We start from the raw sequence: 69,068 nt of genomic DNA, 5'->3' as shown, positions 1-69,068 counted from the left end.
GCCCTCCTCAGAGTACGCTGTATACCTTACGTAAGAGGCATTCCCCCTTTGAAATCCTATTTGGAAGACCACCTCCCTTGCTTCCAAAACTGGGAGATGAACAATGGGCGGAAATCTCAAACCAACATCTCCTTAAGTCCTTGCAGGCTCTACAAAGTACATTTCCAGCCATCTGTAACCTAGTAAAAGAAAGCTGGAAGGAACCGCCCTCTGCAGTCGAACCATCAGACCAAGGACTTGGACCTGGAGATTGGATCTGGATGCAACGTCACACCTCCCCAAATTGAGAGGCACGCTGGGTTGGTCCCTATCCGATCATCCTGTCCACCCCATCCGCTGTGAAAGTTGCCGGCTGGAGCCACTGGATCCATCGCTCTCAAATTAAAGCGGCACACCCCGACCACATTCCTCTACAGTGGACTGTCAAATGGACCGAAAATCCTTTGAAGGTCCGGCTGGTAAAAGAATCTGCTGGGTAATTTTGTTCTTAATAATTTCCTTGGTCGGAGAAACATGTTCTGACCACGCCCCTGTCCAGTACCGTTGGATAGTTAGCAAAACCACTACGGGACAGGTTTTAGCAAATTCTACCTCTTACGCTTCCCCTGCCTTGACCTTTAATCTGTGTCTTCTGTTCCCCATTGAGTGGAAACAACAACCATGATATCAAGGTGCTACAGGAGTTTTGCCTTACCAGAGAACCCCAGACTGCCCAAGTTTCAAAGGAGTACAGCTTTATGCTTGTCCCTCTGATGGGCCCCCCGGCTGTCAAGGACGAGGCCAGTTTCACTGTGCCTCATGGGGTTGTGGAACCATAGCTGACTGGGTTACTGAAAAGGATCAGTTTATACGGTCTATAAGAGCAGTGTTTCCGACCGAGAGTCAACACCTAGTCATTATCATCATCAAAAATGGTTTAGATCCCTGATGGAATACAGGGAAAACATGGGGATTGAGATGATACGTTTCTGGTCTTGATCCCGGCACTGAGTTCACCATTCAGAAGTTTAAAGTTAGAATCACCCCTAGAGCGCCCATTGGGCCCAATCCTGTAATTAACCCTCTCCCTGACCCTGAAAAACTGCCCCCCAGGCCTCTAGCCCAGTCATCAGCTAAGTTTACGGCCCATTCGCCCACCACTGCTGCCCTTGTGTTGACTCCTCCCCCCGCTAGGAACAAACCTGAAGAGAGACCGATACCTTTAAAGTCTTGTACTATACCTTTAAGTTTTTAAATGCCACCAACCCTAACATCACTTGGGATTGTTGGCTGTGTTTGGATCCTAGGTCCCCTACTACATAGGAATAGGTGCTCCGGTCCCTTTGGGAACGAGAGAAGACCAAGTCAGGAATTTGAGCCATGGCCAGATAGAGGGTCATTGTACCCAGAGGCAGAACCCAAGTCTCACCTTAGGAGATCTAGAAGGAACGGGGACTTGTTTCTATGCTGGAAATTACCAGATGAAACAGTCCAGGTATTTGACTTAATGTAACAGCACCATCTACTTGCCAAATAATACTCATGTGGGGGGTACCCTTTACTTCCTTGTACCGCCCTCTGGGACTTGCTTCGCTTGCTCCTTGGGTTTAACCCCTTGTTTAAACCTCCACCTTATAATCAAAAGGTCTGATTTCTGCATTCTAGTCCACCTCCTACCCCAGGTCTTCTACTTTTCAGGTGAAGGAGGAAAAGAACACCCAGGTTTCATTCCCCAGTCTCGATTTACGAGGGAACCCATTTCTACTATTCTAGTGCCCCTCTTTGTAGGACTGGGGGTTGCAGGATCCTTTGGCGTAAGTACTGCCGCTTTCATCACAGGGAATCAGAACTTCAAATTACTAAGCAAACACACTGATCAGGATATATCAGAATTAGAAAGGAATATCGGTAAACCATCTGAATCTGTAAACTCTTTAGCTGGGGTGGTACTTCAGAGTCGGAGGGGCTTAGACCTGTTATTTTTACAACAAGGAGGGCTTTTATGGCCCTTGGGGAACAGTGCTGTTTTTATGTCAATAATTCAGGAATCCTCAAGCAGAGCTTGAGTCAGGTCAGACAACGACTAGAGGAAAGAGAAAGACAAAGACAAATTAATCAAAATTGGTTTGAGTCTATATTTTCCTGGTCCCCTTGGCTAACAACTCTCCTAAGTGCCCTTGCGGGACCCCCTATCTTTCTCTTTCTAGCTATAACTATAGGACCCTGTTTGATAAAACTACTACTCCAGTTCATAAATCAAAAAATAGGATCTATAAAGCTTATGGTATTACATAGCCCATATGTCCCACTAGCCCAAATGCCAGAATAAGGTTATTCAAAGGTTTGAATAACTGACGAACAGGAGTGGGGAATGTAATAGGTGGACTTATAAGATATCAGAAAGCTTACTGTATATAAGTTCGGCTTAAACTCACCTTCCATGAATAATTGAGATTAAAGCTTATGCAGTTCCCTATTAGGGTTATCGGAAATTACTAACCACCCTATCTCGCTTCTGTAACTTCGCCTGCTTGCTAAGTAGGTAATTTAGGTTGCAAAACGCTCCCCCCCCCTTCTACCAAGATCTGGCCTAGGCAAGACCAACATGTAAAAAGTCACGAACTGACTGCCCCACGGTATCTTAAGTGTCTATGATTGGTCATTTTAAACCCTCTTAGAACAAAGAACTTTAAATATGATAGGTTCCCGCCAAAACTAACGGTCCGTGTGTCACAATATAATTGGCTACCGTGAAATGCTGTAAATTGTAATTGATTAACTAAATAATGACATACTCTGACTTGCTAAAATCCATGTAAGCTCACTGCTACCTTTGTGCGGGGCCATTCTCTGCACTTTTCTCCTTAAGATCAGGAGATCAGGTTTGGCCCAGCCGTGAATAAAATCTTGCCTCTCTTCTATTCCGCGTCTGGTGTTTCAGTAGCAGGTGTCAGGACTTGGTGTCTTCCCATTGCTGAGTAAGACTCCACGGTATGGATCTACCACATTGTATTTATGCGTACATCAGTTGATAGGCATTTGTTTCCACTCTTTGGCTATTATGGATACTCCTGTGAATACTTAGGTACAAGTGTTTGTGTGGACATATCCTTTTCTTCCTCTTAGGTATTTATCGAGGAATGGAATTGCTAGGTCATATAGTAACTATGGTTAACACTTTGAGAAAATGCTAGACTGTTTTCCACGGTGGCTGCACCTTTTTTTTTTTTAATATCTATTTATTTTTGAGAGAGAGAGAGACAGAGAGAGAGAGATGGAGAGCAAGTGGGGAAGGGGCAGAGAGAGAGGGAGACACAGAAGCTGAAGCAGACTCTAGGCTCCGAGCTGTCAGCACAGAGCCCGACGAGGGGCTTGAACTCATGAACTGTGAGATCATGACCTGAGCGGAATTCAGATGCTTAGCGGACTGAGCCACCCAGGTGCACTGTGGTTGCCCCATTTTATATTCCCACCAGTGGTGTATGGAGTTCCAGTTTCTCCATATCCTCACCAACACTAATGATTGCTCTTTTTTATTATAGCCACTCTAGTGGATACAACATTCTCTTTTTATGGTTTTGATTTGCAATTCCCTAATGGCTGATGATGATTAGCATCTTTTCATGTGCTTCTTGGCCCTTGGTATATCTTCTTTGGAAAAATGTCTTTTCAGATGCTTTGGCCATTTTTAAGGTGGGTTATTTGCTTTTTTATTATTGAGTTGTAAGAGTTCTTTATATTCTGGGGCGCCTGGATGGCTCAGTCGGTTAAGCGGCCAACGTCGGCTCAGGTCATGATCTCGCGGTCCGTGAGTTTGAGCCCCAAATCAGGCTCTGTGCTGACAGCTCAGAGCCTGGAGCCTGCTTCAGATTGTGTGTCTCCCTCTCTCTCTCACCCTCCCCCGTTCATGCTCTGTCTCTGTCTCAAAAAGAAATAAACGTTAAAAAAATAAAAAAAAAAAAAGAGTTCTTTATATTCTAAGTACAAGTCCCTTATGAGAGACATGATTTGCGAGATTTTTCTCCTCCCTGTGGGTTGTCTTTTCACCTTCTTCATGGTGTCCTTTGGAGCATGAAAGGTTTTTTAATATTGAGGAAGTCCAGTCTATCTTTTCCTTTGCCATTTGTGTCTTGCTTCATGTTCAAGAAATCATTGCTTAATCTAGGATCACAAAGATTTATGCCTAGGTTTTCTTCTAAGAGTTTTTATACTTACAGCTCTTACATTTAGATCTAGGGTCCCTTTGGGGTGCCTGGGTGGCTCAGTCGGTTAGGCGTCCGACTTTGGCTCAGGTCATGATCTTGTGGCTGGTGAGTTCGAGCCCCGCGTCAGGCTCTGCGCTGACAGCTCAGAGCCTGGAGCCTGCTTCGGATTCTGTGTCTTTGTCTCCCTCTGCCCCTCCCCTTCTCACACTCTGTCTTTTTCCCAAAAATAAATGAACATGAGATCTTGGGTCCCTTTGCGGGTAATTTCTGTATGTGGTATGAAGTTTCCACTTGCTGTTTTGAGTTGACCAGAGGCTGAATATGTGTCCGACCCCAGTTGTCTGGGATACCTAGAGGTGACCAAAGCGAACTCTCCTACTTTCTCTGAACTTATTTGTCTGTTGTTGGAAAGCAAGACACAAGGTGTCCCTCCTCCCCCTCAGGTGACTCCAGCCTAAATCTAAATCATCAGCCATTGGGCTGATGGGGGAGGGTGCTGTACCCTCTTTGCCTCAGTCACGCTGCCCTATCGAAAGTGCTTACTTTCCGCTTCTTGAAGCCTCATTCATTGTGGACCCAGCCTCCCTCCTCAGGGTTGCAAGAAAAATCAAACCAGGAATGTGTGTCCTCACGGTGTGTGGAAAGAACCAGGCAGCATGGCTTCCAATTCTGTGTGTTGCTAGACCTAGTTCAGATATTTACTTCACTGTCTTAATGTCTCAGTTATCCCATCTGTAAAATGGGACCAATACTCCTTACCCCCTGGGACCGCTGTGAAAATGAAATGAGAGCAAACACGTGGACTACAGGTGGGGGTCATAATTATGTGCCGGACCCAGCTTTGCTGTCATTTGCTGTGTGGCCTTAAGCCAGTCACCCATCCTCTCTGGATCTCCACTTCTAAGTCTGTAAAACGGAGTGGATCCCCCTCGTCCTCCTTGCCACAGAGCAACGATGTGAGCACCAAATGCTGTCATTTAACAAATGTGGAGTTCATGGTCAAGGTGTTCACTAGGGTCGGCTTTGGGCTCCCTGGCCACACCCTCTGTCTTCTCAGTGTTTTTTGTTCTCTCTGGAGGGACACCCTGGGGTGAGTGGTTGAACCACCTGTAGGGGTGTCACGGTTGAAGAGGGCTCTGTTATTCAGAATTTAGACAGGGGCAAATCAGCTTAACACATAACTACTCTTTATCCAGCAAAAGTGCCCAAACAATAAAACAATGGCTAAAGCTCATCAAGCCTTTGCTGTTTGCTAGATAGATCTTCAGTCCTCCTAGCAGGTCTGTGATATAGGTATGACTATTAACCATGTTTTGTAGAAGAGACAGCTGACGCTCAGAGAAATTAAGCCACTTGCCTGAGGTCACACAGCTAATGAGCAGAGCAAGGATTCAACCCCAGATCTGACTCCAGGACCTGTCTCCTAGTCCTCGTAGGAACAGTGTAGCCACTTCCAACCTCCTTCAGCTTAGAGTTCTCCTGGAGCAGTCCTGCCATAGGCAGGACAACCAGCTAGAGCCCAATCCCACAGATGTTTTGGTGAACCTGACTGTCAGCTGCAGGAAAGTGAAACCTCAGGCCTTGAGGAGGGGCTCCCCATCCCTAGAGACTCAGAGAATGGGATCATTTTGTGAGTGTGTGTGTGTGCACGCGCGCGGCAATCCTCGGAGTCAGCCAGCCTCTCGGGGTTGCAGCCGACCACCATCCCATTTCACAGATGGGATAACAGAGTCTCGGAGTTTCAGCAGCACGGCTAGTGAAGCCGGGGTTTGAATGTGCTCTGTGTGGCTCCAGGGGTGAATGTTTGCCCGTGGTCCTGCTTTCCAGGGCTTCACAGATCTTGTCACTTGTAGTTCACCCTCATGATTTTACCTTTCCTCTGTCCTAGGAACTATTGACTTAATGCTTCCTTTTACATCAACCCACTTAAAAAAACTGGCCTGAGTTTAAAGCATAATATCCTCGGAATGTTGGGTTTGATTGTACTTACACATACATCATACATATGTGTCTAATACACACACACACACACACACACATACATGTCTCCAACATACATACATATATATGCGTGTTTTTCCAATACATTCACATATGTATTTATATGTGTATGTGTTTCAGATACACATTGAAATGACTAATAACTGTGAAACATCAAACTCCATTCCCTGCATCTCCTAACTCATCTGGAGTGCCCCAGTTATGCATACCACAATTAGGGAAACATGGTTTTTTTCTAAGGCTTCAGCTCTATCAGTAACTCAGTACATTTTCCCTGTCCCACCCCGTCACGTTACTTGCCTATAAAAGCGGGGCAGTTGGATTTCAAAGACCTCTTCTGTTGTAATTGGCATGGATAGAGTTCTAAGTGCATGTTGGGCTGGCTTTATCCGAGGAGTCCGGCTTTATCCAACCACGCAGAGTGGTGGGGCCTCAGGAGCCAGCTCGTGTTGGTCAAACTCACAAGAGGCTGATGGATAAACCAGACCAACGGATGCATTGACTGACTTTGAGCTGCTAGCAGGACCCTGGGCTGTCCCGCTCCATGAGTGGAGGAACACGTCTCCTCGCCAGCACCAGCACAGGCACGGGAAGCGTCCTGAGCCGCCGTGTTCAGGACAGAGGGGCCTGGGGTGGACGGAATCGGGCTGGCCCTTGGAGACGGTCTTGAGTTTGAGTGTAAGCCCTCCTGTAAGAAACTGTGTGGCTGTGAATTGCTGTGCTTCTCAGAGCCTCGCCATCTACACGATGGGGGTCATTGGACTCACTTGGTAGGGAGGCTGTGAGGATGGAAACAGATACCGTATGAAAAAGCCTGGCACAAAGTAGGTGTTAATTAATCGAGAGCTAGTAGGACTTGTGTGAGGGAAGGTGCCGTTTGATGATGAAAGACTGAGGGGTAGAATCAGTGTCTAATTCAGGGGCTGCAAACTCAGATGCCAACTGGGTCAGGCAGTTCATAATAATCAATTAATAATAATAATAATAAAGTAAGGCAGGTGTAAGGTGGCAAATGTCTGGGGGGTAAAAGAGAGGTGACGACTTGGGTGGCTTAAAGGGGGCAAGACCTGGCAGAAAGGGGTGACCTCCACTCAGCTCCAGCAATGGCCAGATTTTCCGACTTCTTAAAGAGAAGCCAGATTTTTATGGGATAACTCCTTTTTTTAATGTTTATTTCTTTTGAGAGAGAGAGAAAGCATGAGAGCACATGAGTGGGGAGGGGCAGAGAGAGCGGGAGAGAGAATCCCAAGCAGGCTCTGCACTGTCAGCACAGAGCCCAACACGGGGCTTGAACTCACGAACCACGAGATCATGACCTGAGCCGAAATCAAGAGTCTGATTGATCAGTTGGTTAACTGAGCCACCCAGGTGCCGCGTTTATGGGATAACTTCCGATTTTGACCCGCACCCAATTAAAATTTGCACGCCAAGCAAAACACAGGTGCGGGCCACTGCCAGCTGCCTGTTTGCAGCCTGTGGCCTAAATGATCTTTGCATTCCTTCCCGCTTTGCCCACTGTCCCAACACAGTGCCTGGCACACAGCAGATATCCGGTGCAGGCAGACCTGGTGGAGAACTGAACCGTGCTGGTGCCAATCACTGAATGATGGGGCTAGCCTCAACCCTGCAGGCTTCTTCCACGGGCCTGGCCACCCTCCCCAGCTTCCCTGGCAGCTCCCCATTGCCCAAGGTGTTTCCTGCCCTGGTTGGCCAGCACTCAGGATCTGAGACTTCTTCCTCGTGTTCTTCCTTATGTTAACACACAGGTCACGTCACCCCTCTGCTGCCTGCGTGTGCTCCTGATACCTGAAGTCAGGAGTCATTGTCACCATGGAGGGTGGGTGCTTCCTCTCCTAGCACTCAGGCACCGTCACATCCTCCTGTTTTGTTCTCTTCATTGCACCTGTCACTTTTCACTTTTTTTTTTAACGGAAGCACTGCCCAATGTGGGGTTTGAACTCATGAGCCTGAGATCAAGAGTCTTGACTCTTTTTTTTTTTAACATTTATTTATTTTTGAGAGAGAATGAGAGTGCAGGGGAGTTGCAGAAAGAGAGAGAGAGAGAGAGGCAGACACAGACTCTGCATGGACATCAGAGAGCCCGATGTGGGGCTTGAACTCGTGAACCATGAGATCATGACCTGAGCTGAAGTTGGAAGCTTAACCGGCTGAGCCATCTCGGCGCCTTCCCCCCCCCCCCTCCCCCGGCGGAATCTTCTAAGGAACTTATGGCTTAGGCATCTTCTGCTCCCTTTTACAGGCTAAGGGCCTGTGGCTCAGAGAGGGAGTTACTTGTCCAAGGTTGCCCAGTTGGTACGGGTGGTGGCAATTTCGACCCTGGTCTGTCTGCCTCTGGTGCGCCCTGAGTGTGCCCTTGGCAGTGATGCTTAGGTAACAGAGAGGGGGCAGGGGAGCAACCACCTCGTGATTCAGTGAGCACTGAGTGAAGTGAATCACCCTCCTTCCCTCACCGTTAACCATTTTTATTAACTTGTCACGACTCCAAGTGGGAAGTTTACCTTGAGGACGAGTCCTCACCGGAGTAGATGTGACTCTAGGCCACCCTCAAAGTCGCCTGGTTGGCAGTGAGCCCTAAGCGTGGGACTTGAGCTCAGGTCCCCGGACCCCGGGCCTTTGTCTCCTGTGCCCGGCTGCTCCCGGCTGTCACGTGATGAGCCCTCCCTTGCCTCCCCAGCTGAGAACGCCACCAACACCACCCAGGATGAGCAGCGGGAGTGGCTGAGCTGTGACCGCCAGGAAGAGATGCTCAACCTGGGTTTCACCATTGGCTCCTTCGTGCTCAGCGCCACGACCCTGCCGCTGGGGATCCTCATGGACCGCTTTGGGCCCCGGCCCACGCGGCTGGTTGGCAGGTGAGGGGGGGGCAGGAAGGCAAGGCTGGTGCTGCAGGGGTGAGGGGAGGCTCAGGGTGTTCGCGGGCAACCCCTTCTCCTTCCCTGGGTCTCCACAGTGCCAGCTTCGCCGCGTCCTGCGCCCTCATGGCCCTGGCCTCTCGGGACACCAGAGGTGAGTCGTTTGACCTCTCGCCGCCCACAGGAAAAGAATGAGTGGGATGAAGGCAGATCGTCTGCCATCCCGGCTCCTGCCCTTGGCCTCCCACAGCCCCCCAAATGCCCTGACCCATCGCTCTCCCCTTCCCAGTTCTGTCTCCGTTGATATTCCTGGCGCTGTCCCTGAATGGCTTTGGTGGCATCTGCTTAACGTTCTCTTCACTCACGGTGAGTGTGACAGGCCCCGTTTGGCAGGAGGGTACCCTGGCGTGGGGGTGGGAGTAGAGGAGAGTGAGGGGGACAACGGGTGACGGAGGAGCCAGTGGACCCAGAGCAGAGGCGTGTGCAGGCTGCCGCTGAGGGTGGACGTGAGGCTGTGTCCGTGGGGATGTGACGCCGTGTGGGAGTGTGGGTGTTGGGGGGTGCGTGTGTCCCCAGCACACAATGTCTGCTGGCCTTGGTTCTAGGTGCTGCGGGGACAGCACAAACAGAACTGCCGACTTCCTCACCTTTCTGGAACTTCCGTTCCGGGGTTGGGCGAAGAGGCAGCCTTCTCCAAACAAGTAAACTAATAAATTCTGTCAGTAGTCGGAAGTGCTGGAAAGAAAAGAAAGCTGGGCAGTGTGGCAGATAGTGACACGGTAGGAGCAGCGTGTGTGTGTGTGTGTGTGTGTGTGTGTGTGTGTGTGTGTGTGTGATGCTCTAGATGGGCAAGGGCGTGCACAGGTGAATGTGTTCCTGAGGGTATTAGGTTAAGCCACGTCAAATTGCCGACACTTGACCGTGCTGGACCTACAGAAACAGCTTTTTCCACATGACTCAGCCTCCTGCAAATGTGTGTGACTTTGTGTGTGTGTTGCTCTAAGTGTGTGTGTTTCTGTATGTGAGTGTAAGGGTTAAAGGCTGATGAGTGTGTGGTGGGGGAGGGGTTCCTGGCTGGGCCAGCCTCGGGGCTGTTTATCTCGGATGAGGGCCGCCCTGACCCGTCCTGACAGCCAAACTGGGTGTTTTTGGCTGAATTTCACCTTACCCAGCAGCCGCCTTTAATTCCAGCCCGGGACGTTTCACAACTCTCCAAGGAAGCGGATCCCTTCCTCCCCGCCCCCTCCCCCCCGCGAAGCCCCTTCTCCACGCTGTGCAGCTTGGCTGGGGCCCTAGATCCCTTCTCTCCTCTGTGCCCTGTCCCACGCAACCTCGGACCCTGCCCCTGCCGGCCTAGGCTCTGCGCCCGCCGCCAGCCCGCCGCTCCTCCCCCTGCCCCGCAGCCAATAATCTCCAGCCAATGGCAGGGCCCGGCGCCTGCCCCGCCCCCGCCCCGGGCCTCTGCCCTCGCCCGCCAAAGACAGACCCGAGCCAGGACCTCCAGTGCTGCCCAGCCCCTCGCCCCCGTTAGCCCGGCCGGCCTCGCGCCCTCCCCCCCACCCCGGCGCCGCCCTGCTGGGCCGAGACAAGCGCCCCGAGACCCTGGGGCGGGGGTGCCAGGGGTCCGGGCAGCTCTCCCTGGCACTTCCCTGGTGTCCTTGGCAGCGTGCCTTGCAGATACCAGGTGCCTGGGAAACCTCTACCCCAGCGGGGGTCAGCCTGGTCCCACCCCCTTTTCACAACCGCTTGGAAGTTGGTGGAGGACTCAGCTCTCTGCGGGTTTTCTCCTCTGTGGAGAGGGTTGAAATGTTGCGTGGCATCTAAGGCCTTTCCCAGCTATGGGCTCTGTTGACCTGGGTGGGGGGGGATGGTGGGGCCAGAGGGGGATGTACACAAAGGGCAGCATGACTTTGCTTTCTCCTCCCCGGAGGGCCTGGCTCAGGCCAGAGAGCAGAACATATGATCAGTTCTCTACTGGTGGCGATTCTTGGCCTGCTGTGCGCGTCAGAGCCACTTCTCCTGGTCACCTGGCCTGTCCCTGCCCCCTCCTTTACATCCATCCTTCCCTCCCTGGCACCTCCCGTGACTTGTGCCTTTGGGGCCTTTGGGGCCACCCAGGAGGGCTCATTACAGAGCCAGCCATGGTCACAGCCTTGGGGTCCGGGATAGAGCTGGGGTTGCCAGAACAGGGGAGAAAGTCATTAAGGAGCTCTGTGAACTTGAGTACATTTCTTTCCCTCACTGGGCCTCAGTTTTCTTATCTGTCAAATGAGTTGCACTAGATCAGTTTTTCTTAAACACCCATTCTGTGGGTTATTAACAGGCGTCACAAAATAGAAGGGCTCCACGAACAACTAACTTGGGAAACCCTGGGCTCGAGCGGAATTGACAAAAGTGTTCTTTGAGGGCACTTTTGGGAACCGTTGAGATGCTCAAGTGCATTGGGAGTCTGTGGGAGGGAGGGTGTTAGCCAGTTTCCCGTGATTTTGCCTTTGAGCTTTTCTGTTGCCTCTCCTGAGGCTGGTGTTCCTGGAGCTCACTTTGAGGGCTGCGGGGTGGGGTGCATCGAGACTTAGTCCCATTGACTGGGCCAGGGGTACCCTGGGCAGTGTCAGGGTCCTTCAGCTTACTGGTACTGCTTCCCGCCCTCAGCTGCCCAACATGTTTGGGAACCTGCGATCTACGTTCATGGCCCTCATGATCGGCTCCTACGCCTCTTCTGCCATCACGTTCCCAGGAATCAAGGTATTGGACCTGTTTGGGGCGGGGGACCAGTGAGGTCACCTGGGTTTTCTTTTTGCCTAGAGAAACTAGGTGGCGTTGGGTGAGTGGCTGGCATGCCTGGGAACCGTCGTTCCTGCCAGGCAGAGGTCAGTCCCCACCACTGTGGGGCAAGCACTGAAGTGTCATGGGAGGGGCCCAGGCATTGCTGCTGGCCGATGGGTCTCCCTGCTTGCCTTCTTTCCTTTCCTGCCATCCTAGGCCAGGCCTTCGTCCTCTCTTCTGGGCTAGCTCAAGCCTTCCCAGCTGGTCTCCCTGCCTTGGACCTTTCCCCTCTCTGGTCTGTCCTTCACGTGACTTCCAGAATGATTTTAGTTGGAGGCCTGGCTCACACACCTGCCCTGCTTCACTGACAGAATCAAGTCCCTCCATCCTCTTTACAGACATTCAGTGCCCTTGATCTCTCTGGCCTCAACCACTTTTCCAGCCACATTTCTTTCCTTCACCTGCCCTGGAGAGGCTTGTTGCCTTGGTCCAAGGTCATGAAGTTAGTCCATATCAGGCTACAGCCTGAACAAATCAGCCTGGCAGAATTAGAACCGGAAGGCCTGAGTTCTAGCTTGGGGGCAAGCTTGGGGCCTCACGCCTTCCTCTGATATCAAATGATAACAAAGCGTGCTTTCAACTGGGCCATAGGATGCCCTTCAGATTCCACCATGGGCAGTGAAGTTTGTTTAGGAGGCACTTGCTGGGTGCCCCCAAAGGAGTTTGAGAGTGCATGGGTGGGAGTGGCCATCAGTTGTTCAGGTAGCAGCAGGCATGGAGGGTGGGAGGGGTTTGAGGAGGCAGATCTTAGCACCCACTCACTTGGAGATGTGGCTCTTTGAAGCTCTGTCCTGTCCCCCAGAGAAGAAGAGAGCCTCAAGGCCCAAGGCTGAGGAGGAGCAGAAATTTTCCCAGGCAGCACTAGAGCTCTAGGCAGGAGCCTGAGGAGGGGGCAGATGTCAGTCGTCCCAGGCAGGGAGGACAAGAGCAGGGACACCATCTCTAGGTACCTGGCTTCCCCAGTAGAGGGCTGACGCATTGGCACAGAATCCCAATCAGTTCCCAGCCTACTTGGGTTGGAAGGCCTTGGGCAGCGCTCTTTGCACACATGCGCACACGCCCACGCTCCCAGTTGTCCTCCCTGGGAACACCTGTGAAAGGTGAGATAAGGCTTCTGGGTCGGGTTTGTCTTTCCCTCAGGGAACGTGCCAGGAAGGGGCAAGATACACACAGGCCTGGTAAACCTAGAGCGTTACTTTTTCTCTTTTGTACATAAAATGCAATGGCATTTTTGTGTGGAAGCCAACATGTGCGTGGAGTCACAGGCAGGCTTGTGTGTCCTTTTCCGATAACAATTGACATTCCAAAGACCTTCAGCACCCGGGGGTGGGTGGGTGGGATTACTTCACGTCTCGTTAGGGGGCTGGGGTGAAAAGGGGAGAGGATGGTGGTCTCCTGGGTCTCTTAACTTCCAGCCTCCACTTCCCATCTGCAAATCAGGTGCGAGGAATGGGGTAGAAGAGACCTTGTCTAGTGTCTCTGAGGCCTGGGCTCTGCCTTGGGCTGGGAGAGGTGAGGCCAGGTGGCCCATGGGCCTGCCCCTCCTTCCACAGCTGATCTATGATGCTGGCGTGTCCTTCGTGGTCATCATGTTCACGTGGTCGGGCCTGGCCTGCCTCATCTTTCTGAACTGTGCCCTCAACTGGCCCAGCGAAGCCTTTCCTGCTCCCGAGGAAGTCAACTATACGTGAGTGGCTGTGGAGGGCTATGTGACGAGGGGGACTCCCCTCCCTGTGGAGGGAGGGGTGGGTGGGGAGTGGGGGGCGGTAATACAATGGACAGAATCAGCTTTGGCCTCTGCTTTCTCATCTGTACAATGGGCGTGATCCTCCCCACCGACAAGCGTTTGAGTAGAAGTGGCACATAACGGGCGGTCAAAACACCGCCACTGTTATTCTTTCTGAGTTTGGAGGATGAGAACAGAGTAGGAGGGACCCCAGCAGCAGTGCCATGTGTCATATGGTCCCAGGAGGGGGATACAAAGACTCAAATACCCCACCCTTTGTAGGACAGCCTGAATGCTGACTTTTCTCCACCCCCTATCAGTTCAGTGGGGTCAGGGGAGATGTTCCACAAGGAAGCCTGTCAAAAAGCTGATATCTGAGTGTCTGCTGCGGGCCAGGCCCTGTGCTTAGCAGTCCTGCCACCCTCCACAGTCCTGTTAGTGGGTTCTTTTATTAACTCCATTCATAACAAAAGTTCAGGGAACAAAGTGACTTTCCTAAAGTTCAACCACTGAGGGGGGCAAATTAAAGACTGGAACCAGGCTCTCTGACTCCAGAGTCTGAATTCTTTGTTTTTTTGTTTGTTTGTTTTTATTAAAAAAGTTTTTTGGGGGCGCCTGGGTGGCTCAGTCAGTTGAGCGTCTGACTTCAGCTCAGGTCATGATCTCACGGCTTGAGTTCGAGCCCCGCGTTGGTCTCTGTGCTGACGGCTCAGAGCCTGGAGCCCCTTCAGATTCTGTGTCTTTCTCTCTCTCTCTGCCCCTCCCCCGCTCACACTCTGTCTCTCTCTGTCTCTCAAAAATAAATAAACATTAATAAAAAAAAGTTTTTTTAATGCTTATTTATTTTGAGAGAGAGAGGGAGGGATGGAGTGGGGGAGGGGCAGGGAGAGAGGGAGACACAGAATCTGAGCTGTCAGCACACAGCTCAACGTGGGGCTCAAACTCAAAAACCGTGAGATCATGACCTGAGCCGAAGTTGAACGCTTAACCAACAGAGCCATCCAGGCGCCCCTCCAGAGTCTGAATTCTTTTTTTTTTTTTTTAATTTTTTAACATTTATTCAATTTTGAGAGACCCAGACAGAGTGCAAGCAGGGGTGGGGCAGAGAGAGGGAGACAGAGAATCCAAAGCAGGCTCCAGGCTCCGAGCTGTCAGCACAAAGCCCGACATGGGGCTCGAACTCACCAACGGTGAGATCGTGACCTCAGCCAAAGTGGAATGCTTAACCAACTGAGCCACCCAGGCTCCCCTCCAGAGTCTGAATTCTTAATGCTGCCTCCATGGCAACAGCCCAAGTGAAAAAGGACTCGCCCACCCTTCACTTACTGGGTGCTAAAGCTGGCCCCTGGCCCAGGCTCCGAGTGACAGATGCGAGCCTGCACTAGGCAGCATGTCAGTGGGCATGTCAGCCAGCGCCAGGTAAAGGGTTGCGCAGCACCCCTAGGGCAGACTGGGATGGACCCCTTGGGCAGGCTGTCGAGGGTGGGCTCTGCGTGGCTGGTTCCCACATTCCCTGGCCCGGCTGCTGGCAGGAAGAAGATCAAGCTCAGCGGACTGGCCCTTGATCACAAGGTGACAGGTGACCGCTTCTACACCCATGTGACCATTGTGGGCCAGCGGCTGAGCCAGAAGGCCCCCAGCCTGGAGGACGGGGCTGAAGTCTTCATCTCATCCCAGGATGTTCGTGGCATCTCAGAAAGCCCTCCTGAGAGTGAGTGTCTGGTCAAGGGGCCAGCCTTGGGTGACAGGTGGGGTGGGTCCTCATGCTTATTAGTGAGCACTCGTTCTCTCCCCTTGTGCTCTATACCCAACACCCCATGATGTAAATAGGTGAGGTTCGATCCCCATTTACAGAATGAGGGGAAATCAGAGCTCAGAGAACTCTACAAGTTCAGACTCGGGGGTACTCTGTTGGATTCCTGCGTGAAGGAGGGGGGGAGGAGCTTCCAGAATGGGGCAGGATCTCCAGGCCTGTGGGACGGTTGGTTTCATCAGGGCTCCCTACAGCCTCTGAGCCCCTTGCATCAGGTGCCGCCAGGTTGAGCCAGCTGCGAGGCCCTCCAGCGCCCGGCTGGCTGGCTCCCCCTGCTGGCTGGAAGAGGATCTGCAGCCACCTGCCTGAGCCGCTTCCCAAGGTGTCAGCTCCCAGATGATCGGCAGGTGCACCTGCCCTGGAGTCAGGAGATGGGGAGTCCGGCTCCCCAGTTGCAGGCCGTGTGACTTGGGCAGATCACTTAAGCCTGTTCTGGCTTTCCTTATCTCTGAAACTAGCAGTCATCATGCGCACTGGAGGGGGAAGTTAGCTGTGAGGCTTAAACGGAGCCGTGGATATGGCAGCTCTGTAAATGGCACAAGGCTGTGCAGTCGTGAGGGTATGACCCCCCCCACCCCCATCCCCGCGGAGCCTCCCGTGGCAGAGTGGTGGCAGCCATGAGCTGAGTCCAGCCGACCTGCAGCTTCCAGCCCTGTGAGCTTGAGCAAGTCACTGGGTCAATTTCCTCATCTGCAGAACATGCTGAGGACAGGGTTGTTGTTCACTTTTGGTAAATGGGAAGGTGCTTAATAAATAGTAGCTAGAGTTATTACCACACCAAGGTATACACCCAGCGGGCAGCTGAAAACGTTCTGTTGAGATCAGTATTAAACTGGGCAAGAACTTGGAGGCCAGTGAATCTGAGCCCTCGTTTCTGAAGGAACCAATCCCCTGAGAGTCACACAGTGAGTGGCTGAGCCCCTCTAGAACTGCATCAGCTGGGACAGTTGGAGGGAAATGGAAGATCTGGGGCTCAGGGGCGCCCTCTGCTGTCTCTCCAGAGTCTGTCCCCTTCCGCCAGAGCCTCTGTTCCCCCATTTTCCTGTGGAGCCTTCTCACCATGGGCATGACCCAGCTGAGGGTCATCTTCTACATGGCCGCCATGAACAAGATGCTGGAGTACCTCGTGACTGGTGGTCAGGAGCATGGTGAGGTGCTGCTGAGCCCACTGGGGGCTGGGGGCACAGGAGGGTCACCCTGGCGGGCTCCTCTCACTCTGGCTTCTCTCCCCACCCCCCAACAGAGACGGACATCCTGAGAAAACGGGCTGCAGAGACAGGTAGGGGGATAGAAGTTGGGGGCCTGGCCCACACCCGCCCCACTGGTGCCCACTCCACAGGGAGCCTGGGCGCCCAGCCTTGTAACTCTGGGCATTTGGGGCATCTGAGAATCTGGGGGTCAGAGGGGGGCTATTCTGGCACTGCTTCTCCTACACCGGAAGTGGGTGACAGTGCCCACCGGGCTGCTGGCATTGCTCGTGCCAGCTCCTGACTCCACTTCTCCTCCCGTCCTGCCCAGTTGGGTTCTACTCCTCCATCTTTGGGGCCATGCAGCTGTTGTGCCTTCTCACCTGCCCCCTCATTGGCTACATCATGGACTGGCGGATCAAGGACTGCGTGGACGCCCCCACTGAGGGCAGTGCCCTCGGAAACGCCAGGTGACCTGTATAGGGATGGTGACAGCTTTTTGTTTTTCATGTGCTTTCACACCCGGCTTCTCATTTCCTTCTCCTGAGAGCCCTGGGAGAGCAGGAATATCTCCCCATTTTACAGATGAGGAAACTAAGGCTAAGGTGGGCATAGCTCACTTGATCATAAGGATAGCTGAGGTCAAGTGCTGACCGTGCACTAGGCACCTTGCATTGTCTTACGGAGTCCTCCAACAGCTCTCTGAGGGAGGTATGTTATCCTCACTTCACAAAGCTGACACGCAGAAAGGTTAAGCAACTTACCCAAGATCGCACAGCTCGTAGTAGCATGTTCCGGAACCTATGTTGTAAAGGGTATACTCAAAAGCCTTCTTATGGCTAGAAAGAGAGAGAGTTGGAATATCAGACATCTATTGCTGTATCACAGATTAGCCCCAAAGCTGGGCATCTTTAAACAGCTAACGTTTCTTGTCTCGTATAGTTTCTGAGTCAGGAATCTGGGAATGACTTAGCTGGGCGTTCTGGCTCAGGGTCTGTCTGTCTGAGTCTGTTTGGGCTCGTGTAACAAAATACCACACACCGGGTGGCTTAAAAACAATAGACACTTATTACCGTTCTGGAGCCTGGAAGCCTCAGATCAGGGAGCCAGTGGTTGACTGAGGACCTTCTTCTGGGCGGCTATCTTCTTGCTGTGTCCTCACATGGCCTAAGGAATAGGGAGCTCCGTGGGGCCTCCTTTATAAAGGCACGAATCCCAGGATGAGGGCTTTCCCCTCGTGATTTAATCACCCGCCAAGACCCCCACCTCCTAATACTGCCATGTTGGGCATGAGGATTTTAGCATGTGAATTTCGGGGGGACAGAGTCATTCAGACCACCGCAGGCTCTCTAGCTGTCGGCCAGGCCTACAGATATCTGAGATATTGACCGAGGTCAGAGAATCTGTTCCTGAGCTCACTCAGGTGGCTCTTGGCAGGAGGTTTGGCCCCTCTCCACCTGGGTCTGTCCCGAGGGCTGCTCACCACAGAACAGCTTCCCCCAGCAAGGGGTCTAAGGGAGGGAGACAAAGACAGAAGCTTCTGTGTCCTTCACAGCGAAATCTCACCAGTGACATTCCATTGTTTCTGTCGTATTCTGTGGGTCGTCCAGAGTAACCGGTACAGTGTAGGACGGGACTACACAGGACATGGGTAGCAGGAGGTGGGGCCAATGAGGCCCATCTTGTTGGCTGGAGACCACAATTGGGTCTTGAACCCGGATCTTCTGGGTTCTTTCTGTGTTAATCCAAATAGTTCCTGTTTGTCCTGAGAGGACAGGAGAGAAGGCAGCTAAGGAACAATCTCGTGGCTTCCCTCCCCAGCATCGGTACTCCAGCCCGGGCACCCTGCCCATGGCCCCTGATGGCAGGGTCATCTGTCTAGGATAGATGAGCATCTCGGCCTGCTGGCCTCTCCCCTGGAGTGTGCCAGAGAGGGGCCTGCTGGATAGTCCGGGGCCAATCTGCTGTCCCCGGAGTGGCATCTACTTTTGTCCAGGCTGATGGGCAGAGATGGCTTCCGTAGAGGCGTCCGATTGGACGCCTGAGAGCTTCCGGTTCGCCACCTTCCTTCCTATCCTTGATTCTCAGGCTTCAGTGTGGGTGAGACGTGCCTGGGCTGTTTGCCAGAATGCAGCTTCCTGGGCCCAGCCTCTGAGATTCTGGGGTGGGAGCCTGGAATCTGCATTTTAAAGAAAGCCCCGGGGTGATGCTGGGGTAGAAGGTGGGGGAGCCACGCTTTGAGGAACACAGGGCTGGGGGAGTGGTTTGCTGCCTTTGTCGCCCCCGCCGTAGTGGCCCAGGAGAAGAGGGGAAGGCCAGGCGGGGAACCAGGCAGCTGCTGGGGACATGGAGGCAGCAGCCAATGACATCCTGTTCTCCTCAGGGATGGGGTCGCCACCAGGTCGGCCAGACCGCGCTACCGCAAGATCCAGAAGATCACCAATGCCATCAACGCCTTCACCCTGACCAACTTCCTGCTGGTGGGGTTTGGCGTCACCTGCCTCATCAATAGCTTACACCTCCAGGTACCCACCTCTGTCCTCCCCCATCTCCCTGCCTCCCAGGACCCCTCTGAAGGGCCATTTCGCCTCATGCCTGCCTTCCAGGAAGCCAGGTTCTTGTCCTCTGGGTCTGTCTTCTGGGTCTCTGGGTCCCCCCGGGGGGGGTGGTATTCCGGGGATCGGGTGGGCAAGGGCTCCGCGCGGCTTCATGTCGCCCGCCACCCTCCCCATCCTGCCTCCGGCCTCCACACCTGCTCTCACCTCTTCCCTCTCTCTTCTTGGTTTCAGTACGTGACTTTTATCCTGCACACCGTGGTTCGAGGTTTCTTTCACTCAGCCTGTGGGAGCCTCTACGCTGCAGTGTGAGTCAGCCGCTTCCTCCCCCAAACCCGAAGAATCCCTGAGCAGAGTCGAAATGGCCCCGCCCACCCCGTCATGCCCCTCTCCGCTGCCTCCCAGGAGTGCTGACCTCTTGGAGTTGGTGGGGAGCTGGGAGGCCGCCTGGTGGGCTGGTGGTGGGGCTGCCCTCTCCCGGCATCAGCATCTCATCTCGGGTGGTGGGGTCCCTGCCTCTTCAAAGGTAGCCTGCCGCCAGGGGATCCTCCCTTAGAGGAAGCCAGGATTCTTCTCCTTCTTCTTCTTCTTCTTCTCCTTCTCCTCCTCCTCCTTTTTTTTTTTTTTAAAGTTTATTTATTTTGAGAAAGAGAGAAAGAGAGAACAAGCTGGGGAGGGGCAGAAAGAGAAGGAGACAGAGGATCCGAAACCGGCTCCGTGCTGACAGCAGAGAGCCCAACGCAGCGCTCGATCTCAGGAACCGTGAGATCATGACCCGAGCCGAAGTCGGACGCTTAACCAACTGAGCCTCCCCACACCCCACCACGTGCCTTGGTCCTATGTCTGCTCTCCTCTCTCCCCCGTCAGCCCTGTAGAAATTTCCAGATTGCAGCCTGCCTTATGACTCTCCTGCTCCATCTGGAGCAGCCCCCGGTTCCCTCTCCCCTCACCCTTCTGGTTTCCACTGCCAGTGCTGCTGAGGGACTCCCCGTGGTGTGTAATGAGCAATGGCAGTGACAGTTGTCACCGTTACCAGGGGCTTCTTCAATGGCAGGCGTGGTGCAGGACACCTGGCCAGGGTCAGCAGAGGGCAGCCCATCTCCTTCACCTGCTCAAGCCGGAGCCTTGGAGTGAGCCTTGGCTCTTCCCTTCCTCACACTTCATGTCTAGTCCTCCGCGGTCCCGCTGTCCACAGACCCCAAATGCAACCCTCTCCTTGTCTCCACTGCCACCCCCCTGCCCTGGCTGGGCGCAGCAGCTCCTGGCCGGGTCCCTGCATCTGCTCTCGCCTCCCTGGGTCTATTTAAGTTTATTTATTTATTTTGAGAGAGATAGAGTGGGCAGGGGAGGGGCAGAGAGAGTGGGAGAGAGAGAATCCCAAGCAGGCTCTGTGCTGTGAGCATGGGGCCTGATGGGGGGCTCAAACTCACAAACCATGAAATCATGACCTGAGCTGAAACCAAGAGTCTGATGCTTAACCGACAGAGCCACCCAGGTGCCCCCTCCCTTGGTCTATTTTTAACACAGGGGCTGGAGACACCTGCTGGGACATAAGTCTTTTTCTGTCACTCCATGGCTTCCTGCCTTGTTTCTGAGAAAAAGCCAGAGGCTTTGTTATGGCTTAACAGGCCCTATAAGGTCTAGATCTCCCCTCCCCCACCCCGGGCCCTGTCTGCTCTCTTCACCCCCCTTCCCCCTTCTCTCACTCTGCTGTGGCCTCTTCATTTCTCAGAAACCCCAAGTGTGTCCCCTACTTAGGCCATTTGCACTTCCTGTTCCCTCTTTCTAGAACAGTCTCCCTCCAGATAGCTGCAGGGCCCGCAGTTACCTCACCTTCTCCAGGTCCGTACCCAGGGTCCCCTTGTCAGTGAGGCCTCTGCTGGCCATCCTGTCCACGGTGGCAGCCCCCTGGACGCCCCCACCTGCTTTCTCCACCCTACGTCTCTCCTTGGCTCTCGTCACCAGCCAACAATCTATGTGTGTATCTTGCTCGTTGTCCGACTGACACCGGCCCCACCAGAAAGCCACCTCTATGAGGGTTCGGTTCAGTGCTGAATGTGCATGCGCCTTAGAATGGCACCTGGCACGTGGGAACTCAGTGAATCCTTGTCAAAAGAATAAATGAACCGCCCAGTGAGGTCAGTGCTATCTCGGTTATTAGTGGAGGAAGTGGGTCTCCGAGAGATTGCATAACTTGCTGTTATCACACAGATAGTATGCCGCAGCACACAGCTTTGAGGCCAGAGTCCAGAAAGCACAGGCAAAGAAGCTTTTTTTTTTTAAATTAATTAAATTTTATTTATTTATTTATTTGGAGACAGGGAGGGAGAGAGAGCGGGTGTGTGTGCGCACAAGTGGGGGAGGGGCAGAGAGCAAGTGAGAGAGAGAATCCCAAGTAGGCTCCACACTGTCTGCATAGAGCCTCATGTGGGGCTCAAACTCACAAACTGTGAGATCTCGACCTGAGCCGAAATCAGGAGTCAGATGCTTAATTGACTGAGCCACCCAGGTGCCCTGCAAAGAGGCTCTTAAGTTCCACCCTGCCCGCCTAACCTGGGGGCGGGGGGGGAGTCTGGCACAGGGGGCTGGACTCGAGAGGGCCACGTGCCCGTCCTAACTGGCCTACCTCTCCTTGACAGGTTCCCGTCCAACCACTTTGGGACGCTGACGGGTCTGCAGTCCCTCATCAGTGCTGTGTTTGCCCTGCTCCAGCAGCCGCTTTTCATGGCCATGGTGGGACCCTTGAAAGGAGAGCCCTTCTGGGTGAGAACTGCGGGTGGCGTGGGGGTGGAGAGCAGGAGCCCCTTTCCAGGGCGCTGAGGGGGAGGGGCTTCGAGGTGACAGAATCCCTCACTCATCTCTCAGACTGAAGGTCTCTGATCTGGGGGCTCCCCAGCTGGCTGTCCATCACAACCCGTCACAGCGCGTTAAAAATACAGATTCCCCAGCCAGCCTCATCAGCATCTCTCACCCTGGGCCCAGGAGTATCTTTGTGCTAAGCCTCCGGGTGCCTTGTGAAGTGGCCTAGCTCTGATGCAGTCCAGTTTCACCCAGTGCATGGATCCTTTCTCCAGCACCTCTGGAAAGTGGTTCCAACAAACCCTCTCAACACCCTCAGTGACGGGGCAGCAGCCATTGGTATGGTCAGAAGGGCTTTTCCTTACCCAGAACCGACATCTGCCTCCCTAAAGCTGACCTTCTGTCTGCCCTGTGGGGCCACCTGTCCCGTAACCTTTCTCCCACAAGAATGATGGAGAAAGCGTAGCCACCCTTTAGTGAATGCTCACCAGGTACTGACAGCCCTGAGGAGGGACTTAGAGTCATGGCGATTTGCCCAAAGTCACACAGCGAGAAAGGCAGAGCCGGGTGTGGACCGAGGCCCAGTGCACGTGAGGGCCACTGCCCTGGGCCTCCTGTCCTCCGGCTGCGTGCCTTGGCTCCTTTAACTGCCTTCGAGTCTCTTCTCAGCACCCGCAATGGGATCCCCTTGTCAGCATCCTCAGAGGTCATGGTTCCCAGCCCAGAAGCTTCCATGTCAGAAAGTAGCCCAGACTGCCTCAGTAGCTCCCCAGAGGGCTCCAGCTGGTGTGGGCACCAGCCTCAGCCAGGGTTCCAACTAGGCTAAGAAACTTTACGAGCTCGTTGAACATTAAATGAGATATTGGTGGAACAGTGACTGAACACTGGAAGCACTAGCTATATTTATCATTGTGGCCCAGGACCTGAGTATAAATGGCTGCCTTCTCCTCTCTGCTGAAGGTTAAATGGGAGGGCCCTTGAGGGTGATGGGGGGAAGCGGGTACCTGTTTGACTCTTTCTTTCTCCTTCCCTAAAGGTGAATCTGGGCCTCCTGTTATTCTCACTCCTGGGATTCCTGCTGCCTTCTTACCTCTTCTACTACCGTGCCCAGCTCCAGAGGGAGTACGCCACCGACTGGGAGGGCCCAAAGAAGGTGCTTGGAAGCTCCGAGGTGACTGCCTAGACCCCTGCAGCCAAGGGACCCGGATGACAGGCCAAGGCCTGAGCTACCAAAGGGAATGCCTCGCCGGAGTCCGGCTCCAGCGGGCCCAGGGGTTCCCGAAGGATGAACGGCGTCGGCGAAAAAGTGAAAATGAAACAAAACTAGAATAAAAAACTAAAATAAAAACGGACACAGACAACAGCAGTGGGTTGAACTGGCCGATTTATTGTAGCAAACGTGGCATGATATGTGCTAGTGATTTCCTTGGAGCATACGTCATCTGTGTGTTTCTAACATCGCCTAATTTTAAAAATGTTCCTACGTGTAGTCAACCTTTAAGAAATAACATGGCGATTTTCTCCCTTTGATTATTGATTAATATCTTACCTTATTCCATTATGCATCTGCGTTTATCTATAATTATCTATAGTCTATGAAGCATTTGCTTTGCTGTTCTCGTGAAAGGCCCTCCATTTCTCGACGCCTCAAGTGGAACAGTTACGGGGACATGACCTCCTAACCACAAGAGGCCAGAAGAACAATGTTTTTGCCTCGGTCCGAGGTGCCGGGAAGGGGCCGATAGGACCTTAGAAACCCATGCCTCACACATTCTCAGAGAGACAGTGCACCTAGGAACTAAGGAAACATTCTGTACGTGAACCGACTAGGTTCAGTCACCATCTGGAATGCCTCCGGGGGGCCAGGTGGGCCTAGGGGTTGAAGTCACCTGTGCCCAGAGATACACTCCTTAGTTGCCGGGGTGAGGCTTTCAAAATCCATATGTCTCTCCTTTACAGGCCCTCTTTGCTGGCAAATGTATGAGGCTATCCTTCCTGTAAGTAGAGGAGTCTCCAAGGGGAATGGCGAGGGCTAAACGTAAGGCCGTAAGGCCGCACAATTCCTTGCGGAACTTAGATTCTTCCCTAATGGTTTTTTCCCAGGGGGCCTGCCGAGGGCAATTCCCCAACAGACAACACCCCAGGTACTTTTAAGGCCAAATTACCTAAAAGCGGGAGGACAAGAAGCTTCACTGTCGGTGGGCCGCCCTGCAGTCACCAGTCCATCCACAGCCCGGGCCCCGCCACTCAGGCTGGGATAGCTCAGCTTCCAGCAATGCCTCATATGGCTTTTCTACCTGTAACATACGCACAGAGCTGGGCCGTGGATTTATAAATACCAAGAGAAGTTCTATTTTTGTAGGGACTTGCTAAAAGGAAAAAAAAAAAAAAAGAACTAAAAAAAATTTTCCCCAAAGCAATAATGCTCCATTGACTGAAGACAGCCCTGTGTTAGAAGGATTGGGCCTTCTTTCTCCTCAGATTGGAGGAGACCAGGATGCGGGCTGTCTTGCCTCTGGGCCTTCATCCTAGGGGCCCACCTCCTGGTGCTTCCTGGCGGCTTGTGGGATCAACAAACAGGTTACCCCTAGGGTTCTAGCTATGCGACGCCCAGAGATCGGGCATGCGTACACATGCACGTGTACGTGTTTGTGTGCACGTGAGTGTGAATGTGTGTGTGTGGACGAAACAACCTTCCCCTCGAGGAAAGGGGCCTGAGGTGGTGGCTGTGTCCTGGATGGGGTATTGGGGGGATGGGTAAGCCCCTTCAGGGCCGGAGGACAGGTTCCCTCTCTGGTACTGCCTTTTGTAGGTCTTAGAGGAAATAAAAAGGGAAGTGAGAGACTGGCTGGTGTGTGCCTGTATCTTTGTTGGGGGGGGGGGTGTTTTCCCACACTCCCATCCCTCTCCCCCACCCAAGCTTGGCTGGGCATTAAGTAGGACACCTGAAGTGCCAGCCTGTCCACCTCTGGCTGTCTGCCTCACCTCCCTCTGCTTAACCATCCCTGCCCTTAGTGTCTGGAGGGAGCCCACATCCTGCCCTCTGCTCCTGCTCCCCCATTTCCCATGGTTTGAGGTACAGCCAGGAGGTTGCTTTTGTCTGTACAGGGGGATCGGGGCAGGATGCTTTAGAAATAATCCCTTAGAATGCTGGAGGTTTGTTGAAATTTACACTTTTTTATAGTCTCCTGTTTTATCTTAAAACTTATGCAAATTTTGAGCTCCACTTTCTACTATATTTATACTTATTTTTAACATCGAAATGAGGCTTTAAAATCACAAAGGTAAAGACACCATCTTTGAGAATGAGGGACCCTCCAGGAACTTCCACCTTTTTTATTCCAGGTCAACACCTCTTTATGTCCCTGGGACAGCAGCCTTAGAGGCTAGAGCAAGTCACAGAATGGAGCGGGGGGGGGGGGGGGGGGGGGGGGCAGGTGCAGGGAGGGGCGCTGACATTTGTTGAGAATCTGCCTGTACTTCACAGGTTATCTCATTTCGTCCTAACTATAGCCCAAGAGGTTAGTGTCTTCACACTGTTTTTGTAGGTTGAGGAAAGCCCAGACAGGTTAAAGCACAAGACCAAGGGCACACGGTTGGTAGGTGTGGAACTGAGCTTGAAACTTGGACACTCTGACTGCTGAGTCCTAACCACAGGCCTGCCAGGGCGGTTAGGGACAGTAAGGAGGTCCCAAGCTTCTCAGCCCAGCCCAGCTGTCCTCACAGGGCTGAGAGTGACCTCAAAAGCCTTGCTCATCTCCCCCACCCCAATCCACCCACGGGTGTGTGTGTGTGTGTGTGTGTGTGTGTGTGTGTAACTTTGGAGAACCCTCAAATGTTAGTGCTGAAGACAGTATCACAGATGAACTGCCTCTTTGTCCTAAATTATCTTTAGAAGTTAATGGAACAGACTAATCCACCCATTTCATAGATGAGAAAACACGTCCAGAGGGGTCTGGAGACTTGACAAAGTCACATAGCAGATCCCTGGCTGCTGTAGCCCAGACTCCTGGCTTCTAACACAGTTCCCTTTTTGCAACATTCTAAAACAGAATTGGACAGCACCCACCAACGGGTTGGGCGGGTTCCCGGAGGGCCTACCTGGGTCTCACTGCTCACCATCCCGCGCCTTGACTTTCCAAGTAATCTGGTGGAGGGCGATCGTGAGCGATGGATCCCACCCGCCCCGGGTGCTGGCTGGAAGAGGAAGCAAGGTATGTGGGCCGGGGGATGGGTGTGCCAGCAGGCGGCGCTGCGGGGCTGTGTCCGGGATGCGATGGAAGAGGTGGGAGGGGGCGGCGAGCCTGGAAGGGAGCCCCCCACACCCCTCCCCACACACAGCCTCCCCACGGGTCGGTCCTTCCCGGGCTTCGACCCCAGACTCCTACCCTGGCTTGCACTGTCCTCCTTTGAGATCTCATGCCTTCCCGACCCCCACCCTTGCAAGCGTTATCTGCACCCCCACAGATGCCCAGACGGAAGGAGTGGGTCCAGACGTCGGCCGAAGCCCAGCTGGGGCTTCGGACGGGGTGGGCGTTGCCGGCAGAAATCCCGGCCTCCCGGGGGAGGGGTGGAGAGCTTGGGGAGGGGGCTGGGCAGGGGCGGAAGCGAGCTGGAGCCGTGTTTGTCGCGGCGCTGCCGAGTGGAACAGATGGCTGGGGAGGGGAGAGGGTACGTGGCGGGGGGTGGGGGGGGGGAAGAAGGGGTGCGGGGGCCGGAGGATGAGGAACGAGGAATTTCGACGCCCTGAGTCTCCCAGGAGAAGCCCCCCTCCCCATCTCTTCCCAGGAAGAGGGGGGTAGCGCCGGCCTTTTCCCGGAGAGCCTGGCCTCTGGCCTGCGGCGGCCCCCGGCTGCACCGCCCGCCGCCCCAGGGCGCGCCCCTTATCCCTGGCCCCCCTCTGGCGCGGGCCCGGCCGGCGGGGTCAAGGCCGCCTCGAGCTGCCCAGGGAACTAGGGTTACGGGGGCCGCACTCCGAGGGGCGAGGGGGCGGCGGGAAGCCAGCTCCCGAGCTGGGAGCGAGTTCAGGGATCGTAAATAGCTGAGGGAAAACGTGTTAATTGGAACTTTATGCAGATGAGCTGGGACCGGGGGCTGGGGGGGTGGAGGGAGGGAGAAGGTCAGGCGGGTGCGGGACCCGAGCCCAGTTCCGAGGGGGAGGGGAGGGGAGGGCTCTGGCTCGGGACTGATGGGTGAGTATCCTCACGTCTGTGTGGTGGCCTCCCGGGAGGGCCGCGCGTCCCTGCAGGCGAGGCTTCCTGCCTGAGCCCCCACCCCAGAAACCGAGAAGACTTCCGGCGTGTCCACATCCCACGTCCAGAGGTCCGGGGTCTCAAATCGCTACGAGGGTGGGGAACACCTTGCAAGTGTCTGTTTCCGCTTGTGGCTGCTTACCTTGGGTCTCACTGCTGCAGCGTCCCCACCCCTGTGGGTCTCCGGGTCTCACTGCTGCAGTGTCCCCTCCCCTGTGGGTCTCCGCGACCTCCCTCTGACTCCTCCATCCTTTATTCCCCATCCCTGGCAACAGCCTCTTCCCCTCTGGAGTGTTGTCTGTTATTTCCACCAAGTGTGTCTGGGGGGGGGGGGGGTATCTAACTTTTCTCCCTTTGCTTCCTTTCCCCTGTCTGTGGCCTCTCCCCTGCCCCTCCCCCCACCTTTCAGGTGTTTCTCAACCCTTAGGATGCTTGGTGACCCCCCCCATACACACACACAGTTCTAGGGTCCCCCCCCAGTAATCCGATTCAGCAGGCCTGGGGGGCTCCGGAATCTGCACTTTAGCAACTTCCCACCTAAATCAGATGGAAAAGACCCTCGTTTTTAGAAACACTGGCAGGAGTTGGTGTGCTGGAAAGACTGGGCCAGCTTCCTTCAACAGCCCCCCACTTCCAAACCTGTCTCCATGCTCCTGACCTCACCTCTGCTCAGAATGGCCATTCTGGCTTCTGGCGTGACCCGACCAGCCGTGGAGAAGGTGCCAGAAGGAGGGAAGGAAGGAAAGAAGGAGAAAGGGAGAGAAAGAAAGAAAGGAAGAAAGAAAGAAAGAAAGAAAGAAAGAAAGAAAGAAGCCTGCACCTGGCTCTTCTCTCTCTGAGTAGGGTCTTCTGCTTCCTGTCTGCCCCTTCCCCTCAGCTGGACCATCTTCCTCTCTTACTCCACCAGCCTGGCCTCTCCTTCTCACTTCCTTTCCTTTTTGCCACTTCATCTGAAGTTTCTAGGAAGGCCAAAGGGTCACTGGGGGAGAGTGGCAGCCCCAGCCAGAGTCCCCACCTCCAAAAGAAAGGGGCAAGAGGCACCTCTGGTGTTGGAAGGAAACGGAGGAGGGAAGCCGGACTTGAGGAAAGGGGACAACAGCAACCATGTAGGTCAACTTTCCAGGGGGGTATTGTACTTATTCCCCACAACAGCTCAATTTAAGCAGCCGGTATTGCCCCCAGATCACAAACGAAAGACAAAAAACACAACGGACATTCAGAGAGGTTAAGTAAGTTGTTGCAGGTCACACAGTAAGTGGGAGAATAACTAGGTCATTCGCCTTCCACTTCCCCCGAATCATTTCTCCAGACGCCACTGGTAAACGTCCCTGGCCTGTCCTCCCTGCCCCCCGCCCCAGGGGCAATGGGGATGGGGAAGGGCATCATGTACAGGAACGAAAAGAGATGCTCAGGTTTCGGAACATCTGACAGGTCTGGCTGGACGTATTAAAAATTCATGTAGAAACCTGACCCCAGCCGGACCTTGGGTCTGCCACCTGGACTGTACCCGGCCTTGTGGCCTCTCAGAGGCTGGTGGGCAAACTTCCCTTCAGCAGTGTCCTGCAAATCTTTGTATTTCAGAGGAGAGGGGTTCTCTCGTGGATCAGGGATCTAAAGTCAGGAGCCAGCAGCTCAGAGAGCAGGGCTGAGAACCCTTCCCCCTACTGAGTGTAAGAACCTTAGAGGCTTAAGGGCTTATAAAGGCCGTCATCTGGCGTCCTTCTCCTGTTCCTCTCCCCAGGCGCCTGGCTGCTCACGTTCAGTTCACGTTGACAGAAGCCTGTTTGTGATTCCCAAGGTGGCCAGTGGGGGGCAGCCGTCTGCTTCGAGGTAGCCTGAGCCCGAGCCTCTCTGTTGCAGCTTTGAAGGACAGTCAAAGAACTCCCACTGAGAAGGTCAGAGAGGTGCAGACTGGGCCTTGGAGAAGGGGTCTGGAGTCTGGAATCTGAGGAGCGGGGGAGAAGCGTCCTACTTTGGGGGAGATTGAGGAACTTTGAGCTTTGTGGGTTTCAAGTGCACGATCCAATCATTCTAGCTTTTTTAGAGTGAGGATTTGGGGTGAGGCCATGAGAGAAAAGGCTAGAAAGGCAGTTGGCACCAGACTCTGAAGGGTCTTTGATGCTCTGCTAAGGCATTTTATCTGTAACCTGTAGGCAGTAACGACGCATTGTAGGTTTCTGAGTGACATAAGGACATAATGCAAATTTTGGTCAGATGAATCTGGCCACCATGGGCAGGCTGGGTGGGAGGGAGAGACTGGATGCAGGAAAACGAGGAGGTTATTGCTATTTTCTTCTGTATTCTAGGCATGAGGTAATGAGGAGATGAAGCAGGGAGGTGGTGGGGGGATGGAAAAGGAAGGGGTGGGTTGAGACAGAACTGGGTAAGTGAGCCGACACAGGACATTAGAGAGAGGAGTTAAGCACAGCCAGCCGGGGGGCCTGGCAGACAATGCAGAATGTGGGTAGAGGTGAACGATGCTTTGTTTCCTTCCAGGGTGGGGAGTCTTGGACAAATCCCTTCCCCTCTCTGGGCCTCAGTTTCCCCATCAGAGCACCGGCGGTTGGACTGGACGGTCTTAACAGCCCCTCCTGTTTCAGGGTGTGGGGTTCAAGGCTGTGACTCTGAGTTGTTTGGAGACGCTGGGGGTCTGTGCCAGTGAGATCTCTGGAGGTGGTCGGTGCACGGAGTCCTGTTTCGGTGGCCGTGCGGCTATGCGTGCACGCCGGTATTTGGGGTACATCTGCCTGTCTGTGGGACCCGTGGGTGTCAGCCTGCCTGCACGTGCTCCGTAGCTCTGCGTTGTGTGAGTGTGTGTGAGAGAGCGTGTGAGCGTGGGTGTGCACGTGATGGGCGTCCGTGGGTCTGTCTGGGCTGGTGGGGGTGGGGTGGTGGAAAGAGGCTTTGCTGTAGGTTTCTTCCTGAGGCTCACACACTCCTCTTGCTTTCACTGTTCTGAAATAGAATCTGGACCGAAGGCCCATGAATATTTCACAACGATAATTCTGTGACCTGGACGGCCTGCATCTGATTTCCCAGCACCCTCCCTTGCCCTGCCCAGCCCCCAGCAGCTCATCCTCCATCAGAGCTCTTGGCCCCCTGGTCCCAGTAGCTAGCCTCCTCAAAGTCAGCCTGACACAGGCACCTGGGAGACCCCTGACCCAGAGCTCCCCAGGTTCCTGACTAGCTAGCTGTTTTCACTATCTCCCCACTCACCCCACACACTATCCAAAGTCGGCCTGCCTCAGGCCTTCAGTGTCCACTCCTTCCTGTTTCTGCCTCCTCTCCTGGCCAGCCTTCTGACTTGCCCGGCCAGAGTCACAGAACCTCAGCACCCCTCCTGTCTGAGCACTGGCATCTGGGTCCCCTCTCTTGCCACTCCCACCCCCCCCAAGGTAGCTTCTTAATCCTAAATGTAAACCATCCACCTTCTCTCCAGGTTGCTCTGGTGAGACTCACTCCTAGGCTCCATCCCAAGTCCTTCTTAGTCGAGCATTTTCCTTCCCCTCAGTCTCCCCTTCACACACTGGAAAGATGAAGCTTCTGGTCATACCTCAAGCCAGCAGGACACCCCAACTTGGGACTCTTGTACCTCTGGTCACCCTAGGACCTCAGTCTGTCTTCTAACCTGCTTGCAGGACTGCTTCTCTGACCTGGTCCATCCCACCTTGCAGGAGCCATGGGAAAGAGAACACTGACCTGTAGGGTTAGGCTGCACACTGCACAAAGGCACTCAGCCAACGGGGCCAGTGTGAGCTGAAATTCAGCCTTAGGCTCCGCTTGCTAAGGTGTTTGCTGTGCTGTGGGGCTGGGTTCCCCTGAGGAAGAGGTGCCTTTTTCAGATTTGCCCAAAGCCATGTTTGGGCTGGCTGTGACCGTGGATGTCTGTTATTTCTCCTTGCAGGGTGAGGTGAGAAATGCTCTTCCCTCCTGAAGGAACAGGGCCTGCGAGGGAGCTGTTAACCAGGCTGCAGGCCTTCCCCAGGGTTAGCTCCTCAGGGGCCAGACAACCCAGGGTGGGCTGTAGCTGCCTCTCTGGGACAAATGGGGAGGTGAGGTGATGTCAGCCCCTACTCTTGGCTGTCAGATTTCACCTGGCCTGCCTGGGGCTCTGCAAACACCCCTCTTCCTCAGTCTTGAGCTTCTCATCGTCGGGGAGCAGCATACACACGGGCTCCAGCCAGCAAGAAGCACTTTGATGGCATGGGATGGATCCCCTCTCTCTAACCCTCCTGGCCCTGAAATCCCGATGGTGCTAAGCCCTCTTCCCTCTTTTGAGGTCCTGAGCCAACAAATCTTACAGAAGAAAGTAAAATAATAGAATTTTTTAATAAATTTTTTTTTCCCCAAACAACTTATGTTGATCTTCACCACACGGGGGCCACGGTGGAGAGGAAAGTTCTCTCCAGGCACCCTAAAAAATGTCCCGGGTAGACTTAGGAGAAAAGTATTCCTCCGGTGTCAGGAGGTTGAGGGGGGCTAGGATAAGCAGGGGCCTCGGGTTAGCCTGGCCCCAAGTGAGGCATCCCTCCAAAGGGCTCCTGGGTGGGGCTCCCTTCTCGGGAGCTTCCGAAGGCTCTGCTGGTGGAAGATGCTCTGCGGACGAAAGCCCCTCTCGTCCACGGTGGGCACTGGGAGAAGGGGACAGCGGCTGCCTGGGGTGTCCCACCCCAGCCTTGGGGTGGGAAAGAGTTAATGGCGGAGTTGGGGAGAACAGGGCTGAGCCACCAGACGCGTCCTGACTTCCGGGGGCTGCCCTGAGCCAACAGCCCAGGAGGCAGGGAGAGGCCTGGCCAGGCCGGGTCCCCTGGGAAGAGAGGAGAGGGGAGGGGACAGGAAGGCAGCAAGGCCGGGGGCGGGGACAGGGCCCGGCCGGCCTCAGCCGGGCGGGGTGGGCGGGGGGTGACGATGGCCTCTTCAGTCTCAGCACCGCAGTCAGAGGTGGTGGGGCGCCAGGAGCAGGAGGCAAAGCAGAGGGGTGGGCAGCCCGGCCGAGAGCGCGGGGCCGCGGGAGTCCGGGGGCGCCTGGCAGGCAGCGCCCGGGCACGTCTGCTCCCCCCGCTGGTCCTCGCCCCCGTAGCCCCCCCAGTAGTCGTCCTCTGTGGGCGCGTCCCCGCCCTGGCGCCCCCGCGGGTCTTCGGCGGGCAGGTCTCGGTAGAGGGTGGAGGGGTCGGCGGGGGGCGCCCCGGCCTCGGCCACCCCGTACAGGTGGTTGGACGAGCTGTTGCCGCGGGCGCGGCTGCCGGGCCGCGTGGGCGCGGCGGGCGGGCAGGCCTGGAAGTCGGCGTCGCGGAGGGCGCGCAGGTCGCGGCCCTGGCGCTCCGGAGGGGTGGCGCAGGTCACGTCGGAGCTGGACACGCGCGCGCGCTGGAACCAGGCCCAGAGCGGCCGCGCGCGGCAGTCGCACGCCCAGGGGTTGGCGTTGAGCCGCAGGAACTCGAGAGCGGGCAGGTCGGCGAGCGCCTCGCCGGGCAGCGAGGCCAGGCTGTTGTTGAACAGGTAGAGGATGGTGAGGCGGCTGAGGCCGCGGAAGGCCGCGCGGTGCACGCCCTGCAGCCGGTTCCCGTGCAGCAGCAGCCGGTCCAGGCTGCCCAGGCCGCGGAACACGTGCTCCGTGAGCAGCCGCAGGCGGTTCCCGTGCAGGAAGAGGTGGCTCAGGTTGGCCAGGTCCGCGAACAGGTCATCCTGGGGGGGGGGGGGGGGGGGGAGGGGGAGGACGGGGAGGAGGGAGAGAAGAGAGCGGTCCTTAGAGGCGGGTGGAGAGGAGGGAGGGGAGGGGGAGCGCTGCGGTAGACCGGAAAGGGTTTGACCTTTTGATTCGGAGTCCTGTGTTTGAATCCTGCCTCCCCTCACCCGCGGAGAGGGTAAGGTGGGGAACGCGATACGGTTGAGGGCAGTGGTTCTTAGACCGCTAGTGCTTTGAATCTCCTGCAGGGGCCTGCGTGCTGCCCCCTGGGTTCCTGATTCAGCAGGTCTGGGGTGCGGCCTGAGGCTCTGTTCCCGGGTGGTGCTGATGCTGCTGGTCCGAGGACCACACTTGGAGGAGGAGAACCCCGGGTTTGCTTAAGTATGCAGACGGGGCAGCCAGACTGCCTGACTTCAAGCCCTGGATCCAGCAGTCCTGACTGTGCCACTTGGGGCGAGTCTCAGGATTTCTGACTCAGTTTCTTCACCTGTGAGATGTGGAGATTAGATAAGCAACATACACTCAGTTCCTTAGAACAGGATTTCCACAGGGGTAGGCATTCTGTGGGTTGGCCATGATTGCTGATTTGGCCGTGCCAGTAATCTCTCTAAGCCTGTTTCCGCATCTATAAAATGGGGATGAGTGTACCTCCTCCCGGGTTTGTTCTGAGGATTAAAGAAGACGATCCACACAAAGAGCAGATGGGTGAAGTGCTGGGCACAGTGCCTGGCACATTGGGATTCGGTCCAGTGAAGCCCACAGGCTCGGGAGTGACAGCCCAGGGCTTCGGATGCAGCTTGCCCTCTTTCCAGCTGTGTTACATCGGGCACGTTCTTTAGCCTCATCTAGCCTCAGTTTCCTCAGCATGTATAACCCAGAGAACAACCTGAGGGTTAGGTGAGATCATGCTGGAAGGATACAGTACCCGCTGGGCACACAGACCACCACCAATAAACGGTGGTTATTACGACAGTAGGGTCTCAGTTACAATTAGGTCCATCCCTTTTCCTCTAGCAGCGAGGAGCTTCGTGGGGCTCAAAAATTCTGCTATTCTACTTGGCTGGGAAATTAATGGCACCAAGCATCAGCCCCCCTCCCCCCACCCCCGGAGGCAGCAGGGAAGGGGAAGGAAACCTGCTGTCTGATGCCCTGCATCACTGGTCCCCTTAGAGGGGCTGCCCCTCCTGCCTGCCTGCCTGCCTGCCTGGGGCTGGGGGGGGGGTCCCAGAATCAGGCCAAGTTAGTGCTGGAAGGATCTTGAGCTCTGATTCAGAATTAATGGGGGTGAGGGAATAGGTCTAGGTATGCTGCACAGGGGAGGGTGGGTAGGAGGCAGGGGGGTGGATTCTGCATTTTATCCAGCTCACCAGCTTGGTGATGGCCAGCCAGACTTGGGAGTCAGTGCCCAGCCACTCTTTATGGAGGAAAGCACAAAGACCCAGAGAGATGAAGGGCCCAGGACCCCAGCAATGAGATCCACCCCTCTGTGCGGGACATCGCTGTGGTCAGCAGGCCCAGGAAGTCTAGTTCCCAGCGATAAGAGCATACGCTGTGCTCAAGGCAGCTCACCCCTAGGTCCTGTTTCCAGGCTGTGGTTCCCACCGGTTCCTGCCAGGGGGGATGATCCCGCCCATCCCACTCAGGAGCCTGGTCGCTGGCTCTCAGGTGGGGGGAGGGCGTTGACTCCTAGCCCACACCCACAGCCTCCACCTTCCTGAGCTCCCGCATTTGCTCGCCCCCTCCCATCTGCCTTCCGCCCTCTCTGCTACAGGAACTGAGCCTGCCAAGAACCCTCTTCTTGGCCACATTGAGATCCGTCCCCTCAACCTTCTTGGCTGTCTCTGACACCATCGTTCTCTGCCCCCTGCTGCCACCACCCCATGTGTCCGGCTCAGGTCTCCAGTGGGCTCTCTGCACAGCCATGGCCTCAGCCTGTCCCTGTCTGGCCTTCCTTGTCCTTGTCTTCCTTGCCACCCCCCCCCCCCCCCCCCCCCCCCCCCGCTCAGGGAGTGGGCTCTGAAACCCTTCCACTGAGACACCTAGTTAGGGTTTCTGTTTTTTTTATGGAGTGTTAGCAATAGTGGGCCCCACCCAGAGATCCCTGGTCAGGATCAGTATGGGGCGGGAGTAGAAGCAGAGGTAATCGGCACTTGGGGACTTCCAGAGGTCAGGAAGGGAGCACCAGAGGTTCAGACAACCCAGAAATTCAGGCGCCTTTGACCCACAGTCCCAACTTGGGGGCTACAAAATGCCTTAATTCCCACCTCTTCTCCTTGCCCCCTTTTCCCTCTTGCAAAAGTCCTGGCCTTCCCCTTGCTGAGCCTCCGTCTGGGGGTCCGCACCCCTCCCCTCATCCAAGCTGTTGCCAAATCCCACAGCCACTTCCTGGGCTGCAGCTCTCAAATCCGGGCCTTCCTCTCTCCCTGTTCAGACGTTCTCTGTGCATTAATAAGCTCTTGGCTTTCACAGCCCTCACCCTCACCACCACCCCACCCCCCCACATCACCCCCTCCCTCAGGGCTGAGAGCGGTTGCTAAAGTCATCCACATCCATCTCGGAAAACCACATTTCCCTCACCTCCCCCCAGGTCAGTTCACAGCTCCCTGCATCCATTTGGAATCGCAAGGCAGCATCCCTGCCCTGCCTCCCCACCCCCCCCCCCCCCCCAAGCATTCTGCTCTTCACTTTGCCTTCCACCCTCCCAGCTCCAGTCTCTGGCGTGCTAGCTGCTGGGCTGTGTGACCTTGGGCAGCTCCACGAACCTCTCTGGGCCTCAGGTGTTTTCATCTGTGAAACAAGGGACTGGAGATGGTTGATCATTAAGATCCAACCTCATCTGATATTTATGAGTAAGTGAGTCCTGGAATGTACCTCATTCATTCAACAAAACTGTATTGAGTGTCTGCTCTGTGCCAGGCACCCCCACTCACAATGCTCACCAGTCTGTGCCAGGTGTCACCGTCATCGTCTGCGTCAGCATCGTCAAGCAGCTGACTTGCTGAGCTCTCACTGTGTGCCAAGCTCTGTGCTGCCCAGTCCCATGTAGCAACTCCATCATCGTGACCCCACGAGGCCGATAACATTATTATGTCCCTTCCAGAGAACAGGAGAGTGGGGCTCCCCGAAGGCAAGCCACTTGGCTAGGGGTCCACCAGCCGTGTATGGTGGAATGTGGATGTGGATTCTGGGGTCAGGCGGACGGGGGCCAATGCTAGGCTACACTTCTCAGCAGTTGGGTGACCTTGGACTGGTGCCTGAGCTTTGCTGAGGGTCAGCGTCCTCAGCTGCTAAATGGGGGGAATGATGCCTACCCTGAGCTGCCCATCGTGCGGAGCCTTTTGCAAGCAGCATGTGCTTTCGCCCCTACAACAAACCTCTGAGGCGCAGGTCATGTTCTCCACCTTACAGATGGGCCCGGTGAGGCTCAGAGTGGTCAAGTAACTTGCCCAGAGCCACACAGCAAATCAGAAGTGGACCTGGGATTCCAATTCGGATCTGCCAGAGTGCAGAGACTGCCCTTGCGTACCGTGCAGGCTGTAACGATTAAAGGAGAGACCTGGTGTCTCTATCATCTGGTTCTCCTCAAGTAGGACATCGGCTCCAGGAGAGCAGGGACACTGTTTCTGTTCGCCGCCAGAATCCCTCGCATATAGCAGGTGTTCTGTAAATATCCACTGATGAGCGAACCCCCCCGGTGCCGTGCCTGGCCTACAACAGACGGTCCATGAGAAACTCCACCCCATCCCACCTCCACCTTCCTCTTCCTGAAAAGCTGTGGCCCTCTCACCGCCTCCGAAGCTCCCCTCTCTGGGCAGGCGCCATCTTGGGTCACACCTGCACTCTGTGGATCTCACCCCCGCCCGCGTGTCTCCTCACCTGCCTATGGCATCTCCCAGGCAGAGGCTGGCTCTTTCTCCTCTATGAAGGGCCAGGTGCGGAGACACTTCCTTCCCATGATCCACAGCACCGTTCACACCAAGGGGTGCCTGACACACATGTCCTGTTTCAGGGGACCCCCCGCCCTCACCGTGTCCACTCAAGACCCCTTTGCCTAGGCCTTTCCTAACCTCAGGGTCTGGCTGCCATTCGTGGCCTGAGGGTCGATGGAGGGTCATGTCATCATGACATGATTTATTCTGCACTGAACTATGTGCTTTATATACACAAATGCATTTGCTTTTTACAGCCGTTCTTTGTGGCAGGTATTACTTTTATCCCCCCCCCCCTTTAAAGATGAGGAAACTGAGGTTCGGGGGGGGGCACCTTGCCTAAAGTTCAGTAAGTCAGAAAATAGAGCAGGGGGATTCAAACTCGGGCCCTCGGGCCCCAAAGTCGTCATTCTGAACCAACTGATCTATATTGCTAAGGAGGTCAGGGGCTCCATAGGAGTAGTTGTTGAACTACTGGCTGTAATAGGATAATGATGATAGCACCCGCATTGAGTGTGGCTCGGGGCTAAGTGTTCCACCTTACAAAATGTCCTAGATAAATGTTAAGTACCATCACGATTGCCATTTTAGAGACGAGGAAATGGAAGGCCGGGAGGTTGAGTAATTTGTCCTAAGTCCTACGGGAGCCAGGATTTGAACCTCGGTTTAGCAGACTCCAAGGCGCGTGCTCTCAAAGGGGAGCCCACACTGCTGTACTTCCTGTGCCTGGACAGAGCCCGGTGGAGAAGTCTGAGTGGGCGCAGGCTCGAATGCCACCCGCCCTTCCTGGTTGAGTGGCCTCAGGAGCTTCTATCCCGTGTCCCTATTGCCAGGTTCCCGTGAGGCTCAGCGAGATGGTGGGACACGCTAGCCCCCTGTCACGTGGACTCTGTGCAGTGGTTTAAGAGACTTCGCGGGAAGAGGCCTTATATCTACAAAGTCTTTGGGACTCTCGGCCTCCACTTCCTCATCTGTGGAGGAAGCAGCCTCCAACGGGGCTACGGAAATGAGGTGAGGTGGCCGAATAGACTTCATACACCCTGAGATCCGAGGCGAATTTAGGCAGGCAGGAAAAGGGAGGGAGTGTTCTGGGACCCACTCATGGCCTCAGGATAATCCATGAGGTTGACCCAAATCTCCAGGATTGGGTCCAAGATGGGCCATTTCACCAAGACCAATGTTAAATGAGGTTTGTTTCTCTTTTTAAAATAGTGTTTTAACAAGCATTTATATAGTGCTTACCGTATGCCAAGCACTATTCTAAGTGCCTTACAAATTATTCATGCCCTGAACGCTTATAAAATCCCTGGGAGATGGGGGCTGTTGCTGCCCCCGTTTTACAGATGGGCAAACTGGGGTTCAGGACGGTCAAAATTTGTCACACGCCTGTAAACGACACCAGAGTCGATGCCCATCGATGCCTGTGCCAGACGCACAGTGTGCCCACTGAGCAGTAGTGGATGCTACTGTTATCATTGTTTTTGCAGTGATAATAGCCATGACAAGATTTCCAGCATCCTCTGCATTTTTCTTCTTGTCTGTCTCCCCCCACTAGAATGCTATCTCTGAAGGCAGGGAGCTTGGTCTGTTTTGTTCCCTGCTGAGTTCTCGGCACCCAGCCCATAATGGGTGCTGGACGCAGGTTTGTTAGGGTATTGTCATTAACTCTGTCCACGTCAACACTGACCTGATGTTCAAATTGGCACACTGGTGAGACCAGGCAGGCACCGACCTGGGGAGGAGCAAGAGCCTTCCAGGCTTATGTGGGGAGAGGGGAGAATTTGGATGTCCTTGCCCCCTTTCCAGCCAGAGGCTATGTAGCCAAGGGAGGAATTTCTTCCAGAGTGGTTTGGAGGGTGTGTGATTGCTTCCTGGGGAAATAGAACGGGAGGATCTGGCTGTCAAACAGTCAGCATAACAACAACAATAAACAATATTTAGATCAATGACAATAACAATAAATAGCAATTACTGTTATTCCTTCCGTTTCCAGAGCATCCATTTTCCAGCTACTTAACAGCCCTTTACCCTTTTGTTCTCCTTCTTTCCTTGCACTGGGATGCCAGGTCTGGGGGACAGGAATCCAGAAAGGGGAGGACTTGCCCTCGTCCCATTACCCAGTGAGCTGGAGAGAGGCAGAGCCTCCCATGGGGCATAATGGTAGGGGCATTGCCCTCTTGCTGTTCCTCCCCGGGACGTGGGAGGGTGTGGGGGCAGGTGAGAAAATCAGCCACAAAGGCCTTCGGGCTGGGTGCCCAGTGAAAGGCAGAGCCCCCCGAAGGCAGCCAAGGGGGAAAGGAGGGATCACAGAAAGAGACACACACATACACCCAGACAGACATGGGGGAGTGTGTGGGGTGGGCGTGTGAAGGGAGACAGACAGAAGAGGCAGAAGAAGACAGATGGGGGAGGCAAGTTGGTGAGAGAGGCAGAGAGGGACAGAAAAGGATAGACAGACAGACAGCCGGGCAGAGGGAGACAGATGGGGGGTTGGAGAGTTAGTGAGAGAGGCAACAAGGGATCCAAACAGGCACAGACAGGAAGACAGAGGAGAGAAAACAAAAGAGAACCCCGCCTGGAGAGAGTGAGAGGGACACAGAAACTTAGAGAAGGGGCAGAGAAATAGAGATGCTTTGGAAGGAAGGGTGTCCCCATGGGCACCTGGACGGAGCGGCCAGGGGTCCTGGGAGAGCTCTGCGCATGCGCGCGCGCCCCGGGCGGGGCCGGCTCACCTGTAGGTGGAGCAGGCTGTTCTCCTGGAGGTAGAGGTACTGCAGGCTGACCAGGCCGCGGAAGATGTTGCCGGGCAGGCTGCTGAGCTGGCAGCGGTACAGATGCAGCGACTGCAGCCGCTCCAGGCCCTGGAAGGTGTCGGGCTCCAGAGAGCGCAGGTGCCGGTTGTCGCCGAGGTCCAGCTCCTCCAGGGCCTGCAGGTGGCGGAAGGTGCCCGGGTAGATGGTGGAGAGGTTGTTGGAGAAGAGCCACAGGGTGAGCAGGCTGGGCCCGAAGGTGCCGGGCCGCAGCGTGCGGATGAGGTTGTTCTGCAGGAAGAGTCGCTGCGTGCTGGGCGGCAGGGACAGCGGCACCGAGGAGAAGTTGTTGGCCTGGCAGCTCACGGTGGGCGGGGACGAGTAGCAGGTGCAGAGCATGGGGCAGCTGGGGGCCGCTGGGGGCAGGGCCAGGAGCATCAGCAGGAGGCCGGCCGAGGCGGGACCTGCAGGGAGAGGGAGGCGGGTCTGGGTGGGCTGTGGGCCAGCGCGGGGTGCGGGGGACACCTCACCGCAGGGCTTCTCGGGGAGGGGTTCTGGGTGCATCCCTAGAGTCGTGAGAAGCCCCAGCCACTTCTGATTTTTGAGGCTCCTGGTGTGTTAAAAATAAAGAGATGCCAAGAGGGCACTGTAGACAGCGAGGTTTAACGTCGTTTGACGAGTGGTGGTCTTTTCTCAACTGGTTCCACTGTGGTAGGTCTGGCCATGTGGACTGCCAGGGCTCCCTCCCCCCGCCCCGCCTCGGTGTGGTGCGCCTGATGGTTCTTTGCTGCCGGGGGCAGTCCTATATGATGTCCTATTTCGGGTATTCCTCTACCCGCTAGATGCCAGTCACACCTGCCCCCTGGTTATGATAACCAAAATGTCTCCAGACATTGCCAGATGTCCCTTGGGGAGTGAGTCGCCCCCATTTGAGATCGGCTGGAACTAAATTGAGAGCCTTGGTGAATCTAAGGCCCGTGCATGGTGGCCCTCTCTGGCTGACCTGGGGTCTGGCCCTGCAGAATCCACTGCTGCCTGCAGCCCCCTCCCTCACCTGCTGGCAGCTTTCACCTTTCACCTTGGAAGAACCAGGGCCTCTCCAAGCTGGAAGGCCCCTTAGGGACCAGGGGCAAGTGCATTTCTATCTGGGGCCAGCGGCCGCCTGCAACAGAATCAGCTGGGTGGTCCTGGAAAGATTGCAGCATCGGAATTCCTGGGGGCAGCCTGGGAATCTGCATTTTTATACCACACGCTGTTCTCATTCGAAGTCACTTAAAGATGCATATACGTATATATATTTTCAAGCAACTTGAATACTGGAAATAGCTCAGCCTTCTAATGATACAGATGGAGAAGCAGGCCTAAGGGCCTGGGGCTAAAGAGCCGAGTCTAGGCCCCCTGTATCCCTGTGCAGGACCCCCTCGTCCATCCCTGTCCCCTGGTCTTCTTGCCCTCCCTGCAGCTCGTAAGCTTGTGGACTGGACCTAGCTTGACCTCTGCCCTTTACCATGACTTCCAGATGACTCCTGGGATTTTCTGCTGGCATGTTGGCCTGGGGTGAAGGGGAGCCTCCACCCCACAACCTGGACACTGATTCCCTGGGCACACATAGACTGAGAGCCTTCTGCTTCAAGCAATGTATTAGGCCCATGAAGGCCGAGGGGAGGGAGATGGGTGCTTGGACCCAGGACCCGAGGTTTTCTGGGCTTTCTGGGCCTCAGAGACTCCAGGGGAGAAACCGAGGGTCTGTGAGTTTAAGTGGTGCCTTGTGCTCTAGAGGTTGCTGTGTGGCGTGTGTGTGCGTGTGTGTGTGTGCGCGCGCGCGCGCGTGTGTGTGTGTGTGTGTGTGTGTGTGTGTGTGTGATGGTAGGCAAGGGGTGTGGCGTGGGTATCGTGGACCCTCTGCCACGCCTCCTCGCCAGGGGGTACACACAGGTGCGGGGGCGGGAGACCCCATGCCTGATGTGTGCGGTGTTCCTGTTCCCCCACCTCCGGCGCCACCCCAACTCTGACCGGGCCCCTCCTGGCGCTGTGCGGTGCGAGCGTGCGAGCGTGTGCCGGCTGCACTCCGCGTGTGTGTGAGTGCGGCCCCGTGCGTGTGTAGGCTGGGTGTGATGTAATACTCAGTGACACAGCGGCTGCTGTTCCGTTCCTTCACACCACCTCCGCGTTTCTCGGCCCTTCTCACCCCTCCCCCGTGCGGCGTTTCACGATTACTTTCTCCTCCTGAGTTTTTCAGAGCCACGTGGGGTGGAGGGGCGTGTCTCTCACCCCTCATCTGAACCAGGCGGGGGGGGGGGGGGCAGGGAGCGCAGCAGGGAACCCTGGGTGGGTTTCACGAGGACTGAGGTTTGGGGCTTAGAACAGGAGATCTCAGAGCTGGAAAGGTCCTCCAGGCTCATCGGGTTCAAGTTCTTATTCTATGGAGGGCACATTGGGGCTCAGAGAGGGCAAGGAACTTGCCCAAGGTCACACAGCAAAGTGGTTGATGGGGCAAGGACCAAAAAGGAGTCTCCTGATGCCTGGCCAGGACACTTCTCTTCTTAGTAGTCCCCCTCTGAGCTTGCTTCCCCAAGGACTTGACACCAGGGGAAGTCAAATCCTTTTTCTGATCCTTAATCCCACCCCTTATCCACAAGCTCACAAGAGAGTGTGAGCTCTGAAGGCCACAGCCCTCCAGAGGATTAGGGAGCTCTTCCCTCAGCCTCCAGGGCTGCCCGGTATCCCAGGAGAGACAGGGGAAGGATGTGCAATCCCACCGCTCTCCAGAGTCAGGGGCCACTCACTGGCCCCAGGGTCTCCTCCAGCCTAGAGGCCAAGGGTGCCGGGGCTGACTCACAACTCCCTGGGCCCCTGCTTGCCCACATCAGGGGGCTCCTCTCTTCTTTCCCCACGCCCCCTCCACCTGCCCCTGTATCCGCCCCTCCATCACGGCCCACTGCCCCAAGTTGGAGCTGGTGTTCCCTGCAGGGTCTTTGAGGAGGGGCCCTGAGCAGGGGGCCCCTCTGTGACAGCTGCTGCGTAACAGTGACTCTGTTACCATTTCTGGCCCTCTCTGCCGTGCAAAGCAGCTGTAACCCAAGGAGCCTCATCCATAATTCAGGCTGCGGCTCTCACTGGAGGCAAGGAGGAGGGGAAGGTGGGGGGCGCTGGGTTTCTCTGCCCCCCACCCCTGGCCCTTGCTGGAGCGCTCCTGGGCAGAGGCAGTGGGGGCTGGTGGGCCGCACTTCTCTCCCTCCTCCGCCCTCGGTCTGTGCCCGTGGTGTGAGCCCTTTTTCTTCTCGCCACACGGTCCCTTCCCCACCCCCTGCTTCCCACGGCTCCTCACCATTACTCCTTCCCTCCAGGCCTTGTCTCCTTTCCCTCCCTGAGGACCACATGTCTGCTCCCAGCTCCCATTTTGTGACTCCCTAGCAAAGGCCAGGGCAAGATACAGAGCGTCGGAGCTGGAAGGGGGAGTGGGTACGTCAGTGGCCAAAACCCTTATATTTCACAGGCAGTGCCACTGAGGGCCGGAAAGGGGAAGGGTCAGTTTCTGAGTGAGCAGCTCAGGCCTCCTGACATGAATGTCTGACAGTCTGCCTTTAATATCTTTCTTGAAGCCTTCAGTTCACTGAAGCCCTCACTACTTATAAGGGACGGAGGAAAGCTGGTGGTGACAGCCTCCCCCACCCTCTTGGCTCACCCCGTCCTCTCTCTTTCCTCCTCTTCCTTTTTTCTAAAGTCAGCAGGTGATGGCTAGAGCCGCAGGGGAGCGCAGAGCAGGGGTGGGCAGAAGCCATCTGTCATTAAGCACCTACTGTGCTCCAGGCACGGTATTTCTACGTAGAGAAATAGTGTCTTTACGCATACAGTATAATGTAACATAACCCCGTGAGGTCAATATTATTGCCCCCAATTTTCAGGCGAGGGGAGGGAGGCTCAGGCACAGAAAATGAGTTGCCCCAGGTCCTGCAGCTGGAGACCCCATATCATCCACAGAACCTACACCTGAGTGTGACAGTCACTACCCTTAAGGTAAAGGGAGACAGAAACTGCACCCAGGTGCACGGGGCTGGGCCAGCCATGATGCCCTTCCGGGTGAGAGCAAAGAAGGGACCCAGGCTCTCTGCAGATTTCCTCTTCTGGGCTCCAGCTTGTGGCTACTGTAAGGGACGGCCCATTTTGGAGTCAAAAAGGAATGACTAGTGTCCAGGAGATAGGGCGAGGATTGACCTGCCAGGGGAGCGGAGAGAGGCCAGTACATGGTATCGATCCCGGAAGGCTGAGGGGCCCAGAGCCAAAAAGTATCCATTCACCGAGAGACCATTGTCAAGGACTCTGGGCTATCACCCTGGAGTACCAAGGCTCAGGAACAAGGTTCTCACCCCAAGAGCCACCTTTTAGTCCCGAGGCTCTGGTGAGAGAAGGAGCTTGAGGAGGAGGAGGTGGATGGACTCTGGGTTGGGGGGCAGATGCCAGGGTGCTATCCCAGTGGGCAGAGTGGCCCTGGGAAAAGATGCCCCCCTGGAAGGGGCATCCAGGGCTCTGGCTCTGCGGGAAGGGCACAGGGTCCCAGATGAACAACAAACGGTTCCAGACCCAGAAGGCTGGGAAAGGGCTGCGGCCTGGCAGGCAGATGTTGAGGGGGGTAGGGGCTGAGGAGGTGGGGGCGCAGAGAAGGATGGAGGTGGCAGTGATGCCTGTGACGCAGGGGCCTGGGGAAGCACTGATGCGGGTGACGGAGGGTTAGAGCTGCTGCAAACAGCTTCTCACTCTGCCAGAATGTGACACCCCAAAATAAGCAGCCGCCAGGGTGGCGGTGGCAGGATCCGACGGCGGGGCCCAGAGATATAAATGGCAGCACGCAGCCAGCCAAGGTGCCCACCTTTGGAGGCTGCCACCCCACTTGAATGTCCTCACCCTTGCCCCCTCACAGCCACCCCCAAGGCCCCGAGCTCAGAGCTCCCCAGGCTGGCCCACCGACCACTGCCTGGGACAAGGGACGTGCCAGGCAGGTGCTTTGGGAATGGAGGGCTTCCCACGTGGAAGTGGTTACCAGAAGCCTCTTTGTTTCATCCCTAGGCAGCCCCCTCTGGTACCTCTCTCCCTTCTAGTCCCCTTCCTCCTCTTCCTTCCCTCCTTCCTTCCCAGCCCCAGCCCCAGCCCCAGCCCCTCTCCCATTTATGGTTTGCTATCCGTGATCCTGGTGTTCATCCTGGACCCTCTTCCCGGCTCCTGACACCCCATCTCCATCCACCACCCCTTTCTGGTTTCTAGGTTCCCCGTCTTCCCACTCCCCTTTCCTTCCTGGTCCCTAGGGTCCCAGCCTACCTCCCTCTTTCCCATTACGCATCCTCCTTTCCCGATTCTGGGTCCCATTCCCTCGTTTTCTCTCTTTCTCCCTCCAGACCTGGTCTCTCCTCTCCTTCTCTCTTCCTCGGGCCTCACCTGGGTCCCACTTCCCTCCAGGTTTTTCCCGTCTAACCTTTATTCCTCCTCCTCTCTCTCCGTCTCTCCCCTAAACCACTTTCTCCATCACCGACTGCCTCTTGCTCTCCCCCTCTCTCTGACCCCTTCCCCACCCCACCCCCAATCTCCGGTCCACACCCTAGTTTGTCACTCAGTCCGTGAAACTACCCCCCCCCCCCTTCTAGCGCCCTCCATCTGTCTTACCAGGCAGGGCCTTTTGGGTTTCCCTCCGAGCCTCCCATCCTCCCAGACAGCCCCCTACCCACACCCCCAGTCTTCCCAGGTGACTGGAAAGTGCTGAGGCACGGGGCACGAGGAGTTGCTGAGTCGGCGCTTCCCCAGCCGGCCAGAGTCCTCAGCGTCCCCCGGAGCAGGTGGAGCCCGGGCCGGGTCCGCCTGCCCCTGCGTCCCCCCTCGGTCACGAGCTACCCGCACCTCCCAGCAGGCTCGAGCCGGGTGCGCTCCTCCAGCCGGCCACCCTGGGCGCGGGGGCGGGGCCCCCAGCTAAGCTCTCCCCCCCATCCCCAGGCTCCTTCCCACCCCCACGACTGCCCCACCCTCACGCCGGGGGGTGGGGGGGGGAGGGGGCACCCGGCTCCCCTCCCCGGGTTGCCCTCGGCCGGCCGGCGGGCTGAGGTCCCTACCTTGCAGCAGGCGCCCGAGCCCGGGCAGCATCTTGTCTCGACGCTCGGGGGAGGGGGCGGCGGGGGGAGGGCGCTCCCACTCGCTCCCTGAGCCCGCCGGACGGACGGCGGGGACTCCGCGGGGCTCCGGGAGGGCCCGGGAGTCCCCGGGCTGTGTGGCCGGGCCGCGAGGCTCTACCCTGCGCCCCCCGGGTTGCGGGCCTCGGGAGGAGCCATCGGCCCCGACGGGACGGGGCGGGGCGCGACGGGGCTGGGAGGGCTGGAGCTGGCCGTCGACGCCCGGTGCCAGCGCCCCCCAGCAGCGCGAGCGGCGCGCGAGTCCGTCAGTCCGTCGGTCCGTGCGCCCCGGCTGCTCGCCGAGGGAGAGTGGGGACAGCGAGGATGCACTTCCCAACCACCCCCACTCCTTCCCGCACTCGCTGGCTCCTCCCTCGCTTCCTAGCCAGCCGACTTAACCCTCTCCTGGCCACTAGGAGGCGGGCGCGGCTCTCCAGCCCCCTCCATCCCGACCCCCTCCCCCCCTGGGGGAACCCGGAGGACGGTGTTCGATCGCCTTCGCGAAGCCTTGCTTCGAGAGAAATCCTTTCCTGGGGGAGGGGGGCGGCGGCGGTGCAGTAGTGTGAGGGAACCCTGTGGACTCGTCCAGTCCCCCCTCCCAACTTTCCCGGAGGAGATGGGCTCCCGGGTCACCTCTCCTTCCTGCCGCGTCCCCAGCGCCAAAGTCCAGGCCTCCACATTTCTCTTTCCTGGGAGAGCTCCTAGATTCCACTTTCCCTTCCGTTCGCAGACCCCAGGCCCGGAGTGTGTGCGACTAGAAGAATAGCATATGCAAGAGTTTGCGTGTGCAAGATGGAGTGTATATGAGCGTGCACGCGCGCACAAGGACACTTGTGAAGGTGTGACTCTGGAGTGTTTGCGCGCGACCTTCTAAACGGGCCCGGGGAAGAGGGGGGCACGTGAGTGTGCGGATGGGTGAGCCGCGGAGTGCCCACCAGCGCGCGGGGCTGCACTGGTGGGAAACGTGAGGTGTGCTAGAGTTTGGCGCGAGCGAACTTGGGATGGCTGGCAGGGGGATAGGGCCTGGGTGTGTGTGCCCTTAATGCGTTTGCGAGCGGGTGCAAGTTTGGGTGCGCGTGCGAGTGTGTGCATTTTTATGTGTGAGTGTGATGTGACCTAAAGGGAATATCTCATCTCCTGCGTGGGGAAGAGACCACTGATTTTACACGAGCTGCTTCTTCCTCTAAAAGAGGGTTGCGTTCTGATCCCGACGGAGCCCCTCGCGCCTCGTGTGGCCGCGTTCGAGGCTATACCATCCGATCCGTGACCTAAGCGTCTCCTTACAAAGACAGCGAGGACAATGACCCCGGCCGCGACCCCGCCCCGGGCGCCCAGCATCCGGCCCTCGGAGCCGCCCCGGCTCCGGACAGGCGCGCGGCCATGGGGGAAGGCGCTTCGGGGACCGTGGCCTTGCGGCACCCGCGGGGTAGGCGCTGCGGGAGCGGCGCGTGCCGCCCGGGCCGGGGCCATCTGCGCGCAGCCCCACCCGAGGAAGCGCGAGAGCCCCGGGCGGCCGCTCCCGGGAGCACAGAAAAAGAACCCCTCGCCCCCGCTGCCTCCTCTCCGGCTCCTCCTCTCCTGTCGGTGCCAGAGTCCAACGCAGCCCCTGGCATACAGTCGGCGCTTTATAAATGCCGGTTTCTTTTCCCCATTCATTCCCCGCTCCACCCATAGTCTCTCATTCTTCCCTGGCTCTCATTCGACTTCTCTCACTTTCTTCCCCCACCCTTATTCATATTTTGTAGTCTCTGTCTCTCTGTTCCACCCCCCCCCCCCCCATTCCTTCCTCTCTCCCTCCTGTCTCTCTCCCTGTCATTTCCTATCTTTATGCATCTGTCTCTATCACTAACTTCTCTGTCTCTCTCACCGTCTCTCCGTGTCTCTGTAGCCTCCCTTCTGTCCCATGGCCCTCTGCCTCTCTGCCTCTACCTCTCTGTGTCTCTTGTCTGTTTCTCGGTGTCGGCCTCCGTCTCCCCACCCCCATTTCATTGGCAGGCTCTCGGCAGTCTTGCACCTGGACGCTCGGGCGCCCCCTGCCGGTTTGTCGCCTGCCCTTCCTGGGCTCTCTCCTCACCTAATGTCCTCTGCCGCGCCTCTGGTTCAGGAGAGGCAGGAGCGGAAAGGGGCGTCTCTGGGGCTCCAACCCCCCTCCCATCTCTAGAAGGCAGGAATAGGCCCCAGCGTTTCCTGGGACCCACCCTGCCGAGGCCCCGCGCCTGGGAGGAGGGCCTGGAGGGGGCGGCGGGGAGGGAGTGTTGGGGGTAGCAGGGTGGGATTTGGCGTCCTTCCCCGGAATGAGCCGCGGCACAATCTGTCGCTGGGTTTGTTTGCCGAGCTGCCTCCGGAGCGCAGTGGGGCTGGCTCCCGGGGAGCGAAATATCACAAGATGCGGAGACAGACGCTGAGGGGCGGGTGGGCGGCGGGCTGACTCAGGTGTGCTGTCATCGGCTCCCTGGGCCCGCGCTCTTCTGAGAGGGGTGGGAGGACCCCTGGCCCCCAACACAGGCCAGCACGCGAAGCCGGGAGGGGAACCCCCATCCCGGGGTGAGATGCAGTTGGAAAGGGGTGCTCCTGCCCATAATCCTTGGCTCCGTGCCTCTCCTTCAGGGCTTGGGAGCCCCAGAGACACCTTCCACTTGGCCGCCCCTCCGAGGGTCGCAGACCCTCTGCTCACATCCCATTGTACAGCTGTGCAGTTTCTTATAATTATCTGCTGACTCACCACTTCCCGCATTAGACTGCCAGCTTTTTGAGGGCAGGAAACTCCTCTCATCCGTCTTTGTGTCCCCAGCAAATGCTCAATGAACCCTTCTGGATGGATGGATGGATGGATGGATGGATGGATGGTGGGTGGGTGGATGGTTGCTTTACAGGAAGTACCACAATGCATTTGGCCTTCCCTGTAGAGCGTTCTGACCCTTTGTTCCTCTCCCTGTCCACACCTGCATCCCCCTGCCCCCCCCCTGCTCCCACCCCCCCCAATCCCACCTCCAGATGGTCAGGGAATTGGAAACCACTCTCCCTCCAGTCTGAAGACCAGCGTTCTCTAGGTGACCCTAAGTAAGTTACTCCTTTTTCTGGTCCTTCAGTTTCCTCATCTGTACAGTGGGAACATACTCATAAGGCTTCAGTACATCTCCAACCACTCAAGATATGAGAAAGTGCTTAGTAAAATGAAGTTCTGACCCGTGTCTGTGGTGATAACCAATTGTCCTTACTGTTTTGGTGGTGGTTCTTAAGATCTTTGTCCCAGTGGAATCAGGCACCACGTGTGAACATGAGTTTGGCTTCTACAGTTAGATGTTTTGACATCCGAGGGAGTAAGCTGGTGGCAAGATACAAAGGATGGTTGTGTCATAGGGCATCTGGGTCCATCCCTTCCTGGCTGGACACTTACTTGGCCAGTCTCTGGGGGTACTGGGTCCTCAGGACTCGCCACGGAGCTGGCCTGCCCTCTGGTGGCTGTATGTGGATCTGCAGCCCCAAGGGAAACCCAAGGAGCTTCAGGAATGGACTGATGGGATGGATGGATTTTCCCGGAGAAGGGGGAGGGTCCCTTGTGTGGAAAATGGTGGGCTTGGGAAAAGAGGTCAGGTACAGGAAACAAGACACTGGCACACATTAGGCGAGTCTCGACTTCCTCTACGAGTGCCCACTCACTAACAGCACTCCTACTCTCGCTGTGACCCCCAGGGCTCCTGTTTCCTCTGGGGGAACCCATCTCGTGAGTCCACAGCACGTCCCTGGCTCTTTCTGACACCTGATTTGGCAACTTCATTGTGTAGGACACTTGGTGGGCGGCGGCCGAAGTGGGGGTGGCTCAGGGGTCCAGGGCAGGTTCCTACCGCGGCTCCGCTGCTGACTTAGCTCCAGGACGCTGGGCAGGGTATTTACCTGTTCTAAGCCCCAGTTTTCTCAGCCAGAAAATGGAAGGGGGGCAGTACTAGTTCCCAGGGCACGCGGTTGTCTGAGGATTAAATGAGATAAAACATGAAAGAACCTAACAGAGTACCTGACCCTGTGCTCAACAAACTCTAATAAAATTACTATTAATTTTCTTTTTCAGCCTCACAACAGCCCGCAGAAATAGATATTGCCGTCTAGTGGCAGAGGGTAGGGTGGGGACCCGAGGTCACAGCTGATTCTGGGAGTCGGTGTTGAGTTACAACCTGTTTTTTTTTTTTTTAAGTTTATTTATTTTTGAGAAGGGGGAAGGGGCAGAGAGAGGGAGACAGAGAAACCCAGGCAGGCTCCATGCCAGCTGCCGTCAGCGCAGAGCCCAACACGGGGCTCAAACCCACAAACTGTGAGATCATGACCTGAGCCGAAATCAAGAGTCGGACACTTAACCAACTGAGCCACCCAGGCGCCGCTGAGTTAGAACCTCCTACCCCGTGTGTGTGTCTGGCCTCCACATCTCTCCCTCCCTCTGGCACAGACCAGCACTGCCTGGTGTGATGAACACAATCCAGGCCCGAGCTCCAAGTCCGGTTCTAGCCTGGAGCCAGCCTCCAAATGGCTGTGTATCCTGGGACAGACCTCTCTCCTCTCTGGGCGTCAGGCTCCCCATCATTGAAAGGAGCAGTGTGGACACTGGAAGGGTCCCCAGAGCCATGCCTTTGTGACATCCTCATTTCTCCCTCCGGAATCAGAAGCTACTGGAAGGCAGCCTCCCAGCTAGATCCTTTTCCATGCTGCCCTACCCTCTGCCCTACCCACACCCTTCCCAGCTCTGGGGGTGTGATGAGGGACCCACGGGCAGGTCAGAACTTCTAGGGACTCTCTGAGGCCCCTGAGCCTTCAGTGACTGCGTGCTGGGGCGGGGCAGGGCCTGCACTTTTCACCCAGAACCCTCCCCCCTCCCACCCAAAGTCCTACTCTGCCCGCCTAATGGGGACAGGGCTGCTTTCCAAAATCAGGAAAAAAACATAAAGCGAAGTAGTTTAAAGGGCAAGGGTGTTACAACATGTTTTCTCCTTCCCTGTTTGGTTTCTAGGGTCTCTGTCCGTTTATATTATTTATAACAGTTACTGGCATTTATTAACCACTTCATGTCATGAACTATGTGCACTGGCTCATTTAACATTCAGAGCAGCTCTATGGGGCAGGGTCTATTAACATCCCCTGTTTACCGATAGAGATTCCTCAGAGAGGTAGTATTACTCTTAGATCCGTCTTGTCCAGGGGGCGCCTGGGTGGCTCAGTCGGTTAAGTGTCTGACTCTTGATCTCGGCTCAGGTCACGATGTCACGGTTCATCGGTTCAAACCCCATGTGGGACTCTGCACTGACAGCTGGAGCCTGCTTGAGATTCTGTCTCTCCTTCTTTTCTGCCCCTCCCCTGCACATGCTTGTGCTTGCTCTCAAAGTAAATAAATAAACTTAAAAAAACAAAAGATCCTTCTTGCCCTGGGTCCCATGCTTTAAAGGGTTTTGTTCGGGTCCTCCTCTAGGCAGCATCCCTTCATGGGGCGTGAAGTCCCTGCAACCAAGGGGATATGCCCTCTGGGAGCCTGTATTCCCCTTCTAGACCATACTGTGGGTATCCAGAATTCTGGAATCTTTTGCTCAAATGGCCCAAATCTACTTCCAGGGCTTATGGAGTGTCTTTTCCCATCGGGAAGCTGTTTGTGGGGAGTAGCTGGAGCTTGGACATGTGGGTAGGATATTCCTACATAGGATGTATGTAAGGCCCTTGTTTGGGATGGAGCTATGTTTGGGAAGACGAGAGGAGGTGGCTGAGTTTGTGTGTAGAACTCCATGGAGTTAGATCATTCTATGTTTGAACCTGGTTTTCCAATGTCAGATTCCGTTGAAGAATGCAAAGGAACAAGGCTGGTGTGGGTAAGAGGCTAGGGGTACTTGTGGGCAGGGGTTGCCTGGCATGGACTGGTGGGGTGAGGAGAAACCTCCCAGCCTATGGTACCTACCTTCCATCTGCAGTGTTAAGCCTGCAAATGTTAGGGGCAGCCATGCTGAGATGTCATGTGACTTCATCAGAGCTGACATGACTAGGAATTTGTGGAACCAAGCTCTGAATCCAGGTCTGTGTGAATCTTTCCTTGTTTCATGAAGCTCCATGCCAGTCTTGACCAAAAGTCAGAATTTTGGCTCCCTGAAGGTCTGTTGGTTAGATATTTGGGTCCCATTGTGTCTGCTGGAGTTCCCTTCCTGCTGAAGAGAGCCTCCCTTTCTTACTAGAGTGTGAACTTGCCAAGCACAGGGTCCATGTTTTCTTTGACTTTATTTCATGCGCTGGGCACAGCCTTGGCACAGAGTAGGCACTCGGCAAACAGCGCTGACCTCCTGGACGCATGGTCTAGTAAATAATCATGGTGCAAGGTGCTGCTGGTTGCATTGACGTCCAGCAGAGGGGGCAAGTCTGGGATGGAAAGTGGGCTTTGGGAAGTATTGGGAAGGCCTGCCTGGGGGGCCGGGGGGCTATTAGATGAGCTGCTTTAGATTCTGTTAGACTGGGAACCCACATTATGTGTTGAAAGACTCTGATGATGCCCCCTTCCTGTTGCACCAATTCTCCAACCCCTCCCCTACCTCCAGGAGACCCCCGGAGAAGGAAGGTGCTTATGGAACCCCTTTCCTGTGTGATTCCCTGTGGGCAGTACTTTTTCTCATTTCTGTAGTGAATGGACAGGACAGGATAATTCCTTTCCCCTTAAATTCTGTGGGCTGAAGCCACTGAATTTGCGAGAGAGTACATATGTGTGAAGGGCATTGTGGGAGACAGGGCAGAGAGCCACAAGCTCTCGTATGGGGGACACGGACCCGCCTACCCATTCCCACCACCCCTGCGCAGTTCACGCTCCTGCTATGGCGTCAAGCACAGTAGCCACTGGCAGATTTCTCTGTCTCTCAACCCACTTACCTCAGTTAATCTCAAGGTTAATCCCCCAAAATGTAGTTGTAATCTGATGACCTCCTGCTCAGAAGCCTCCCATGGCCAAATCTGGCCAGCAAATGATTAATATCTATGAACTCTAAAGCGCTCAAATTAATAAGGAAAATCTTAAGACTTCAACAGACAAACAGGTGAAGGATATGGGCAACGATTTCACCCAAGAGGATAAGCAGAGAGTAAACAAATACTTGGAAAATAGTTCAACCTGTTTGTGATCAAAGAGATGGAAATGAAGGCAGTCTCAGGATAGCGTTTCCTTCTTATTAAATTAGCAGAATTCATAAACACCATCGCCCAGCGCTGGCAACGTTGGATGAAGTCTGTGTTCCTACATCTCTGGAAGCAGCATGCAAAACTCTGCAAAACAATCTAGTAAAATGTAACAGGAGCCTCAAAAACATTATTACCTTTTGACCCATTAATCTCACTTCCGGGAATTGATCTTAAGAACATAATTCAGTAGATGAAAAAAGGTCATGGAATGCCACTGGCATTATCCTTCTACATTTTTCCAGGCAGCGAGATGGTTAAGAAAAGCAAGGCTCATCCCGTCAATGCAATATTAGGCAGCCACAAACAGATAATTATAAAGAATATGCAGAAGCATGGAAAATGTTTATAACATCATGTTTGTTGAGAAAAGGCAGGATATGAAATTTGCATGAACACTGTGATTGCGGTTATGAACAGTAAGTATTCATGTTGACAAAGTCTGGAAGAGAATATGCAAAATTGAAAATTATTTAAGGTTGGGAGAATGAGTGCTTTTCCTTTTTGTTTAAGAATCTTCTTTGTTGGGGCACCTGGGTGGACTAGTGGGTTAAGTATCTGATTCTTGGTTTAGATTCAGGTCGTGATCTCAGCGGTTCCTGGGTTCAAGCTCTGAGTCGGGCTCTGAGCTGATGGTGTGGAGCCTGCTCGGGATTCTCTCTCTCTGCCCCTCCCCCTCTCCCCTGCCTCAACACACTCTCTCTCAAAAGTGAATAAATAAACACTAAAAAAGAATCTTCTATGTTAATGTTGCAGTATTATTTTCAGGGGGGCCTGAGTGGCTCAGTCGGTTGAGGGTCTGACTTGGGCTCAGGTCATGATCTCACAGTTTGTGAGTTTGAGCCCCACGTCCAGCTTTTCACTGACAGCCCAGCCTGGAGCTTCAGAGTCTCTGTCTCCCTCTCTCTCTGCCCCACCCCCACTCATGCTCTCTCTCTCTCTCTCTCTCTCTCTCTCTCAAAAATAAATGTGAAAAATAGAAATATTATTTTCACAACAGAATTAATGCTATACGAACAAAACCACAATTATTGGTAATAAAAGCAAAACTCTTTAGCCTAGACTCACTCTAATAATTATCGTGATCGTGTTTGTTAGGGGCTTACTCCATTCCAGACAGGGATGTGAGTCACGTATGTGATTTCATTGAATCTGCATGACAACCCTGTGAACAAAAACTAATATTATTCCCATTCTACAGATCAGGAATCTGAGATCCACGTGCCCACAGGGTAAATTGCAGAGCTGGGCTTGATCTTCATGCTGTCTGCTTCCAAAACTTGCACTAAATTCCATCGCTGGCTTTGTGCATCAGTGTTTAAAGAACTTCAGTCATTAATGTATTGCCATCATGCTTTGGGGGATAACTGTGGCTCACACATCATGTACTATGATTTACTGAATCTTTAAATTTAAATCAACTCACTTTTTAAACATTCAAACGCCTACTCTAGCATTATCCTAAGTAAGAGCCCCTTGGAATCATCTGTTAAATGTGTTGGTTATATTTTTCAGTGTACAATAAAAAATTAAAAAAAATTAATAGTATAAAAAAATCACTAAAGATCATCTTGTACACACAACCCCCTTTAGGAAAAACTGAACTATCTTATGCCACAGTCTAACTCGACTTCCCGTTCCATTTTACTTCCTCCACACCATCTGCCCTATCGGCTACCATCATTTCCACGGCCTGAACCGGTCCCAGCCAGATCACCTCTCTGGAGTCCACCAGCCCCTCCCAGCCTGGGGCCCTGAGACCCACCCTGTGCCCCCTCCCTGCTCCTGTGCTCAGTGCTTCTCCAGGGCTTGCTTGAGCCAAATCCAGATCAAAGCCATTAACGGACAAAGAGGACACTCAGATTCAGAAGGCTGCCGACTACAAAAATTGATTCTCAGATATTAAGCTCCCACTGTGTGCCAGGCACTATACTAGAAGCTTTATGTATACATAATCTCTGTTGGCTCTTTTTTTCCCCATCTTGGGGTCAAAGTATATCCATCAACGAATTCTTTTTTAAAAAAAAATATATATATATATTTGAAGTCTTTATTTTGAGTCTTTATATTTTGAAGTCTTTATTTTATTTTTGAGAAAAAAAAAAAACATAAATGGGGGAGGGACAGAGAGGGAAACAGAGGATCCAAAGCAGGCTCTGCGCTGACAGCAGAGAGCCCAATGTGGGGCTCGAACTCACGAACCATGAGATCATGACCTGAGCTGAAATGCTCAACTGACTGAGCCCGGGAGGCGCCCCAAACGGTTCTTTTACTTTTATTGTGGTAAGGGCATTTCACATGAGATTTACCTTCTTAATGGATTTTTAAGGGTGCAGCGAAGTATTATTATCTCTAGGCCCTGTATTGTACAGATCTCCAGAACTAATTTACCTTGCGTAACTACCACTTTATTACTGGCTCTTTATAATGACCCTATGAAATGCATATGATTTTGAATTTCTACTTTACATGTTGGGAAGCTGTGGTCCACAGGTTAAGACATTTACTTGAGGCACATAGCAGGTAAGTAACAGGGCCCAGACTCAAGTCTTGTACTGTTTGACCCCAAAGTCCTTCCTCTTACCATTCTGGTCCTTGATCTTATTAATGACGAGGGAATGTGACAGGCCGATGCTCCCTCCTCCATGCCCTGCATAGTGGGCCCATGAATTTCTTGTCTTTCCATGGTAGGAGCAAGAGGTATTCATTCGTTATGGGAGGGAGTATTATTTGACCACTTTGCAAGACAGTTTGACAGCAGCTATTATGTTGAAAACGAATATAATATCCTTGTTGACTCCAAAATGGACTCTTTAAGACATTATCCTTCGGTAATTCTTAAAATGTACACAAAGGCATCTGTAGATTGATAGTCAATGCTGCCTTGTTTGTGGTAGCATCTGATGTAATACACATAACCTAAATTCATCAAAAGGGATTGGCTACATACATTTTAGTACATCCATATACAGTCACCAAAAAGCATGAAGGGCCACCTGGCCAGCTCAGTCGGTAGAGCATGGGACTCTGGATCTCAGGGTTGAGAGTTCAAGCCCTACTTTGGGCATGGAGCCTACTTTAAAAAAAAAGAAAAAGAAAAAAGGAGAAACGAATGAAGGAAGTTCCTATGTTCTTATATGGAACAAAAGCAGAGATTCGAAGTTACAGCAAGGTGCAGAACAATGCGGTAGTGTATTATCACCTGTTTCAAACCCTGCGGGATGAAATATATGTAATTACACACACACACATACTGATGCATGCACCGGCTACCTCTGGAAGGACATAAACAAAGCAAGTAACAGAAGCTGCCCAGAATTTTGTCTTGGAAGGACTCTGCTTGAGAGTCCTTGAGAGGGAAGTGCTGGGTTTGCGGCGGTGTCTGTCCAGCCAGGAGCCCGTGCTCGCCTCTCAGGGTCATTGGAGGGGTCTGTGGATGTGAGTAATAGACGTGTCCCCCCGCTACGTGCCCACCACAGCCACCCTGCCCTGGATCATGGCAGACTTACTTTTTACTACGTAACCTTTTGTGCTGTTTGTTTCTTAAAACCCGGGGCATATATTATCTCTTTAATAATTTAAAATTTAAAATTAAAAAAAGAGGAATTTCTTGCCTGAGGCAAGACCCACCTAAGGAATGAGAGATAGCCAAGCTGCAAGTGGAGGGGACCAGCATTGGTGGGTCCAGGCGGGAGACCCTGAGACGGCTGGACCCCTGGCCTCTTCCACAGCACGTGCAGGACCTCGGGAGCCTCTGTCCTCTCCCTTCTGTGACCGGCAGCTGGTCACGTCTTCAGAGGCAGCTTTTTGATCAAGGTATATTTCAGTAGCTTCACCGAACTCAAGTTTCTTCACTTCTGTAGGACTGTATCTCCTTGCTTCTAAGATGGGGATAATACGTGTTTCACAGGGTGGTGGTGAGAATCAAGGAGCCGATGCTGGGTGGTACACAGAGAGAGGACAGGACAGTGTGGAGACCCCTCCACAATCTTGGCAAATTGGGAAAAGCTTCCTGGTGAGGGATCAAGGCAGCACACGTGGAAGTGGAAAGAAGGGCCCATATTTGTTCAGTTTTTGGAAAACTCAACCCAAATTTGCTAGCACATAACTCCTTATCCATATCCAGGAGAAAGCAGGCCTCCACCAGTCATGGGCTAAAAGTCTTTCCTTTCTCCCTGGGGTATCTTAGGTCAATCCCCTCTAATCATCATCCGGAGGGTAATATACACTGATTGACTGAAGTCAGGATCCCCAATCGGTCTCCTGGGTGAGGAACGTGATACCACCTTAACGACCTTGGACTCATCAGGGCAGCCCAGCAGGTGAGCTGAGTCACGTGACTGCTGAGCAGTGGGAGGAGGAAAGAGATGTTTGGGGGAAGGGCCAACCATAATGACCATGCTGGTCCCCTAGGTCCAGGTAACAGTGACTTGGCTGGACATTAAACATAGCTACACAGAGACCGTCCATCCAGTCACACGTCTATTCTTCTGTTCAGTAACTTCTCAAATGACTACTGGGTGCCAAGTACGGGGCCTCAGGCTGGAGATGTGACGGTGACCAGCGGCCCTCTGCCAAGTCCTTGCTTCCTTCAAGGTTTCGCCTGTGCCCCCCCCTTTTCAATGAGCTCTCCCCACTTGGTCTGGTACCTCATGCTTCCACCTGCACCCCCACATCTGCTCTACTTTTCCTCTTTCCCAAAGCACTCATAACCTGCCAATGTGCTATGTAAGTTATCTATTTATTAGGTTTCTTGCTTATTGGCTGTCTCTTTTTACTAGAACGTAAGCTCCACCAGAGCAGGGTGGTTGACTTTGTACCCACTTGACTTTGTACCCACCGATACCTCTGTAGCCCCTGGCCCCCAGCAATCACTCAATGAATAGTTGTTGAATGACAGAAACTGGCCACCCCCGTTGTGTGCTGGTGAGTGTTTATGCACCTGAAGGGCAGGGGGAGGACTCAAGAATCAGGTCACCCCAAACCCAAATGTGTAATTACCAGCAAAGATCGATTCTACGGAAGGGTACTGGCCACAGTGCGTCCATCCTGGGGCTCTGTGACCGTGCTCTTCAGGAAGTTGTATTTGAGCAAAGCTCTGAAGGATGAGTAGGAGTTGGTTGGGGGTGAGGCAGTAAAGGATGAAGCAGGGGCTTCCTGCGGGAGCCAGGTGGCACAGAGGGCTCCGTGAGGTGGAGCCAGGCCCGGGAGCTGTGTGGCCTGTTCAAAGTTTCAGATCACTTTAGTAAATGGAGAGTGGTGGGTCCTCCCTGTGAGGGACAGACAGCCATGAGGTGTCGGAGCCCAGGCAGCCTGCCTGAGGGGTGACATGCGGCTCTCTCCCTGACTGGGCCGCCTTTTGGCCCTCCACACACCCCAGCATCTCAGCACCAAAGCCATTCCCAGCCAGTGGCCCTCACTCAGTGCCAGCGTTCTTGGGCCCGCTGCCCACCATGTTGATGATGGAGGGCACAGGGGTGGGGGACGGTGCCATGCAGATTCAGAGCAAGGGCTTCCAGATCTGCTCTTCTGGGAGAAAGGTCCGTGCAATTTCCTTCCTCTTTTCTGGTTGAGGAGGGGGCTCAGAGGAGAAGGCACTCATTCATAGTCATGCAGGGAGAGTGTGTCACAGCTGGAGGGAGGCTTGTGGACCAGGGATGGCCAACACAGGCTTGGGCAGAGATCACAGTGACCGTTGACGCCCAGGCCTCAATCCTGTAGACTTGTTGGGGGCCAACGCCTCCCAGATGCCCCGCTGAGTGGTTGTCCTGTCTCATACCCGTTGTTGCTTGCTCTCCGGCCTCCTGCTGATGCTCATGGCCCCTTCCCAGGGGGCAGATCTCCTGTCAGAGCTGAGAGGGGAACGGCTCTCTTCACAGTGATACTGAAGCTCTTTAGTGGAAGTCCTCAGGCAGTTTTGTTCTTGCCATTTTCCTGGAGTCTCCTCTCTTGAGGAATCCGTACAAATGACTCAGGACTAGGTCCCCACATAGTCCAGACTATGTGTCTTTCTCCAAGCCAGTTAAGCCAGTGCTCCCAGGACTGGTCTCAGGCACCCCCAGTCTTGCCTCAGGCTCAGGTTCCAGCTCCCCTGGGCACTTTCTGCAGGCGTGAGGCAGCCTCAGTCCCAGGGCTCATTTTTGATTGGCGTAACTCCAGCTCTGGGCCCTTCTGGTCCCCAAGCCAGGGAACTATAGGTGCATAGCTGATTATATGCATCACCCCTGAGCCCTGAGATATCCAGACCCTCCACACATGGAATCCATCAGCATGACCAGGTATAAACCGAGCCATGCACAGAGCTCAGCAGGTATCAGTTCGTTCCTGCTGCCCTTTCTGGATCAATCTGCCAGCCCTGCTTCTTGGAGCCTGATTGGTCAGTGTTCCTCCAATCCCATGACTTGCTTTGGACCTCTTTGTTTCCAGAGTCCACTTGGGGCCTCTCCTTTGCATTGTTAATATGGCTGGGGAGGTGGTGGGGGGAGGGGGGGAAGGTAGGGGGGTGGGTTAGGAGGTGGGGGGACTGGGCCCATCAGCAAGTGGCAGGGTGAGGCAGGCCAGCTTCAAGTAGCTCAAGTCACAGTGTAGCAGGCTGCTCTCTGGCTGCCCTGGCTGCCTGGCTTTGGTAGATGGAAGGGAGGTTCAGCAGCTGACTTGTCACCTGGTGGCAGGGTGACAGCGCACAGAAGGGACACTCAGCCTGTATCTGCTCTTCCAGAAGCCTCAAGCCTCTGACTGCCTAGTGGAATCTGGGTATCTCTGTGCTACTGCTGCCTGTCTCACTTGCTCGGGTGCTGGGCTGCAGCCTATTCACTTGATTTGTCAATGGCACCTCTTTTTTTTTTCTTTAATTTTTTTTTTCAACGTTTATTTATTTTTGGGACAGAGAGAGACAGAGCATGAACGGGGGAGGGGCAGAGAGAGAGGGAGACACAGAATCGGAACAGGCTCCAGACTCTGAGCCATCAGCCCAGAGCCTGACGCGGGGCTCGAACTCACGGACCGCGAGATCGTGACCTGGCTGAAGTCGGACGCTTAACCGACTGCGCCACCCAGGCGCCCCTGTCAATGGCACCTCTTTGGTGTCACTTCCCCTGAGCCCAGATACCTATCCGCTTGGCACTGATGAGCAGCCTCTGGGAGGTATCGGCTTCTCACTGGGGACCCTGAAACCAAACCCTTCCCAGAAGACTCTGCATCCTTTCCAGCTGGAGGGCGGGGGCCGGGGGAGAGGCCGTGGTGGTAGGCAGGTGTTCAGGGAGGGCTTGAGGAATTTGGCTTTGTTTGGCCAGTTGCGGGGAACTGTGTGAATACTTGGGACTGTTCTGTCTCTTGCCTTTCCTCCATCAGGATGCAGCATCGCACAGCCCACGTGCACCAGTGAAGGATGGAAACGGAGGCTCGGAGGGGACACAGGCACTTGAACGCACATCGGCGTCACCTGCTCCACAGGTACGGCTGGGTTTCAAACAGGAGGAAAGGGAATTAGCCTCATTTTGAGCTGTGCGGAAGCTCAGGCCATTGTGTCCGGGACTCTCATGACCTTCAAGAGCTTCCCCAGGGAGGGTGCCTCCCTGTCATGGAGCGGGGACCTCCGGTCCCTAAATGATTCAGCCTCTGAAGATAGAGGCAGCTGTCCTGGGCCCGATCCTGCCAGGAGAGGGCGGCTGAGCGGTGTTCAGGATATGGGAAAGTGTTGTGAAAACACGGTAGCTTCCATTCCTAGAAGTCCCCAAAGGAATGGTCCGTGAAACCTACCTGGCATCTTAAAACCAAGAGCAATTCGACTTTCAGACACTGTTAGCACACCTTCCTGATGCCCTTTCTAGGAAGGAGCTTTGTTTGATTAAGTCCCACACCTTGGGCGGGGGGGGTGGGGGGGGATGCTTTTCGAACAGGAATTGCTTTTCCAAATCCCAGAGAAGTAGGATTAAAATCGGATGTTCTCTCTCCTCCAAAAGGCTGGTTTTCGGATGAATTCAAAGATGACTGTCTATACAGAGTGGGGAGCAAACTGAAGAAATGAGGCACACACAGGGCCGTTTTCCCCTACGGTGGTCCCTCAAGGGCATCAGAGCTGGTAGGTATCTCTGGGGGCGGGGCCAGGAATCTGCATTCCAATTGAAACGAAGGCACAGCATACATTCAGTAAAGGGCACACACCTTAAGTGTATAACCCAGTGGATTTTGACATGTGGCTAGAACTGTATAGCTGCTATCTAGATGAAGACAGAGAACACTCTCAGGGGCCCCCAAGACTCCATCAAGTGGCGAAGTGATTAACCCACCTGTCCTCGGCAGTGATCAGCCACTGTGATTTTTGTCACTGCTAGTTGGTGTTGCCTGTCCTTGAACTTAACGCAAAAAGAATTGTACATCATACATGCTTTTGTGTCTGGTTTCTTCTGCTCAACATCATGTCAGCAAAATTAATCTATGTTGTGTGTACCAATAGTTTTGTTCCTTTTATTGCAAAGCAGTATTCCATTGTGTGAGTATAGGACAATTTGTTTAGCCATATTCCTATCGATGGGCATTTGAGCCGTTTCCAGCTTCTGGCTATTATGAATAAAGCTGCTATGAACATTCTTGCACATGTCTTTTGGTGAACATATGCACTTGTTCTCTTGGGTAAATATCTAGAGTGGAATTGCCTGATCGTAGGGTAGGTGTGGTGGCTAACACAGGATTCTCTTCCTTATGTTTCTGGTTGGGGTGGGGCCACGAGGGGGGATTCTTGAGGGGATTTGGAAAGTGGAAGGGAATCAGCAGTCCTTCTGTAGCTCACACATGTTGTGGCTGCTCCGCTGACACCCCTTGCTGACAGGAACAAGCAGCTGGTTCCTCCTCCTGAGCCACGTGTGTCTGTGTTTAGCTGGTGGCGAAACACTGGCTTCTGCAAAATACCCACATTGTCGGTGACAGACGCAGCCAAAAACTGACACGGGTTTCTGGGATTCAGAAATTCATCCTTTGGTGGGGGGGGTGGTTCCGGTTAGAGCTTATGGGGTCCAGCCTGTTCCTTGATCTCCCCCAGATCTGCCTTCTGTTCCTGGCTGTCTGACCTGTGGCATCGAAGCTCCAACTTGAGAAGCAAAGACCAGAGTTTCCCAAGAGTGCTTAACCAGCTCCCACAGTGAGTAGGGCTGAATCCCCGAGCACCTCACCAAGAGTGGTTCTCTCCCCTGGTTGACCCTGGCTGACACCAGCCAGGTGTTTTCTCGCTCCATTTGAAACTGCCAAATATCTTTCTCAAGTGACGGTGCCTACCTAACTCCCTCTGGTTGTCCCTCGTCCTCGCCAGACCTTGATGGTTTCATCCTTTTAAAGGTTACCCTTTCTGGTGGGTGGTGAATCTGCATTTTTATTTTTATTTATCTATTTATTAAAAAATTTTTTTTTTGATGTTTATTTATTTTTGAAAGAGAGACAGAGTGAGAGGCGGAGGGGCAGAGAGGGAAGGAGTCACAGAATCCGAAGCAGGCTCCAGGCTCCGAGCTGTCAGCACAGAGCCCGACGTGGGGCTTGAACTCACGGAGTATAAGATCATGACCTGAGCTGAAGTTGGACGCCTAACCGACTGAGCCACCCAGGTGCCCCTGAATCTGCATTTTTAAACAAGCTCCTCTTGGGATTCTCATGAAGGGTGAAGGCTAAGAAACTGGGTTTGGGAGAAACCCTTGGCACCTGAAGGAAGCCAGTTTGCTTTTGAATGATCGCTTCGCCACTTACTGGCTGCATGATCTTAGTTGACTTTTTATCTCTCTGGGCTTCAGTTTTTCCATCTATAAAATGAATTATTAATCATCACTAACAAGTATTGAGTGCTTACCAGATGCCAGACACTGTTCTAAGCATTTTATGTGTACTAACTCGTTGCACTCTCTCGACAAATGATGAGGAGGGTGCTATTATTATCTGCAACAGAGAGATGGGGAAACCGACTCTCCGGGATTCAGACCTAGGCAGTCTGGCTTCCATGTTTTTTTTTTTTTTTTTTTTTTTTTTTGCCATCTGCCATTCCTCTGTTGCAGAGCAGCACAGAGATGAAATGGCCACGTGGAAGTCAAGGCTCTGCAAAGGGCAGCACAGTATTGATTCTTCTTCTTCACTGGGTCTCAATGGTAAATTCCCTCTCCGTTCTATCAGGTATGCAGAAATAATCTAAACAAACAAGCTAACAAAAAGGCTAGGCACAGTCATGATACAGGCAGCCAGAAAGGCAGGATCTTCCTGGGATCCAGAACAATCCAGCACTATCCAGAGAAGAGGACACCCATAGGGATCCCTGCCTTGGATTCGGACTCCTTGGCAGGTAGGAGGCTTTATAGGGGTGTGTCAGGCTTTACCTAAGTGTCAGTCCGTCAACTCCCTTCACTCTGACTTTGTACTGAACAAAGAACCTTCTGGTATTGATTTCCTTTCCCAAAAGTCTATCCTTCCTGAAAGAGATTGTGCTGACCAGTCAACCTCAGGATTCCCGTCTGCCGGCTGGTTTCATTTCTCAGTGTAAATTAATAAACCGCCTTCCAGGTTCATCAATCAGTCTCGTATGAGTTTGTTTAGTGTAGGTCGTTTCCCCCACACCTCATCACAACGGCCAAACTCCCAGGGAGAGTCTGGGAGGCAAATACTACAAAGTAGTATAAGGGAGATGTCCAAATAATGGTATAAAAAGATATGCTGCGAGACCCAAGAGGATGGAGAGAGGACTTTTTTTTTTTTTTTTTTTATTAAAATTTTTTTTTTTCAACGTTTATTTATTTTTGGGACAGAGAGAGACATAGCATGAACGGGGGAGGGGCAGAGAGAGAGGGAGACACAGAGTCGGAAACAGGCTCCAGGCTCTGAGCCATCAGCCCAGAGCCCGACGCGGGGCTCGAACTCACGGACCGCGAGATCGTGACCTGGCTGAAGTCGGACGCTTAACCGACTGCGCCACCCAGGCGCCCCGAGAGGACTTTTGTGTAGAGGAAGGGGGCATCAAGGAGGGCTTCCTGGAGGGGGAGGACATTGGCACAGGACGAGGGACACTATAGCATAAAAATGTAGTTAAAAACACAGGCCCTGGAGACCGCCGACCTGAGTTGAATGTCTATCTCTCCCACTTATTGGCCGTGCGATGTGGCCAAGTTACTTTATCTCCCTTAGGCCTCAGATTCCTTATTTCGAAAGGGGGCAACATGAGAGCAGCTACCTTCTGGGGTGGCTTTAAGGATGAAATGATTATATATATAACACATATAGCTCTGAACACAATGCCTGGCCCTCAAGCAACACTTGGTAAAAGGCTGTCATTGCTGTTGCCTGTATTACTACCCCAAATGATGTTTTCATTGAGGAGAATTCTAGGACGAGGGTCCCCGTTGGGGCCTGTTGTATCCCCAGAGGTGCTTTGGTCTCGGAGGGAGCGGAGTCTGTGTTTGCTTTAAGATTCAGAGGGCTCTTTGCCGTGTAAGGCTCCTTCCTTGAGAGTGGTCATGGCCCATCCTGTGGTTTCGCAGCCCACGAAGGGAGCTGCCTGTACAATCTATAAGAACCCATCAGCCTCAAGAACATCCGTGGTTTCTGAGTCACTGTCAGGCCATTTCAGCTTCCAAGCAGACTCCCAGGGCATGCGCACCCTCTAGGCCTTTGCTGCCCTCCTCTGTGTGGGGAGGGGGAGGGCGGCATCAGGAGGCAGCCTGCTACACCCACAGCGGATCCTGGCTTACCTTCAGGCCCTGTCTGAGGCCCGGTGTGGCAGCCAGTGAGGGCTGCGAGAGATCAGCACTGGCTTCATGGCTTTCCCAGAGGGAAAGATGCTCTAGATTGCCTGGCTGGGGGCTCCGAAGCCCAGGCCTCCTGCTTCTTTGTCCAGTATGTTCTGTCTACAGATCCTGAGGGGCCTTTTATAGTCTCCCCTCGGGTTTGGTTCTAGCCAGTGCAGGGAGGAAGGGTGAGTCCATCATATATGCGCTCTCCTGCCAACTGGAGATCCCGCTTATCTCCACTTCCCTTCCCCTAGCTTCTCCCAGTGAATTTCTGATATCCCTGCACCCTACCCCTGTAGCACCAAGGAAACGGTTCCAGATTCTCTCTGCTTCTCTTTGCCTTTCCCCACAACAAAAGTATAGAGCGTTCCATTGGCCCCAGCTCTTTCTTGTTCCTCTTTTCATGGGGGAGCTGGACATCTGGAAAATCCTGTTGCTTTCGTGAGCGTGCCTGTGGGGGTGTTTGGGTGAGTAGGGCTGGGAGACACAGGCCCATGGCAGAGTGGAAAGTGATGCTTCTCTCTTGTTTCAATCAACGATGCCTTCTGAACGAGGTTCCCACCCCCATTCCTATGACTAATAGTTGATACTCAACGCAGCCCAATTCCAGAGCTCATGCTCTGTCGAGAGCTTGGGGGAGCCCCCTCAGGGAGGCTGGGTGGGGTACTGGTTAAGAGCACGGGGCTCTGATTTCTATCCCAGCCCTGCCACTTACTCCCGATGTGAAGTTGGGGGAATGGCTTAATCCCTCAGGGCCTCAGTTGGCCCAGATAATGGATGCTAATCACAACGCCTGCTCTCATAGGGTTGTTAGGAGATTCAATGAGAGAATAAGTACGAGGCACTTAGAATAGTGCCTCAAGGTGGTCAGTGCTCAGTGAACATTGGGTACTATTGATATTTACTCTTTTGGGGGGGGGCAGCCCTTGGTGTCAACAGCATTCCCCAGCCCGGTCCTTAGCCTCGGAGATGCAGAGGTTGTCAGTGCACCCACGGCACTCTGTTTCTACCAAAGTCTATACCGAAGTCGAGTTACCAATACACGATTGCTTCATGAGCGTGGAATTAGAGCTGAGTGGAGCATCCGGAGGCTTTCAGGGCTGAGTGCAGTGGGGCCCAGGGCTCCCGTTTCTATCACAGGGACTGGCTCAGAAGCTCCCTGTTCTCTGCATGGTGGAAGGGAGGCTGATCTGGTGGCAATGGCTTCTGACTCCAGCATCCACCAGGGATGAGGGGCTGACCTGACAGGCTGGGGCAGCCCCCTCTCCCGGGTGCCTCTTGGGTGGCTTTAGGATTCACCCTCGGTTACAGAAAGGTCTTCCCAGAGCAAGGAGGACTCGTCTTCATTCAGGGCTTCATCCAAGAAGCTCCCCACCCTTGTCGGAGCTGTTCTGAAGGCAGTGGGAGATACCCTGAAGGGTCACCAGTAAGACTCCTTCCCCTCCCTGTTTACTCTGGTTCACTGAATAGACTTCCTTCCTGCAGCTCAGAGTGTAATCAACCAAGCCCCTGCTTGGACAAGCCCGGCCAAGCGGGGCAGGACACCTGGCTGACACTGATGTGCATTTATCTGGACGCTGCCTAGAGATCAGTTCTCTGGGGTAGGGCTTCTGGGACAAATGGCCAAACTCACCCATTATACAGTATTTTGGGTTTTTTTTTTTCTTCCTTATTTATTTCTCTTTTAGGTTAGGAGCACTTTGCAATCCTCCTCAAAATGATTTCATGATTTCCTCTTTGCTCTTCAGTAATTAAATCATTTTTGGTGACAACAATAGCTGCTATTCATCATGTTTTATTTGTTTATTTTAAGTAATCTCTACACCCAACATGGGGCTCGAACTCATGACCTTGAAATCAAGCGTCGTGTGCTCATCCAACCGAGCCAGCCAGGTGCCCCTAGTTGCTATTTGTTAGCTAGGGTACGAGTTGGGTGATTTCCTTACATTATCTTGAATCCGTCCAACAGCCTGCTTCCAATTTCATACACAAGGAAACTGAACTCAGAGGAATCAGTAAGATCACTAAGTGGCCCAATATCAGTGTGGGAATTTGGTTTTGTTTTGATATTGCCTAAGATGATTCGCATCTTCTCCTCAGTTGAAATGAAAGAGAAAATGTTTGCTTATCTTTTGACTTCCAAAATAAGCTCATTCAAGACCCCAGCCGGGAAAACCAAACATTTTGATTTACAGGAGACCGGATCCTGAAAGGACAAAGAAGTTTGTGTTTTGTTTTGTTTGTTTGATCGTTTGGCTGATCAGAAAGCAAAGCCCTTTATACGAATGGCTCACGAATGGCTCGCGGTGTCTCCACATATCAAAACTTAGGAGGGGACGAGGGGCAGGAAAGAGTGGGTTCACCTTGCCCGGAAAGTGACGACAGGGTGTGGATGGCGGGTCCTGGCTGAGGTTATCTGGAGGAGGTTTGAGGAAAGAGCTCAGTGCTGGGGTGGAGGTAGGGTAAGGAGTTGGGAGGGGGGTTGGGGGGCAAGGGGTGGGGGGCCTGCACTGGAAGGTGGCCCTGCTGAAGACCGGCCACTTGCTTGTGCCCAAGGATGGCTTGGTGCAGCTCATCCGAACTGCCTTGTTTGCCAAACCATTCTTCCCCGATCTAAATACACACACCCCCTTGCGACAAAAACATCCACAGGGTGGACCCTGGATATCCAGACATGATCATGGGAGGGAAAAGCCCCCCAGCACCGGTACTTGTATGGGAGGCAAGAGATCCAGTTCAGTGCTTGCCTCTTCCCTCCAATGCAGTAATGTCCCATGGCTGGTGTCCCAGGGCCTGGACTGGCCCTCACCAGTTGGCTGACTGGAACTCTAGCCTCTGAGCGGTTTTGAGCAGTAAGTAGTGTCACCAACTGGGGACCGTGGAAATCAACTGCTGCAGCGGAACGGTGTGGGTCTGGAAGGAGGTAACGTCCGGGTGAGAGATGATGAGCGTCTGAGCAGGACAGCGGTCAAGGATGGATAGGAGGTGTATTAAGGGGTAGGATCAATAGGACGTGACTGACATGGGCCCAAGTCCAAATGCCTTCACTTAGCTGGCCGCTCCGGCTTTGAGCCACTACCATGGCCAGTCTCTGCTCTAGCTCGTTCCTGAATGTTCTCCCTCTGTCAAGGCTCCACGCCTTTGGATGTGCTGGGTTGGCTTCTGCCTGGGTTTCATGGTCTGACTCCCTAACTAAAGAATGAGTTCCTTGAGGGAAGGCGCTGAATCTCTTCTCTCTGAATCGCAGCCCGGCCACGAAGCCTAGTGCACCCCGTCTATTGGTTGAGGGAATCAATCAATAAAAAGAGACGCAGGGTGAAGGGGAAGGAAGGAAGTAAAGAGCAAAGGAATGAAGACGTCGGGCGCCCCGTCAGACCTTGTTATAATCAGTCCTCTCTCTGATGTTACACATCAATCCTCATCGGAGCGAGGCAGCAAGTGATGGGAATGGCGTCTGCCTCAGCTAGCTGCTGGAACTCGAACCAGATACAATGGGAACGCTTCAGAGAACATTCTAATATTCTGTCCCAACAATTTCAGCAAGTCTGTCGCATGACTAGAGGCAGTGCCTCCTGCAGACATTGAGGCAGTGTAGGGTGGGGACAAGGGGAGCCCCTCCCCCGCCCCCCCCCCCCCCCGAGATAACACGATAAGGAGGACGAAGCCCCAGTGACCTGTGCCAAGTCCCGAGCTCCAGTCCTGGATGCATAGACAGCCCATGAGCTGGGCCTTTCGGACCTGCTTCTGCAGATTTACATTTTAAAATCTCTCTCTTTGCTTTGACTTTTTTCTCTTCCTCCCTTGCTATTCCCACACTCACTGATCCCCCCAGGTCCTCAGGAGACCAAAATGTAAGCCAGAGCAGGAGAGAGGGCTTGAATTAATTTCAGTGTCTTTGTGTCTTGCAGTAAGATAGAAAAATCTGACATCTTAAGGCCTGTTTGTCCCCGGGCGGCTAGATTTCCTTATGGTTGTTTCCATCAGTGAATTTTTTAAGACAAGATTTGTTTTCTCTAATGTCCGAATATCCGATGTTAAGACTGGGAGGGTTACGAGCACAGGTTTGGGGGACGGGCAGACACTGAGACTTTGTAGGGTGACCCGACCTTGGTCAGATTCCTTCGAAGTCCCCCTCAAAGCTGCTTCTCTGGCCGTTTACGTTTCGGGAAACTGGAGAACCCAGTGCCATCTGCAGTCTGGCGATGGCCTACCATACCTGCAAGGATTTCATAAACGTATCTCATATTTCTTTGGTGACAAATATTGTAATTAAGGTAGTGCGGTCCTCACCTTCCAGGTAGGGCAGCCAAGAGCTTCCCCGGCGCTGTGGTGAGTACCTGGGTATAGGACCTGGGGTGAGTGCCCCTGACCCATGCAGGCAGTCACTTTGGTGGGCA

The 69,068-nt window shown here is 54.2% G+C and overlaps 2 protein-coding genes across 10 annotated transcripts in view; one reads left to right on the top strand and one right to left on the bottom strand.

The window, feature by feature from the left end:
- Positions 1–23,330, top strand: part of SLC43A1 (solute carrier family 43 member 1) — a 32,171-nt gene extending 8,841 nt beyond the window's left edge. For 4 of the 9 annotated variants that reach the window (XM_043581164.1, XM_043581159.1, XM_043581161.1 and 1 more), the window contains 14 exons: positions 138–475; positions 8,881–9,058; positions 9,157–9,212; positions 9,348–9,424; positions 11,711–11,803; positions 13,438–13,571; positions 15,143–15,321; positions 16,425–16,571; positions 16,667–16,702; positions 16,942–17,080; positions 18,994–19,135; positions 19,400–19,473; positions 21,805–21,928; positions 23,001–23,330. In XM_043581164.1, coding sequence (XP_043437099.1) covers positions 8,949–9,058; positions 9,157–9,212; positions 9,348–9,424; positions 11,711–11,803; positions 13,438–13,571; positions 15,143–15,321; positions 16,425–16,571; positions 16,667–16,702; positions 16,942–17,080; positions 18,994–19,135; positions 19,400–19,473; positions 21,805–21,928; positions 23,001–23,147 — 1,458 coding nt within the window. In that variant the 5' untranslated portion in view covers positions 138–475; positions 8,881–8,948 and the 3' untranslated portion in view covers positions 23,148–23,330. Of the gene's footprint in view, positions 476–8,880; positions 9,059–9,156; positions 9,213–9,347; positions 9,425–11,710; positions 11,804–13,437; positions 13,572–15,142; positions 15,322–16,424; positions 16,572–16,666; positions 16,703–16,941; positions 17,081–18,993; positions 19,136–19,399; positions 19,474–21,804; positions 21,929–23,000 lie in introns of all 9 variants that reach the window. The other 5 variants (XM_043581160.1, XM_043581162.1, XM_043581165.1 and 2 more) reach the window with 3 other exon arrangements.
- An 8,196-nt stretch (positions 23,331–31,526) lies between these two features.
- Positions 31,527–46,097, bottom strand: RTN4RL2 (reticulon 4 receptor like 2). The gene is made up of 3 exons (XM_043581155.1): positions 45,677–46,097; positions 39,564–40,045; positions 31,527–32,901 (listed from the first exon to the last, which is right to left on the bottom strand). Exons 1-3 carry the CDS (start codon positions 45,705–45,707, stop codon positions 32,152–32,154), a joined length of 1,263 nt encoding a protein of 420 aa, XP_043437090.1. The 5' UTR covers positions 45,708–46,097; the 3' UTR covers positions 31,527–32,151.
- Between the last annotated feature and the right edge of the window lie 22,971 nt (positions 46,098–69,068).

The sequence above is a fragment of the Prionailurus bengalensis genome, chromosome D1 (assembly GCF_016509475.1).
Source record: "Prionailurus bengalensis isolate Pbe53 chromosome D1, Fcat_Pben_1.1_paternal_pri, whole genome shotgun sequence".
Classification (NCBI taxonomy): domain Eukaryota; kingdom Metazoa; phylum Chordata; class Mammalia; order Carnivora; family Felidae; genus Prionailurus; species Prionailurus bengalensis.
Note: the sequence above shows the minus strand (reverse complement) of the source record. Positions and strands in the feature narration are given on the sequence as shown.

What these genes read in the sequence shown, in the direction of transcription:
- RTN4RL2 (XM_043581155.1), bottom strand. Translation starts at nt 45,707, where the DNA reads ATGCTGCCCGGGCTCGGGCGCCTGCTGCAAG. An exon ending in GCTCGGGCGCCTGCTGCAAG is followed by an intron (nt 40,046 to 45,676) that starts GTAGGGACCTCA and finishes CTCTCCCTGCAG; the next exon opens with GTCCCGCCTCGGCCGGCCTC. An exon ending in ACAGCCTGCTCCACCTACAG is followed by an intron (nt 32,902 to 39,563) that starts GTGAGCCGGCCC and finishes CCCCCCCCCCAG; the next exon opens with GATGACCTGTTCGCGGACCT.